This window comes from Brachionichthys hirsutus, chromosome 10 (assembly GCF_040956055.1).
Source record: "Brachionichthys hirsutus isolate HB-005 chromosome 10, CSIRO-AGI_Bhir_v1, whole genome shotgun sequence".
Classification (NCBI taxonomy): Eukaryota; Metazoa; Chordata; class Actinopteri; order Lophiiformes; family Brachionichthyidae; genus Brachionichthys; species Brachionichthys hirsutus.
The window spans coordinates 2418252-2490113 of NC_090906.1; the positions used below are offsets into that span (position 1 = coordinate 2418252).

General features: G+C 48.6%; 2 protein-coding genes across 5 annotated transcripts; both read right to left on the reverse strand.

The window, feature by feature from the left end:
* Positions 1–25261: 25261 nt before the first annotated feature.
* usp25 (ubiquitin specific peptidase 25) lies at positions 25262–44185 on the reverse strand. Of its 4 annotated transcripts, none has more exons than XM_068744710.1 (26): positions 44016–44185; positions 40871–40948; positions 40252–40396; positions 39996–40119; positions 39127–39289; positions 38379–38465; positions 37620–37823; positions 37183–37259; positions 37022–37095; positions 36289–36440; positions 35648–35775; positions 35458–35553; positions 35084–35257; positions 34367–34617; positions 34191–34261; positions 33855–34083; positions 33002–33259; positions 32614–32753; positions 31234–31407; positions 30538–30633; positions 29583–29761; positions 28886–28964; positions 28215–28294; positions 27993–28116; positions 26224–26416; positions 25262–26034 (listed from the first exon to the last, which is right to left on the reverse strand). In XM_068744710.1, exons 1-26 carry the CDS (start codon positions 44055–44057, stop codon positions 25862–25864), a joined length of 3591 nt encoding a protein of 1196 aa, XP_068600811.1. In that variant the 5' UTR covers positions 44058–44185; the 3' UTR covers positions 25262–25861. The 4 variants fall into 4 exon arrangements, with proteins under 4 accessions (XP_068600811.1, XP_068600808.1, XP_068600810.1 ...); XM_068744708.1 differs by having other exon boundaries at positions 25945–26082; XM_068744707.1 differs by lacking the exon at positions 30538–30633.
* Positions 44186–52606: 8421 nt separating this feature from the next.
* nrip1b (nuclear receptor interacting protein 1b) lies at positions 52607–56170 on the reverse strand. The gene has a single exon (XM_068744975.1). It carries the CDS (start codon positions 56168–56170, stop codon positions 52607–52609), a length of 3564 nt encoding a protein of 1187 aa, XP_068601076.1.
* Between the last annotated feature and the right edge of the window lie 15692 nt (positions 56171–71862).

Sequence of the window (71862 nt, forward strand, 5' to 3'; positions counted from 1 at the left end):
TCTGCTGTTAACCCATTAAATCCAGTGGAAGAGCCCATTCACAAATGTGTCACACACCCGGGGGGTGTATTTTGTGTGGAATAATGATCTTAAAGGGGTTACACCACCACATTGCCACTGACCCCCCGACACCACCACCACCCATCCACACACACACACGCACGCACACACACACACACGCACACACACACACACACACGCCACTGACGCATTGTTTCCTGGGATGTTTGCACTTTCGATTATCATCAGCTTTTGTCTGAAGATTTTAGAAACCCTGCAGGATGACTCTCCAACAAAGGATATTAAAAAAGAAGTTCCTTCTTCATGTGTTTTAAAAGCATTTGGATAATTGTGTTAAAAAGGGTTTAATCTGTTTTCCATCACACCTCAGATAATCTCCGCTCTGCAGTGTTTTGACATTAAACCGGTCACTCTCCTCTGCTGCTCTGTTGGGAATACTTTGAGACTGACTTCATCCCAACTGTGTGTGTGTGTGTGTGTGTGTGTTTGCTTTATGTACAGAGACAGAGAGCATGCATGTGGGAAATGTAGTGGGTTCACTTAAGGAAAGTGTAATTATACTGCAGTATTGCGCTGCATGATTAACGACGCAGGCCTCCCAAACCAAACCATCGTGCCAATGGCAAATTACAGCTATAAAAATAAACCCATGATGTGAGCGGGTCAGTGAGGCCAAAGCACGAGGCCTGTCAGAGTGCATGCAAATGGAAGAAATAGGGAATAAACAGAGAATGCATGGGGAATAAGATCCTGTAACCCAGCTAGTGTTCATCTGCTCTGCAGGATTACCTTCAGAAAGGGTGTCATTTATTTGTTTTTGCACCAAGAAGGATGAGAGACATTTAAATGAAGTCATTTTCTCCTCCAATAAGAGAGCAGAGACTCAATTCCTGCTGACTCTGGCCTATCGGGGGTGGGGGGGGGGGGTGTGTGTGTTCCAACCTGATCCTGAAAACACAAAGAAACAACAAGTAGAAGAGCACAAACACCTTCAGCCAAAATGCTCCACGCAACATTCCTGTAGCGTCTCCGGAGCGCTGCAGAGTCAAGTTCACAGTTCTCGTCAACAGCGCTCTGAACATAACCACATTTGATTAGTTCTCCAAGGCCCCCCCCATCCCCCCACTGCCTTTCAACACACACACCCTCCTCAGATGGAGAGCACTTGACTCGTGCCCAAACTGAACTCATGTGCACTCTGCTTGTAGGAAAGAGAATGCCTTCCTGCAGTGGAGTGTTTGAGTGAGCAGCAGCGATCGGGCCGTCGGGGGGGGGGGGGGGGGTTGTGGTTATGAATCGACGCCTGGCGACGCCTGGGCCGGGGTCCGAAACACGACAGGGTCCTTGGCAAATGTATGAAATGTATTTTCCACAGAATCGCTGCCAGAGTTGGCAGAGAATTTCCAGCGACAAACTCAAACAGGCACGTTGTTGTTGTTTTTTTTTAAATTGTTTTCAGGACGTTAAAGTGACGTGATTTGACTTCAAGCCTTTAAAATCTCATTACATGAGCTCTGAGATGATTTATGAGCGGTGCAGGTGATTGTGTCTGAATGAGAACTTCACGCTACACCGACCATCATCATCATCATTATTAGTTATCGCAGTCACTTCTGGTTCTGATTTTCTTTCCATTTGCAACGTTTTCTCTACTTTAAGTGGCGTCTTCATAAAGCCAGCGATCCATATGCTGAAGGAAATAGGCAAAACGCGCCGGTTACAATTACATCTGCACTTTAGCATTCAAGCGGATTATTATTATTTATGCTTTAAATGCACACGTCTGTGGTTTTCCATCTTACGAGGTTACGAAGCTGAAGCGGCTCAGCATCAGTCAGATGAAAGCCAGATGACCAACGGCCCCATTCGGTTTTACTTTAAATAAATCAAAGCGCGGCATGTTGCCGTGTCTCTGAGACGGAGATAATGAAAAGCAGAGCGGCCGAACATCGTGTCCAATGTCCCGACAAACTGAGGATCAACTGTTTTCAATTGGGACGTCTTTAAAAGCACGACCAAAAAAATACAAATATATCTAAATATATATATATACAATGGGCCCATCTTCTCTTTGCAGCCATAAAAAAAAAATGTTTTACAAGACGTGTTAATTGCAGCTCTTTTCAAAAGTGGGAACTAGATGGGTGCATCTTTGAAATCCCCCCCCCCCCGTTAAACAAGATGCGAGAAAATGCTTGCACTTGCACAAAGCTCCCTTTTCTCACTTCTTTCACCGCCGTTTAATCCAGTCACATCGGCTCCCCGAGCAGGTGAAGTCAGCCGAAGACTTTCCCACGGTCTGAGAGCAGAAGCAGCGCCCCGAGCCCTTCCTGAGGGCCGGCCATCTGTCCGCTCTGTTTGGAGTGTGTTCGGGGGGCAAAGCGTCAGCTGCATGACCAAATGCAACGTTCCAACACACCCCTCCTTCGTGGAGAAAGGCCAAAGGCGTCCATTCAGCATCACACGCACACACACACACATGCACGCATGCACGCATGCACGCCTCTTGTGTCCAAACACAAACAAATCAACGCACAAACAGTCAGATGGGACTCCAGATTTTGCAATCCAAAGCGCTCGCACACACACACACACACAATCTGTTCCTGCAGCTGATCTCTGAAAACGGCCCAGAAATGACATTTTCAACACGTTAGCTAAAATAACAAAAGTCGGAACAGACCGCCTCCTTTCCCCACGCACTTCCTGCTTCCATGCCTGAAAGCAGGATGAAAGCGTGTGGTTGGAGAGCGTCCTCGTGAAGACGACCTCTCCGGCGCTCAACAAAGGAGCGCGCATCACATGCACCTTGACCTTTGCTCTCTCCGAGGATAAATCCTCCGTGCCGCCGTCTTCCTCGGGACAAAGCGCTCTCACCATGGAGCCGCACAAAAACGCCGCATTTATGAAGCGCCGTTTACAAAACATGCATCTTACTTTGCTACAATCATGAAATGCTTTTCTCCCCCCCCCCCACCCCCCATCCCATAGCATCGTTTTATTTCCACTCTCGGATCGGTCCTCGGCCCAGCCTGACGCATTTTTTAAATGCGTGACATTGCCTCCGTGGGAGCATGAGAACTGAGCTTCCTCAATAGTGGGGTCCCCCCCATACCCGGCCCGTAACCATGGAAGCAGATGCCTGCCCTCCCGGCCCTCCTTACCTCCTGTCGATCGCAGGCTGTGAGCTGCTCCGCCGGTGAAAAGAGGCTGCTCCTGCCTTTCTCCTCGCTCTCACCGAACTGGCCCCCCTCCTCTAAAGGAGCCATTGAGCAGGTCACCGGTCTAGACTTGTTTGCACGGTCCAGGGAGCAGCCTTGATGTAACCCTTGCTCTCCTCTCTCTCTCTCTTTCTCTCTCTGCCTCCCACACCAGCCGCCCAGCGACTGCAGACTGTGGAGGGTGGTGGCGGTAAGGGGGGGGGGGGGGACGACACTGGAGACGTGGATTTGAAAAGGAGCCCGTCCGATTTTGCCTTTGTGCCTTTTTCATTCATCGATCGAATGAATATCGAACCTTCTATCCCCGCGTGTGTGAAACGGATATCTTAGCAAGCGTTTCTTAACTCTCTCTCCTCAGCAGGTCGGGGCCCAGAGCGGGGACTTATTTTCTAAGAACAGAATCTTGAATTTGCTTTTTGTATTGCTAATTCCTGCTCAGATTTATTCTGATGTGGCCTCATTTAATTCATTCATTTTATTCCTCTTCATTGCTCACTTATTTAACTTGATATATTTTCTGAGTGTTGTATTTATTTGACTTTTTTTAAAGCAAATTTCTGTTGGTGAAAAATAAAAGTGAGAGTTACATTTTTTTTTTGAAAGTAATGCAATAAGTTAAAGACAATAATATTTGGTGCAGCAATTGCATCCAACATTTAAACTGTTTTTTCTTCAAATAAAAAGTGAACAGAAGCATAAAAAAAATTACATTTTATAGGTTTCAAAACAAAAGCAAAAAGCAAAAATAATTGTAAGCTTGATTTCTAAAAGTTGTAAGTTTTTTGTTACATTTTAATTGAGAAATTTTCTAAATGTGTAATTCAAAATACATTTTGGATTTATCAGACCCAGCGTTATTATTTTAAATCCAGACTATGTGACACACAAATGATAGCACTAATCATGTGGCCTTCACGGCCATCAACATTTACTGAAACATCCTCATCAATTCAGCGCTGATAAAACTCTTATTTGTTTGCACTGATTTAAAGTGTGTGTTTGTGTGTTGACCTCCAGCAGTAAATGCTTCTGCATCTGACAGGGCGATAAGAGAGCCTCCATGACAGCTTCAGCAAAAGGTGAGACGATCAATGTCAACATATCAATGTTGTTTAATCAGCGGCGAGGCCACGCAGAAGGTATTGAATTTGTTCAATCTGTTTCATTCTGTGGCTTATTTATTTATTTATTTAAATCACTTTTCACCTTCTACTTTCTCCTCAGCATTAAAATTGTTAAACTGGCAAATTTGTTTCTATCGTAAAAATTCATTCATTGTGGAAAATAAATGTACGTAATCTCCATCACCTTCAGGATCAAATCTTTTGGATAGCTGACTGAATAGCTTCAGCATAAATAGATCTAGTTCAGCTTGTAATAAATTTTAACTGGGCTGCAGAGTAAAACACGACAGCATATTCACATTATAATATTAAATACAAATTGTAAAAATTCCACAGATATTTATAGAATAAAAAAATTGAGAATAACTCCTGCGAAGGAGCGAAGGAGCAGCTCTCGCCTCCTTGCTCTGTGTGGCAAGCTGCTCCTCATGCAGGGGCCAATCAAAGGGGGCAGAAGGAGAACAAAACAGGGCAGAAAATGAGCAAGCTCAAAGGCAGAGGAGGCAGTAAAGTAAGAAGCCAAAGGCATTGTGTTCACAGAGAATATCAGGAGCACAGGCCACATCCAGACCGACGGACAGACGGACGGCTGGACCGACGGACGGCTGCAGCAGGAGCAACGGGCAAAGCAATGTCAAACAGCAAACACTCAACGTCACAATCTATTACTCTTATCGCTGTTATCCGAGGAGCAAAAACATCATTTGTTGCTCTATGATATATTTATATGTATTTACTACATTTGATTTAATTAAAATAAAATCTAAATGTTCACCTAAAACGACCAACATGAATTATAAAATGAGTTATTCTGGTTTCGTATTTGAAATATCTATTGAAAAGTAAGCAGTTAAAAATGAGTACAAACAAATGTCAAATAAAATTAAAATGGGTTAAAATCTAAATTTTCACCTAAAACGACCAACATGAATTAAAAAATGAGTTATTCTGGTTTCGTATTTGAAATATCTATTGAAAAGTAAGCAGTTAAAAATGAGTACAAACAAATGTCAAATAAAATTAAAATGGGTTTAAAAAAAACACGAAGCTGCGCTAAACTGGAAATGCAGATGTAGGATGCTGCTGGTGGAGATGGGTGGATGTTGGGGGGGGGGGGGGGTCTCAAATGAAGCGACACCCACACAGCGACGGGCAGACGCATACCACGGACATGCCTGTCTAACGTCTAACAGAAACATTATAAGGAGCTCAGGGAATAAAAACATTATTATAAGGAAGCTTTTCCTTTTTTTTCCACTTTAAGATAAAATAATTTTTAGACAAAACATTTTTTTTGGCTTCAAATTGTCCTGGAATAAATAGAGAAAAAATAAAATAAAATAACCCCAGTAATATGTGAAGATGGCGAGATTGAATAACTAACACACACACACGCACACACACACACACACACTAACAACAGCTCTGGCAGATGGTCCCTGGGCCATACAAGCGATACCCAGAATCTCATCATCACCATCATCCTGCCTGGAAACAGTGGCAGCCAAGTTCAGTCTGCTCGAACCGCCGCAGAGACACGACCCGGTGTCCGCGACGCGCGTTCACGCACACGCACACGCACACACACACACACACACACACACACACACAGATCACAACGAGGCGGCTCAGCTAACCAACCACAAGCTGAGAGCTCCCTCTCTGATTCCTGATCCTTTGCTGCCTTCGTTTTGAGGCAATCCTGCCCCCCCTGGCCCGGAGGCAGGCAGCAAAAGGTCCGACCGCAGCTTCCACGAGGACATGCGACACTTTGAAGAGTAAAATCACTCTGAAATCAGTGGATTCATTTCTGGAATCAGACACACGCAAACATGCAGAACAGGCAGTCGTCTTTGCCCCGGATGAGTGAGGGATTATTATAATGTCAAAAGCTTCTCAAACAGCATCAGGAGCGTCACCAGACGCCAAGCAACCCCCTCCCCGAAATCCAAACTGAGCAAATGCTTTTTGGGGTTGTCAGGGTGACAGACGACATCAATCAGGCCTGTAAACGCTGGGAGACATGATGTGTTTAAATATATAATCAATTTATGAAATGAATAACTTTGATCATTTGTGCTCTTGGAGGAGCCGCAGCGAAATAAAAGAAAGGCTCAGTTGGCTCGGAGGCCGTCACTCGCGACCTGATGACCTTTCTGTGGGGCCACAAAGCCAGGCGCGTCCCCCTCCCTCGGGTCAAGCCCATAGACAAGCCCCCCTCAGAGTCACGACCCACAATGCAAAGCGCATCCACAACATCTTCACTGGATTATCTGCTTCCAGCCGTTTCCCTCAGGCTGTCGTTGCCATGGAAAAGCCTCTGAATTCAACCGTTATATTAAAACCATCTCCAGGAATAGGACGACACGACGGCAGCAGGCCTCCGAGGCAGCCCCGGCGTTCGCCACGGCGACGGCCCACGTTCAGCCGGGCGCCATCGCCGGAGTCAAACACATCAGAACAAAGGGCCCCTCGCCATATAGCCACTGCTCTGAGCTCGCGTTAATGAGGTGTGGAGCAACAAATCCGCCCCATTCAGCGGCCGGACACTTGTGGTGTTGGAGTGGAGTGTATGGACGGTGAAAGCGTCCTGTCATAACACTAGAGGAGTGCCCCCCCCTCCCGCACCAAGACACACACTGTTCACTAATGAGTGTGTGTTAACAAGCCCATCGTCCGCTTCTCGAATTCATTGTCTCCTGAATGGGAGCTAATGGAGAGACAAAACAGCACACACACACACACACACACACACACACACGCACACACACACGCACGTACACTCACATGCACACACTGGGGGCCCTCCCGCAGTGCACTGCTCTTTTTATAAGATGCCATCACATTCAGCTTGTCCTCTGAACTCTGAACAACCACAAAATGAAAAGCTTCGTCTTTACAATAAAGTTAAATTAAGGCTGGAGAGAAAAATTTCCAGAATATTCAAAAGTAAATTAAAATATAATGTAAATCTAAATTGGTGCAAATAAAATGTCACTTTAATGGTGTGAAACCACGTCTCAGTATTTGTGGAATAAAATGTTTTATTTTGAAATAAAACTTTTGGGGTTAAATGAAAAGAAATTCTAAAAGCAATATTTGTACTTTTTTTTCCACATGTTACATTCATTTATTTTATATATATATTTATATATATTTAATATTGATATTTTACAAAAATGCTATTTGATTTTTATTAGGCTGGAAAGGAAAAATATTTTGCTTATTTGCTACCCATTAATTCAAACTCTGCAGGTTCACTTTGAGAAACTGTCCACTCAGATAAAAGATAAAGTAACACCAGGCTGGGTTTGAATGGGGGAGGGGGGGGAGGGGGTCGAAGCAAAACCAGTATATCCACCGAGACCAATCTTGCTTGATTTTTTATTTTATTTAAATTCTAATAAAAATAAAATGAAATAAAATGTACAAATTATTTTAACACATTCTATTTTTGGCAGTTGCATAACAATAAGATAAATATTTTAGTGAAACGAAATCATCTAACAAAATGAAACCAAGCCAGTGATTGCATTTTAAACCTTAGATGCATCTCTTTTTTTTTGCATAATTTTCTATACTGTACGGGAGATTAGCAAATCATCACAAATTAAAACAGGAAATTGCCTTTCTTGTGAGCAAAGAAGTAAAAACAGGTTCGTTAATTTACGCTGGACTGGGAAATGAGGATGAATAAAATAGAGACGGAAAGGGGGATGTCGGGCAGAACTGGCATCCCGTGGGATTTAACATGGCTGTCTGTGCAAATGTAAGACAGAGACAGTGACGGAGAACGAGACGATGCTCGGCGGTCCTCAAGTGTGGCTAATTGTGTGAGTCCAATTATTTTTTAATCTTTAATGCAAGTAAATGTATGTGCTCACACACACACACACACACACACACACACACACACACACACACACACGTGTGTTGCAGCTGAAAATGGTCTCTGCGCTGATCTGAGAGCAGGTCAGTCCAAACACTGGCAGCTATTCAAGACCAGATCAAGTTGATGTGAGATTCCATCCCGCCTCTGCCCCTTATTTCCATATGAATGTGGAATATGCTAAAAACAACAACAACAACAACAAGCAGGATCCGTGTCCCGGAGAGCCGCTGCAGGGTGAGAAAACGCACGTTTGCAGGGAGAACTCCACGTCCTCCCCCATGCAGGACAAATAACAGAAATACTGCACATTTAAAAACACGCAGACTCTGTCCCTCTATCTTCCCTCTGCACACATCCAAACCCGGCCAAGGTCAGCCGAGCAGCTTATGAATCAAAACAGAACTGCACACGCATATTTAAAAAGGCTTTATCATGAATGGACACGCAGCTCCCTCCAAAGGCTTTGTCCTGAAAGACGGAGTCGTGATGAACAGACAAACACGTGGAGCAGAGGAGGCAGAGTGAAAAGGGACGGATCCACGTCCCCTGGACGTCAACGCCTGTCCCTCCGTCGCCTGGCAGGCCCGCGGCTGCAGCGAAGTCACGCCGTCACGTGCTCAAGTTCAGATGCAGGCCTCCTAGCACGCACGGACAATGTGGCACGCTGCTATTGTTCCCCCTCCATCGTTGGAACAGAGGCAAACCCCAAGCGACAAGGCCATATTACTGGGACGGGTGGAGGGGAGACGAGACGGAGACCCCCCCCCCCACCAAACATGGAGGACGCATATAAAGCCCGATGCTGCACACGGCAACGCGCAGACACCATTAATGGGGTTTTCAAATTTAGTGTTTGTTGTCTCAAAGATGCCTGAAATATCACAGGAAATCCAATCCTCTCTCACAACTGGGAACATCTGTATCGGAGGAAAACAGACGGAGGCACGGATCGTCTGTTATCATTAGAACCACCTTTAAAAGTACAGGAGCGTCAAACTAGGAACTAGAATTATGATCAAATTCGTTATAGTTGGGATTTTTTGTTTTTTAAACATTAACAAATAAGCAGCTTCCATACGTCGCTTTCATTTTAAAAACGACAGCAATTCTCATTTAAATGTCTTTTCTCGTTCCTGTTCAGTGACGATTACTAGACAAGAACATTTCGAACGCTCTACGTGGATTTCTTCCAATCATTCCCATCGATCGCTGTTTAATGACGGCGTCGTGACGGGGTTAATAAAAGCTATAAGAGAACTGCAATCCAGACCATTAACGTACGTAAAATCATTACTTTTGAAAACCAGTCACGTGAACACGTTTTAATAATAATAATAATAATAGCAACGGGCGAGTCGTGAACCTCTGCGACGCTCGTTGCTGATCTCACCAACGTGAAAATGTGATTTCATTTGAAGCATCCCAGAAGCAATTAAGTCCATTAATGCGACTCCAGCCGCAGCGTTTCAGCCCCCCCCCCCCCCAGACCTTGACCTCTTGTGGGGGCCGACGCTTCATTTCACAGCTGCCGGTGATTGCAGCCCAGATGTGCTCTGAAGGAGCCAATCGGAGAGAAGGGACTTCGGCTTCCACTCGTCAGAAACATGCAGGTGATATTTGTTAGAGTTGTTAGGTTGACTCTGGTTAGCTCAGCGTTGCACTGTGGAAAACCAGAGAGTCCCGGCTCCCATCGGCCCCGTCTGTAATCACAAAGCCGGCTTCTCAGGCAGATTGTGCGTCTTTATCTCCAAAGAGCGCTCGCCCCTGTCCCTGTATCGTAAAGTTACAAGCGACGCTAAACAGATTAACAGCACGGAATGTTGGTGAGAGATTTCATATCATCTCGTTCAAACGGCATCAAAGAGAAAAGAGAAACGAACAGAGATGTCTCTGTATACAGCAGAAACCACACACCAAAAGGGAAAGAAAGAAAAAGAGAACGGAGATTGGATCTCCTGCTTTTTGGACGATATCCTCCTGGCTGGCTCGGATCCGGACTGAGTCATGGAGTGCGACCTTCTCCAGCAGCAACACGCTGGTCTCTGCCAGCTACACAAACAGTGAGGGAGAACATGACGTCACCGCTCTATCATGTACCAGATACACAGTTCAGCAGGTTCATGGCTCGAGTCCCGAGTCCTGGAGCAAGGCACCGACCCATGCAGGTCATTCAGGCGGGTGCATGGCGGCGTTGCAGATTAGTCTAAGGCCGGTGTATTTCTGTTCCTGCTAAAATGAGACTACAGTGTGGCCATTCTGTTGATGGGAAAGAAATATAGCCCCCCCCCCCCCCCCCCCCCCAGCCTCAGCAGTAAACAGACACACTCCTCCCTCTGGGTGGCCGGGGCAGGAGGCATCAATCCCACCCCGGTGACATTCAGACAGATTTCATCTAAGGCCCCCCCCCCCCCCCCCCCAACACGCAGAAAATGTCTTTTTGGACTTTGTTCCGGTCCAAATAAACACGACGAAGACTCCACATCTGGGTCGGTCCCAAAGCGAGGCGTCATTAGCAACAGCTGGCCGCCGCTCTTTAGTGATAACGTGAAAAACAGCGGTTTCTGACGAGAGAGATATAACCTTGTCTGAGAAAGGAAAGGAAAGAAAGGCCGAGGAGAAACCAGAGTCGGGGGGGTTGGGGCGGGGGGGGGGGGTTATGATGTGGTCCAGAATCTATTCATTGCTCGCATTTAATTTCTTTTGGGTGCATAATCCTTTCACTTTCAATAGCAAATTTACCAGTCCCCAAGGCCTCCCCCCCCCCCCCCCCAGACTGGTCAATACAAAACCAGACAACTAATTACTGCGCCCTCCTCCTCCCTTCCTCCTCCCTTTCTCCCACTCCTCCTCCAGCAGCTGTGGGGTTCATGTACGCAAGGAGTCGGCCAGTATTGGGTTTCCACTTCCCAGATCTCGCTTAAAAGCATGTCCCATAATGGCCCTTCAGTCACACAAACACGGGTTGGGTTTCATACAAAAAAAACACAGTCGGACAACCACATGCGAATATTCACTTAAGCCAATTCTTAAAATAGAGTTCTGTCTCCATTCCTTTCAATGATTTCCTCCTTTTTTTAATTTCCTTTTCTTTTGAAAAACATTTAAATGCATCGATTATTGTCTCCCGGTGGCCCAAAACCACCCAAAAAGCAAATAGCGTGTTTACTGAGCGACGACGACATAAACGTTCACGATGTCTCGCCGTTAAGCTTTAACAGCGTGTAATTAGCATGTAATTGACACCTTGTTTTCAAGTTATAAATTAGAGCACAACTTGACAAGCTGTTTGGCTAATAAAAAAACACTAAAAGCTCAGCTGACCCACATCTGAGCACTTAGAGCTGAAACGAGCCGCCCATGAATCAGGGAACATTATCCTTCAGTCATTATCAAACATTTTCCAGAGTTGAAATTGTCGCTCGCGGCTTACCAAGTTTTTTTGTTTCTTCTTCTTTTTTTTTTTGAGACATCATTGGGTATGTTTAATCAATTAATTCAGAAACTAATTTCAAGAATTTAACAAAAACAATGATGGGAAAAAAATAAAAAATAAGAAAGTTTCAAACCTAAATCCATTTTAATTATTAGTTTAGAAAAGTATAAATTCATTTTTGAAGGGCCTGAGCTGACCTTCATTTTTTTTGGAGCCAGCGCTTGCATTGTCCTGTTTTGGGGCAGATGAGAAAGGACTTGCGTCCCGACGCCCACCCTGACGATGCTAGCGTGGCCATGATAGCACGCTGGACGTCCTTAACGTGTTGTGTTGTGACTGCTTCTTTACAGCCCTCCTCTATAAACAGACACTCACCGCTCTGATCCCCGTCCCGCCTCAGCTCAGCCCCTAATTTGCCGATGGGCTTTAAAAAGTGCCTCAGTTAAGATGGCTTCCCCGGGACAACAGGACGAGTTGCCCCCTGTGACCCGACTGGAGTGTCCTTTGTCTCGCTGCTAATGTTTGCCTTAGCCCAGCCGTTTCTCGCCAGACCGCCATAAAAGAGGAAACTCTAAATGTAAGGAAGCCATTACCCCCCCCCCCCCCCCCACTCCCCCTGCCCTCGTATCTGTGTGACCACCGCCGAGCTATAAAATTCTCGTGACACAGAATTAAGCTAACCTTCATGCTAATATGGGAAAATTGGATGCAGGAAAGCAGAAATACGACGTTCAAGTAGACGGAGTCAGGAGATCCTGGAGTCCACTTCCTCACGTCCGTTTGTTCTTTCCTTCTCCTTTGTGTCAACGAGGACAGCTGGATAAGAAATGGATCACTGATCAAGGGACGCCTCCCACCTCCACCCTCCCTCCATCGCAGACATGACATCACCCACTCTGTATAATCACCCCGTCGGGGGCCATTTGTGTGAGTGCACGCGTGCACGTGAGCTGTGAGCAACACCTTGATTTGTATTAGCTTGCCTTTTGCATCACCTTCAGCGTTGTGTTTTGCTTTTTCTTATTCTCATGGTATAAATAAGTCGAACCGAAGATGCCGACGGATGGCGGACGACGTGTGCGTTACTTTCTACTGCCGAGGCCCGTGGCTGATCTCGGGTCATTAATAATTCAGTACGAATCTGACTTATGATGCATATCGTCTGTCATCATTATCTGAAAGCGGACATTTTGGCCTCCATCTGTCCTCAAGAAAGTACCGCCTGGGATGTAGGCGTGGACGCCAACGCCAAAATCCAGAGGCTGGAACCTGAACAACTAACTCCTCATGATATTGAGGAGATCCTCTCAGGAGGTCTCCCGATGTTCAGGACGTTTCACTCATTGATCATTGGCAAAGCGGGTCAATAAAGATCCATTTATGCTCCGTGACTGCAGTTTGTACAGCAAGCAACTGAAATTTTATCCTCATAGCAAACATTAGCTATTCATTTAAATAAAGTTTTTTTCAATCCATATTTGGTCGGGACTTTCCGTTTACTCCAGTCAGATCTGTCGAAGCGATCAACGAGACGGCTGTCCTGGGAAAAGCCAATAATCCCACCCGTCCGGGGTTGTGAACTGCTGCATTGTCACATCGAATTCCTTCCGGAGTCACACGGATTCACATCATTACATGGTTCCCACATTAATCAGAGAATTCCCATTCAGACCCGCATCCCTTTTGTCCGAGATCAACAGTGTAGCTTGAATCCGCCGTCGGTCAGAGAGTCGCGTGGATACGGACGGATGCCTCGCATTCCCCCGACATTCACAGCAGGAACGTCGGCTCGGTAGACCTTTCTCGCAAAAGTAGGAACAGCAACTGGTGTTTTCATCCGGAACACTCTGCCATGCGACATTAAGTGACGGGGAGGGGACGAAAGCGAGCGAGGTCAGCGGGGTTGTCGCTCTCTGCTTTTATGTGCACTTTAGTAAATTGATCCGGAGCCGGGTAAGGTAATGCTAAGATTATTACGACCGTCATGCAAACATCTTAACAAAGTTATCCTGCTTGCATTAAGCTCGTAATCGGAGTGGAACTCGATTTACAGGGATAGATTGCTCATCGATCTTACAAATGACTCGACATTCACAGAATCCGTCGCCGCTTAGATATCGTGCACGCAAGCGGCAGCCGTAGAATAGTAAGAAATGCTTTTACCGGCAACGGATGTTCTGTTCAATGAATGCATACGTGCATAAAAAAAAGAGAGCATTAAATGTACTTTGCGTTCCCGTTCTCCTGCAGGCCTTACTAGCGCTAACCCTCCCGTACAGCAGGGAAGGGTGCAGATGTCTTTCATTAGGATCGCGGTTCCTCTGTGGAGCCGTTAGCATTTCGGCTGAACATTTCTACAGTGTTCGACCAGAACATGCAAGTTCTCTTTTGTTTGAGTGGCAGGAGAGGAAACCGCCTCCTACTTCCTGCGGCCGGCGGATCCTGCCGGATCCTGCTGGATCCTGTTCTCATCCTGAACGTGCACCTCCGTCATTCACGTGGCAGCAGGAGGCTAACAGGTAATAAATCACTTCTGCTAAGTGAGCTTTTCCTTTCGCTGCTTGCAAACAAGCGGGCTAATTTATAACCAGAGAAGGCTTTGGTGGAGAGGCTGCAAATGGATGAGGAGGTCAGGAGGGTTATCTGAAGACGTGTCTTCACCTGGCGCGGACATCAAACACCTGAGATCAGCCGTGCACACTGGAAATTCTCTGGCCTCCTGGACGAATGCCCCTTCGCCATCTGATTTTTGATGGAAACTCCACGAATCCGACTTAAAAGAAAGTCAGCAGTGCAGCTCGGTTGGGTTTTGACCCACTGACCAACGATAGAGGAGTTAACCCCCCACTAAACTCTCGATAACGGTAAATACCACCGTCCAGAGGTGCAGGCCGAGACACAATCGAATGAATGGAAGGAGCGGGGGGGGAGGTGCAGAAGGAGGATAGACGGCATCCGATTGAGGGATTGAGGTCAAAACCCCGAAGTGCCGGTGAAGCATCAAGGTGCGACGCATAAATCCCAGCTCTGGAGTTCAACGGCGCTCCAAAGGGAGTTCGTGCACTCCCCCCCCAAAACGCACCTCCTTTCATCGACTCCCTCGCAAGTGAAAATACTTTTTTTTATGTCGTTTTCTATTGCCTAGTTTTTATCTCTGGTATTGATCCATGCAGAAAGCCACGAACAGATTCTAAGTTATTGACGACTCTAAAGTCTAACAGACACATTCAAACAGAAGCCAACGCCAGGGTGCAGCTTTAACGGCTGTGGAGGAGCCCGGGCCTCCGGAGGTATCACTTCCATCCAGCACATAAAGGAGTCATTCATGGAGCCTTGCGTTGGTCTGCGCCGGCAGCAGAGGCTGCCGCGGGCGGTTCCAGAAAGCTATGGAGGCAAACCAAGGAAAATAATCCACAGAAACCGCCTTTTCAGCAAATCCAAAGCAGAAACTCCGCCTCCGAAGCTTGAAAATCTGTTTACCGGAGACAACGTGAACTTGGACTCCTAACTTCCTGAGGACCTCAGTCCTCTTGACGGATGCGATGCTGCTCTGCTGAATGCCCCCCCCCCCCCCCCTTAAGAATGAGACACAAAAAGGCTACAGCAGTTTTGTCCAGATGCTGCGTGCAGAAATATCGATGCTCACGAAACGTGAAACCACCGTGAAACTGATCAATGCCCTCGGCTTAATGAAGGGCCTCAAAAGCCCCCCACCCCCACCCCCCCTCCTTCCAGCCAGCAGAAACATGCAGCAGCTTCCTGTTTAGTTTTTTCTTTGGAGGACATGCGTCTTTTCACTGTGACAAAGTCGGACTATAAGAAAAAAGTTTTTGGAGCCTTTGTGTTTCTTTCTATGCCATTCTCTTTGACCTCTCCAGATCCCCCCCCCCCCCCTCCCCCCCAAGTAAACTTCCACCTCGCCTCCCTTCCCGTTCCACCTTGACCCTTAAAAGTTAGTCCAGATTCAAAAGCTCATAGTCGCTCTTATTACCGATACAAGAGTGCCGGCGTGCCCACGTTTCAGTCCACGTTTCAGTCCAGCAATACAAACTCGAGCAGGGAAGCTGTTGGCGGCTTGTCTTGGGAAAATCTGACACGTGAGACGCATGGGGATCCACATGGAGCGCAGAACTTCTAGGAAATGTTCCGGCTAGATAAGGAGAGAAGGACTTACCACAAAGATTGCATCATCTCGATCCAACAATGACAGATTCCCCTTTTGATTCGCTCCGATCCACTTCCATTTTTATCTTTTCTTTCTGCGCTCTCGTATGGCACCGCCACCCCTCCAAGAGGCAGAAAGCAGAGCGAGTGGAGAGGGGAGAGTCAAACACAGTGGGGGGGGGGGGCGTTAGTCCTGGCGTGAAGATGGAGGGGCTTGCTGCAGCTGTGCGGCGCCGTCAGTAAGTACAATCCTCTCCTCCATGTGTGTCGGCGGCACGGTGGAAAGAGGCGACGGGCACAAAGTGATCCTCTTATACGCAGCCCGGCAAAAGAAAAAGAGAGAGAGAGAGAGAGAGAGAGGGACAAAGAGGGAGAGGGAGGGAGAAAGACAGAGAGACGGCTGTGCAGGGAAACAAGTGAGCTACAGAAGGCCGAGGCTGAACGGCAGGTTCAAGTTTTCAGCCTTTTCCTGCAGTGGGAGGGAACGAGAGGGAGCCTCTAGGAAGCCCAGGAAAAACATAATACCTTCCAGCTTCTTTCTGCCCCCACCTCTCCCTCCCTCCCTCCCTCACTCCTTTCTCTCTCTCTCTTGCAATAAGCCTGGCTGAAACAACCCCCCTCCTCCACTGGAATGTAAAGGCAGGAGCTTCAAGAGGCCCAGTTAGACAACCCTCAAAGTCACTGCACCTTGACCCCGGGTCAGACGCAGTGTGTGTGTGTGTGTGGGGGGGGGGGGGCAGAAAGCTTTAGTTGTGTCTGCGTATGCTTAAATTGGCGGGGCCAGCTTTGACTCACGAGATCACACAACCGAACCCGGATGGCCACTCGACAGACGTAATGCCGTCAGACGTTTGTTTGCACCACGGCAACCGGTCACGGTGAACGGAACACTGACGCCTGCTACGAGCACACACACACACACACACACACACAACAGCTGCTGTCCAGCTGTATTCAATACACTCCCAGAATTTCTGAGGAAGTTAGTAATTAAAGGTAGATTAGCGACCATCGCCTGAGAATTTCGACAGATTTTACATTTGTGGCGGTAAAGGTTTCCCTTAGTAATCTAAAGAGATGCTGGTTCCGTCGGGCAGTTTGGACCCGCTATTGTTGCTGCGCTGCATAAAAGAACAAAAATCCCCATTCTTCAAATTCATTCAAGTGTCGCTGAACGTACGGGTCCCTGCTGCCCTCCCTGACGGTCTGTAACCCCCCCCCACACACACACACACACAAACTCCACAGACCTTTCAGCAAGCACATGTTCACTAATTGTTCCGCCAGTGTAAAACATTATATTTGCATATCGCCGTTATAACGACCTTCCGACCTTGACTGTCCGACCTTCAGCCTTTATAATAATATTCCGTTCAGCGGGTAGAAAACAAAGATGCAGATTTTCAACTGTAGGCTGGAAACATTTATTATCCTAAAAATTGAGCAGCCATGAATTCAGCTGCTTGTACAGTCAGGTTCTAAAAATAAACAAGTAGTTTTTGTGGAAGGGTGACACGGTGGTGTAGTGGTTAGCGCTGTCGCCTCCCAGCACGGCTGTACCGGGTTTGAATCCTATCTGTGAGGCGTTTGCGTGTTCTCCCCATGTCCGCGTGGGTTTTCTCCGACACGTACGAGTGTGTGGCTCCGCGATGCGCTGGCGACTCATCCGGGGTGTGCCCCGCCTCTCGCCCATAGCATGCTGGGATAGGCTCCAGCCACTCCTGTGACCGGCGGCAAAGGAAAACAAATAGCTGCTAAAGGACAAACCGACGGTGTTGAACGTATAACTTCCCATAAAGTTCAGCAGCTCGGTGCTCAGAAGCAAGAGGACCAGATCCGTTGCCGGATGGATGCCGGTGGTTCTACCGCAGCACAATCCCGTCTGGAAGATCCGTTAGGCGAATAATATTCACGGTGCATCTATTTAATTGAAAGACTGTAGCTATGCCTTTATCCTTATAGACGCACATAACAGGATATACCTTTCCCACCTGGACACTCAAATGCTTGCACAACAGCCAGCGCCAATATATTAGCATTTTTAATTAAGCTCGCATAACACAGCGTGTAAAATGTTGTTTGGCGAAGGGGACAGAAAAATAAGAATGACAACAAAGAGTATGTCTCACGTTTTTGTGATTAGACACATTTGTTTATTCAGTTCTCGTAAAAATGTACCCAACAAATGTCTTTTCATGTGTTTTATATCTCCCGGGACATTAATGGCTATTTCAAAGTGTGAATAAATTAAAAGACATCTCTGCGATTGGTGCCAGAGGGCTGCTTTTGTTCCTGCTGACATGAAAGCATGCCATTAATTATGATTTACAATATCTTGTAACAACCTGGGTGACCTTCTGAGTCATAATGAGCATTCTCGCCATTATGAAGTCCAGAATAGGAGCTGTAATCTGTTTATATATAGTTTATAACAGGCATTGAGCTCACGTTTTATTAGGCATGAGGGATGCATGATTTTTAATGAATATAGGTTTGTTTGTCAAAGCCTTATTAGGTTATCTCTTAAATTCATAAATATAAAATCATTGCAAAACAAAAGAAATAAATATTGAATTAAACACAGTTAAAATTAAAGATAAAATTCATATCAAGCATTCACTTTCATGTATTTTACATGTGATCTGAGTTATTGTGGCTGGTTAAAATCATGTGTACAACTCAAACGAACCACATCAGTGGTCTCCTTAGAGAAATCCAGTCCAGGAATGACTTACGGTCAGATTTAAGGATGTTTTACCAAAATAAGTGGAAAATCTAAGGTGTGATTGTCACAAATAGACCCTGCAGCATTCATCCAAACATTAGTGCCGTTTTAACCTCGTAATGCCCAATAAAAAACAACAACACACACAATCCAGGGAATTAAATTTGAAACACCACAAATTCAGTTGAGCAGTTTGAGTATTGTTTTATTTTTTTTACTTTTTTTGTATGATTATTGCAATTTAATAGCTAATAAAATCAAAACGACATAACAAAAATGTAAGAACTGTCCCATTGACACAACAGTCCGTGTTTATTCAGTCTAGACTCTATTATAGTTGAATTTTTCAGTGAGTCAAGATGCAAGGACCAAAAAATAAATAAATACTGAAGCAGCTAAATAACATTCAGATATTTTCCGGTGTTATTTTATTTTTTATGCCTGTGTGTTTACTGCCACTATCGAAACGTCTGCTTCAAATTGTCAAAACACTTTTAAGTTTAAAAAGACCCGCCTGTGAAATGTCAGGATAAAGTGAATTTGACTCATTTCAGAACATTTAAAATGATATATATATGCATAATTAATTATTAAAACCCGATTTTACATTTTGCAACCAGCATTTATCACATGCGCAAATAATAAACACCTGGCCAATCAGAATTTTTATATTGTAGTATAACCACAATATAAAACAAATAAATCAATAAGGTCAATAAGAAGAACTAAACACAGCTATAGGAAATGTGGACATGTGCAGTCGCATACATTTTATTGTGGATCTTTGTGTTTGTTTCTTGCACTGTTTGTCACGTAGCTGGTCTTAAACATGCGGCCGCAGCTCTTAAAATGTCACCGACACTATTTTATTCTGAACAGCCAGACGTTAAATCTCTGCTGCTGAGTTTATATCTGTCCTTAACTTCAAATCATTTCTCAACACTGCAGTGAGGTTTTGCGGATTCTTCTTGTGTTCTTGTTCCTTCCCTTCCCTTTTCTTCTTTTGACGCTCTGAAGCAGCCGCGGCGCATCTCAAGCCCGCCGCTGCCCCCTACAGGCCACAGAGAGGCATCGCTACATCGCAGAGAGCGCTGCGGGGATGGTCAGTTTTATGGTCAGTAAAATCACAAAAATATTACGCTTTTGTGATTTTTTTTATATTGACAGCACAGTTATTGATAATTTTTTTTATTACAAATTAAATTAAAAATACTGCGTTCATGCAAACAAGAATTTACATTTTGTTTATAAAACCTAAATTTGGATTAATTTAAGTTTACGTTTTATGCTCAGAAGTATTATGCTTTTGTGATTTTTATATTGACAGGAGAATTATTTATAAAAAAATACAAATTGAAATACTGCGTTCATGCCAACAAGAATTTAAAGAGGTTTTGTTTATATAGCACCTTTTCACCAAAACAGTTACAAAGAAATACAGGATAGCATGTTCACATCACGGGTACGTAACATGCGCGCGCACACACACACACACGCAGGTAGATATTTGCTCATACCTGTTAAAGTAGAAGAAAATAACAATTTGTGGCATCAATGCACATTTGAACAGAATTAGAACAGACAAACTAACACAGAAAAATGAAATCCCCGTAAATAAAACAGGATCAATAGAGTCAAAGCCACCTCCACCATCTTATTGAAGCGTCCATCAAACGCCACTAATCGAGTTACGCCCATTGGCTGCGAGGCAAGGATCAAGCTAACATGAAAATAGCTCCTGCTGATCAATGTCTCACATTATCCATGAGGCAAACGTCTTGTGATTGTCCCTGGAATCCTTCGAAAGGGAATCATTCAGGAAAAGAACTCCGGACTCAGGTGATGAAATGACTGTCATCAAAATGTTGTTGAAATTTGAAGGTCTCTTAAAAAGCACTGGACTGGCTTTCATCATTAAACTAAATGTTGCCGTTACGCGTCCCACGCACGGCTCTTCCTCGCGACCTTCCACTGAGACGTCACTTTGGAAATGATTAAAAATTATTATTATTCTGGTGCTAGAGTTCCATGTTTTAAAAAAAATGCAGATATGTGCATTGGAGTGGACGCAACCGGCTGTCATGTCTCAGGCGGTCTCCTTAACGTGAGGCCCCCACTATGGCAAAGGAGACCTCCAGGTTTCAGCCTGTGGTGCAATGACAATAAAAGGAATCCAACCACTGTATATTGATTATCGGTAATTAGTACATCCCTGCACTATTTGATCTTACTGCAGGAATGCTTTCCCAGAGGTTCCAGTCCCGCTCCCCTTTGATAACCACATCAAGGTAATGCGTGTAAATGCTGCTGAATACGCGCTCCCGATTTGGCGGTAAACACAATCCACATCGATCATGCGGACAACTTCTTCATCGCTGCCGCCGGCACCGGGTCACGTACATCAATCTCACAGTTGACATGAGGAAGGGTTGTTTGAGGACAAGCTCGTAAATAGCTCTTACAACGCTACTCGTACGCTGCTCCTGCCAGACAGCCGGAGAGTTTGACATAAAACCATATAAGCCGAGAGCGCTGGCAGGAGGAACAATGCTCTTAGTGAGCTCCACTGATGTGGGCCACGACATGGAGGAGGGCGGGCAAATTAAAAAGGGAACTGGCAGCTGAGAGGGCTTAAGGGAATGATTCACGGTCTTGGTTTCCGTGGAATATTTCTTCCCATGTTAGACGCAGTATATCTTTTCTTCACTGACTGGATGCCAGGACTCTATTTTGCTGATTGCGCCTCTAAAGTGCTTTTCCTCTGAGTATTTAGCGATCCTGGTTCATTTCCTTTGCTCTGTATTTATGACTTCGTTTCACATTTGCTGCTTCTGAAAGAGAAAGAGTTCAAATAGCATTTAAGAGTCGCCAGATTCAACAACAGCGATGACGCTTTTTATTGCAGATATAAAAACCACACTGAAATTACAGAATTGGAAAAGCTGCACTTATTTTAAGCTTTATTTTAATAGTTTAGAGGCTATTTTATTTTAATTTTTTGACATAACAGATGGCTGCGACCCTCCACCCGACGCTCCGACGCTTACCCCTGGTGCTAGTGTTTTATCTAGTTGTCTTATTTTCTTGGTGCCTTTCTGTGCACCCGTGGGCAGAATTAAACCGCTTTGTGAGCTGGCACATGATCAGCACATTGCTGCAACTGGACAATTGATCAACAAAAACCTGATCTAGAATCAATGGAGCGGTGTGTTTCCTGCTATTTAATGTGTGCATCAGCTGCAGCTCCAGAGGCTGGATCAAGATGCCTCTACACTTCTGAATTAATTATGCGCTCCTATAGTGACTTCCTTCCACGCTAATGGTACTCACGGCTTGGCTTGACTTCAAACTATTTCACTGTATGAACCTGGACCGTACACGAGACCTTTTGGATGTGATGAAGAACGCCAACCATCTCCTCTGTGTGTCCGGGGATTGAAACAACAAAGTTAAGTTGCTGTCCCTTTTACGGAAATGGCACAGACAGCGGGAAAGCACATCTACCATTACAGGTGGGTTTTTGATCCTGATCTTTCCTTATTGATTATGCATCATTTCACTCAATCATCATAATAAAAATAATAACGCCATTGTTTATGACATCACAAATGTCCAATACCAAGAAAATGAAGCGCCACAATAGCTACAACAGTACAACATGTAATCATCCTATAGAGCAGCATTAATAAGGCAAACACACAGTGGGGTCTTTCCACATGTATTGATTGGTTACATAATGTGAAACAGTACGACACTATTCACAGAGACAGCCGAAGAGTCCTGGTGTCTTTGTGGAGATGAATGGTTGAGTATGAAGGTGACCTCACTGGCAGCTTTCTCCCCTGGTCTTCAAACAAATAACTCTGATTGTCTGAGTTAACTGAACCGCGAAGAAAACCGAAACGAGTGTCAGATGACATCCAGGCTGGATTTAACTTGAAAATAAAATAAATCAACACAAATATTAAGGAAAACGATGCGCAGACTGCAGCCTCCTGTCTTCAGGGAGATATTTATTTCCTAGGCAACAGAAGCAAAAGCAGCAACACAGCCAATCCCTGGAGAGAGGATTTATACCCAACATTGCTCATTACCACAAAATGCTGATTAGCGTTGCCTTCGCTGATTACCCAAAGAAGCAGATCTCAGCAGTTTAATGGCGGCGGCTAGCTTTCCACTAATGAGGCAGTCAGGCAGTCGCCTCACCTTTTGTCGGTCCAGCGATGGAAGTGTTGTTTGGCCCGACTGCATCTCCATGGAAGTGGCTCCCCTTCCTCGCCTCAGACGCTTTCCCCTTCCAAGTTTCTCATCACATCCGAGGGAGAGGCGGCGACTGCTGTGAAGCACCAGCCCCTGGCACACAGCCCAGATGCCATTTTTCCGCCCTGCAGGACTCGTATCTGGACCATAAAACACCGACAAATGGGCAGGGCTCTCAAAAAGCACCGTTAAGTGCAAAGTGAACAGGCGGCTTTTCTTCCACTGGAGGGGAAGAGGATTAAAGACCCATATCAACAAAGATATCAGATATGCGTGCAGAACCTCTATGCAAAGAATGCCCTCTGCTGCTCTCTATTCATGCCATGCATTGCAAATTGCCATCAGCATGGATTTTGAAAGGCCTTTAGCAGGGAATCGGCCATTGCAGCTGCAGGAGGCGAAGCTCCCACCGCGCGCCTCCTTCCTGAGGAGACAAACATGCTGGCTCACCTGAAAAGTCAGTTGTTTAACTTTGGTGAGGGAGGGAGGGGGTTCATAATGTGTGTGTGTGTGTCGGTTATGTATGAAGGAAAGCTGTTCCTGATATAACAAAGGACAATGTAAGAACAGACGGGAAAAGCGTGTAAAAAAACAACAACATATCACTAAAAACTGATAATTACTTAATGGTGCATCTAATATAATATAATATTAATTATTATTATCTTACAATGGTCAAGAAAGTACAAAACAAAATCTTAAATCCTAGTTCTACCACAAAAACAGAGTTTATCGTTGTCATTGATCCAAAACCAAGATCAAGTTTCCCCTCAACTTGTTCAATTAGACATTTTGAATCAGTAACGGAGCTGATCAATCAACCAATCACTGATTGTTTTTCAGTCCAAGTTGAAACCACTAACTGAGCCCCCTCCGTCAGCATTACAGACCGCCGCGGCTGCTACTCTATAATCATCACAGGACTTGGGCTCATGTCCCGATCAATGGGGAAAATGAGCACCATTATGGGATGGTGCTGCCAATAGTGGTAATTAATGCTCCATACACATTTTCATGTGGCCACACACACACACACACACACAATAATTCTGCCCTGGTATTTTAAACACTTTTGTTCTCTACACTTGGCCAGAAAAAAAAAGAACATAAAGCAATTTGATGGATTTTAAACCCCAGACCTGCTCGAGTTGAAGAAACATCTTATCCACATGTTTAAACGTCTTCATTTCCCTCCATATACTGTGTTTTTTATTATTTCTGTTAGTGTGAAGCTTTTATTTTAGTCGCTAAAACGTTCAACTTTCCCCTAAAATGTGAAATGGCTTTCATTTGTCCATCAGTTCCACCAATGCAAACAGAAGCTAAGTCTTTGTAGGAAGGCGGGACGTGTGGCCTTCTTGGATGGAGACCTCTGGAAAGGACAGCTCACCTTTGAAAAACCCATCAAGTCTAAATCCAGGTTCATTCGAGGCTGACGATGCGTACCAATGTTAAAGATCCCATAATCTACTCTTTCTCCACAAGTTAACGCAGTTCCCAAAAACTTGTATGAAATATCTGTGCCAGTCTTTGGTCAAAATAGCAAGCAGGGATGCTGCAGGACAGCGTCCATCATTTCTGTCTCAAACTGCTCTGCCAGAAACGCTCTAAACCCGGAAGCAAATGTACGTTCATAGCGAGCACGCGCATGCACGCTACCATGGTAACCCGTGAGGTAACGTAACGTTTTTAGCACACAATAAAACATTGTCAATTCTCACCGGAACATTACCACAAAAAGTAGACTTTATCCACTCTGCTCTTCTTCCTCGACTCATGCAGGAGACAGAGGGAGAGCTGGACGTGTGGAGCGCGTGTGTTCCTACACGCACGCGTGCGCGCACACACACATACGGTGCAACGATGCGATTTATCTTTGGACGTAATAAACACGTTTTGAATCATAAAGGCTTTATTTTTCACTTCTCCCTCAACATTCTTGTAACACAGAGACGAATATCTTCCAGCTCTGAGCTAATAGAGCCTCCGTGGATTCTGATGCTACAACTGTTCCCCCCCGGGTTGGTTCGTTTCTGTAGGTCAGGGGTGTCAAACAATTTTCTTCTGAGGGCCACATCAGCATTATGGTGGCCCTCAAAGGGCCAGTTGTAACCGTAACGTTGTGTAAATGTAACTAAACTACTACTGTAAAGTAACTAAACATGCTGCTAGTATTTATTACTTATTACTACTAGATACTTAAGTTACAAACATTACATCTGGATACCTTACGGCTGTAATCACCTCCGCCGAGGCGAGGCGGAGGTTATGTGATCGCCAGCGTCTGTTAGCACGATAACTTAAAATGTTCTGGACGGACCGCTTTGGCTTTCAACTGTGTAATCAGTTCTTATCTCGTTTTAGATCATCCAGATTAAAATATAATATGCGAGAGTAAGAATTAACACCAGGCAAACAACATGTTTATTTGGCTTAAAAGAGCCATAAATAAAATTTTATTCTCTCAATTTATTAACAAGCCACAGGAAGTCCGTGGCCGTCTGACACAGCACTTAAAACATCTCATTCTGGCGTGGCTCACACAGACACGAGGCCCTTTACAGATCCTCTGAGCCGCTGATCATCTGAAGACCGTCTTCCTCCCTTCCTTAGAAAACTAACAAAATGTGGTAATACTGTACCAAACCAGAGGCAGAGCAGGGGGGGGGGGGGGGGTACTCAGAGGGGCTTCAGAAAGGGTGACGACGACGACTAATAATAATCTATGGAAAGAAAAAAAAATCCCAAACTGTTTTTGTTTCGTTTTTTTGCAAAGCTGAAGCAGAATGTGCTTCTTGGCGTTCAGCCACTCGACAATCCGTCCTCTCCTCTGTGGCGGCTTTTCTTTAAAAGTGAAATAATATGTAGAATGAAAAACCCCTTTAGCAGCAGAAGAGTGAGAAGCAAACAACCCCTGGATTTATAAAGGAAGGCATGAATTAAGAGAGGTCCATGGATTTGGGCCCTGGGGGGGGGGGGCCCTGTGATAGGGGAGAGGTTTCTGGACGTCCCCTCCGGCGCTCATCTCCCCTCGGCTGGCGCCCTGCAGACGGCGGCCATGACGCAGCTGAATCGTTCGCACAGCTCCAGAGTGGAGTAGGCGGGGAGCTTGGGGGGGTCGTGGAAGCTTTTGATCTCCGTCGAGCAGTCCAGCAACTTGGGGAGGAAGTCGGTCAGCTTTTCCTGGAGGTTGGCTGCCGACGGGAGGACGACAGGAAGATGGATAACGAGAGGTTAAACATCTGATTCCCAAACACAGAAATCACAGGGTCAATGTTTTCACTGCGATACCGCCAGCAGATCGAAAGCATGTGGTAAAACTCCGGGGAGACGGGGGGGTGGGGTGGGGGTGAAACCATTCCTTCCCTCCGGGGGGGACTCACATTCCATCTCTTGGCCCAGGTAGGAGCACCAGCGGTTCCTCATGTCCTCCACGGCCAGCAGGTCGCGCTCCGTCTCGTGGACCAGCAGCAGAGGGATGCAGGGCACCACCAGCTCGTTCATGATGCCCAGGCCCGTGGTCACCTCCGGCTCGTCCCCCGACTCAAACATGGCCGCCGCCTGCTCGTTCAGTTTCTACAGAGGGACGGAGGCGGTTGAGCGTCTTTGAAACCATGAGATGTTACGTTAAAAACCAATTGGCGTCAAATATAGGAGTAAAAACTAAGCTAATAACTGAGGTTATTATGCTAATGAACAGAAGCCACACCTCCATATCCATTTAGAACCATTTTCCTGCAGGGTAAAGAAATAACCACTATGTGCAGTCTTTAGTCCATAAAGGACACGCGTCCTTGAGGTCTGCTCCAATCAGGACTCTCTCTCTGCTAGGATGCTCTGAACCACTTCATCAAAGTCACTCCACAACTTCTCCTTCTCCTCTAACTCACCTCCTACCTGTGGAGCGTAAGAACTTCTCCTTCTCCTCTAACTCACCTCCTACCTGTGGAGCGTAAGAACTTCTCCTTCTCCTCTAACTCGCCTCCTACCTGTGGAGCGTAAGAACTTCTCCTTCTCCTCTAACTCACCTCCTACCTGTGGAGCGTAAGAACTTCTCCTTCTCCTCCAACTCACCTCCTACCTGAGCTTCTAGCCTCGCTTCCTTCGCACCTGGACACACACACCACATGAACCTTCCTCCTCCTCATCATGTCCACCGGCTCTCTTTCAAGACTAAGGTGATGATTACTCTCAGCGATACGATTGTTCTCGTCATTTCTGGCTTCTATTTGTTCATGGAGAGGCACCCTACGGCTGTTCAGAGCCGACATTAATCCCACATCATAACTGTCGCTTCATATCCTGCGGCCACTCGAACTGAAGTGGCTCCCGTCTTTCCTAAAAAAAAAAACATGGCGGCGCCAGCTTTTGTTCCTGTTCTTGGCAAAAAAAAAAAAAAAAACACCTTTTACTGCGACCCGATAAACTCGCCGACCTCCTCTCTGAGGAAACGCCTCGTTTCTTTCCGGACCGGTTTGAAATCGGGGGCAGGGAGGGGGGGGGGGGCTGCGATCCAAGAGCAGGAGCCGTGTAAACGCGAACAGTGTTTTCAATTAAAACAAGAACTGGAGGTAAACCACCGAGCCGGGAGGTTCTGCCCTGCGGAGCCGAGGTCGGGGGTCAGCCGAGGACGCGCCTGTGTCCCGCGGTAACGTGTTTATACTTCCTGGCTCGGCTGCTTCCTATTCCCACTCCGGTGATTACATTACGAGCACAATGCTGGTGTCAGGTTACCGAGGGCAGCGGCACGAGGGGCTTGCTGAAGACCAGATTGAGAATGATCAAACCAAAATCCCTTAGCCCCAACCATCATTCTTAGTGGGGGATTTTCATCTGTCAGTATCAGATGTGGGGGGGGGGACGGGGACCTCTACAGTGGAATCTATTGTGGGCTGCGAACAAGCCAAAGCAATATCTCAGCAAAAGCAATCTGATTTTAGCACCTCAGTTCGGTATTTGGGGGGGGGGGGCGCTTGGCTCGGTTAGTTCTGCTGAGTCACTTTGCAGAGGAAAGGGAGCGACGAAAGAAGAGACGGGCAAACAACCAAAGAACATAAAAAGTGATCTGAAGTGTGCCGTAACTCTACGTTTGTGATCTATTTAATGGAGGACATGAAGGAAACAACACGCCCCCCCCCCCACCCCCACTCACCAGTAAACACTGGCGACGGTAATGGCCGAGGAGCTCCTCGCTGTGCCCTCTGTACAGCCCTTTGGACAGAAGCTCCTTGTTGTACAGGTACGAGTAGATCAGATACATCAGAGCCTCCGCGTAGCTGAAAGAAAGGGAAAGACCAACGTCACCGGGAAGAGGTGAACTCGCCGCACGGCGACGAGGCCTATCGGGAGGAGGGCTGGAAGAGTGCCACCGTACTTTGTCTTCTGGAAGAACTCCAAGCCGGTCACCATGAAGACGGTCGTATCGCGGAAATTCCGGTAGGCCTGGTGCCACATCTGGATCGAGACAAACACAAATAGCCGCAGGCGAGGCCACAGAGAGTCACATCGTCTGGCATTTGTAAAATCAAACAAACTTACTAATGCCGCGTTAAAAGCATTGAGAAAAAGACTCCGATCTATTTCCACTGATTTATTACGAGAGCTGGACGCGGCTCCGCCCCTCATTCCTTCCGGTTTTCCCTCTCAGACCTCCGGCGAGCGACGTGGTCAATAACGGCTCTTTATGCAACTTAAGCTGGAATCCTTGGAAACGTAAAACAGCACGAAGGCTTTATTGACGCTTTGTGAGTTTGGGTCGGCTGGAATGACGGGGTTAACACAGCTCCAGCGGTCTAGAGGCGGCTTTTTAATGCATCGACCAATCAAGCGGCTCCACATTGGTGTCCGGCTCTTAGAATGCACGCAGGGTTTTCACAACGACATTATGGCCTCACAAGATATCACAATTTCACAAATGTTTTGACGTAAGCGTCCATTTATGAGTGTGATGAAATAATTCGTCCTCACGCCGCCGCCACCGCCGCCGCCGTCCCGACCACGCCCCCGCTTCAGACAACCCCGGACCCAGGAGACATTGCTGCTGACCTCATATTCATCCATGTTGACCTCCTCAGGCTTAATCAGGTCCAGTTTGGCACGCGCCACAGTCATAATGCTTTTACATCTGTAGGTGAAAGGTGAGGAAACAGGAAGCGCCGTTAGCGGGGAACAGGCGAGACGAGACAATGAGAGGTCGCGCAGGAAGTTAAGGAGTCCATCCCCCCCCCCCCCCCTCTGGGCCTCAACGCGCCGTAATGAATCTGAATCGCCCTTCAGTGCTGAGAGAAGTGAAACGCTCCTCCGGAGGCTCCTATTGAGGTCACGTGCGCGCGCACACACACACACACACACATCTAATTATCTCGCTCAAAATAGAGGAGGGGGAGAAATCAATTCTTCACTTATGAATGTGGATTGAGGCCAACAAGCGTAGTTGAAAAGTTTTAAGAGTCAGTAAGGGGGCGCGACGTTGGGGGCGGGGTCTTGACATTTGCCAGCAGTGTTATGAAAAAAGAAGTCCTTATTGGATTTGCATCTCATTAGATGTCTGTCTGACAGCGACAAAGGGAAGACTTCAAAGCTTTCATTTAAATTACAAAAGCCTAGTCCAAGCGATTCAGTAGAAACTGTGTCCTGAAAGTCAGAGTAAAGAACTCTGCTGCCCTCTGCCGGCCATTTCTGAGAAGTGGATGTTAATTCTATTTTAAAAACACCAAGCCGACGGAAGCCGACGGACGCCGACCTTTCGTCGAAGGCCAGGTTTCTGTCGGCGAACTGAGTGAGCAGCGTTCTCTCCAGGATCTTCTTGGGCGCCTGGTTCTGGATGAAGTAGACGATGACGTGCTGCAGCCGGTAGTCGTTCTCAGGAGGCGTGTCCTCTTGGGCGAACCTCAGAAGACGAGCGTACTCCAGCTTTATGGCCTGACCAGAGACGGAGACGGAGACAGAGACAAGAAACAGGATCAGGGGCTTGCAGCTGCCTCGTGTGGAAGTGGCCGCTGCATTGACTTGTGAAGAGGATCAACGCAATCGGAACATTTTGGAAAGAGGCGAAGCAAATCGGGACCCAAACCACCTGCGGAGTAAAGCCACGGACTTTTCCTCCTTACGAGTTGCTGTCAGAGCAGTCAGAAACATGTTGAACTCTAACGTGTTAAAGGCAGAGTGAAGCCGGCCTTTGATTAGTCGGGTATATAATGGCAGAACTCAGTCGGTTCCTTTTAAACAGTTGGATGAGATGCGGGACAGGAAAGAAGCCAAATTAGGGCGCAGATTTGCATGGATGGGTGGAGTCGATAACATAGTACTACTGAACCAGTTTCCATGAAACATTGTGTGTGTGTATGGGGGGGACGAGCCAGAACATAAATAGATATGTGTGGAATCATGGAAGCTGTGCACGGCGCTCGCTTTTTTACTTAACGGGAAGAAGGGGACGCCTCGAAAACAAAACGGTCTTCAGTTCAGTTCAAGAGAACATGCAGCCCAGGAGGAGACGCTTAGAGTTGAACACCAGCGAGCAGCAAATATATTTCCCAGAAGACATCATGTTTGCTGAGTTCTTACTTACTGTAAAAGGTGTTTTCATCTTCAGACCGTTTGAGAAAGACCAACACCAGGAAGAAGAGAAGGTGTGTGTGTGTGTGTGTTGGGGGGGGGGGGGGTGCAGAATGAGGAAAGGATAGGATAGTGTGTACCTTAAAAAAGGCAGCCTCAGGCCCATTCTTTTCATACACACTGCTGGATTTGCCAATGGCCATAATTACGCCCTGCATGTTGGGGGTCATCATCGCCTGCCCGGGAAGCAGGAGCCAAGTTAAACACAACAGGTCCAACAGGTGAGGAACTCGTGTCAACGTCTAGGTCACCTGCTCGGAGGCGCCAACAGTAAAAGCACACCACAGAGGGCGCTGCATGCATTGGTTAGAGTGACAGCCGGTCAGTTTAATCCTAGCAAGGCTACCGCGTGGGGAAACCAAGGCAACCGCGTGGCATCCGGCGAAAACACACCGACCTGCAGCTGCCATCGAGCAAACTCACGACACGGGTAAACAAGGAACGCGTGAAAGTACAGGATGTGCAAAAACGCCATTCAGCATCCCAGGGAAAAGGCGGCTCGTTTTATATGCAGGTGAACGTTAGCTGTCAAACGGGCAACAGGCGCATCCGGAATTGTCTGCTAAAAGGTCAATCTGCCTTTGTGCCAAGAGTAAGACAGAAAAGGCCGAGGCGGAGGTCCGTTTCATTTCACATTGAGTAAAGCCAATCCTGGAATCGGTTGGCACAAAGAGTCAGACTTCCTCGGGTGCTTGCTGAGCCACGCCAAAGGGCAGCGGCGCGCCCAATGCAGGTATCAAACAGGCACAGACGCCGGAGCGTTCGTCTGAGGCTACCTGATCGTCATAGCCCCCCTCTTCTGACTCAATGACAAAGGTCCCCACATGGGGGATGGCAACCTCTATTGTGCGCTGGCCAGGGGACTCATCCTCCATGACCGGGTCAGGAGGATGTGTGGAGGGAGAGTTCGCCTCAGGCACAGGGGGTGTGGGAGGAGGAGGAGGAGGAGACTGCAGAGAGACAGATGAGACAGGATGGATAGAGTGTTGATGGAACGTCAAGGAACAGTCAAAGTAAAAGAACACGTGCAGAGAACCAGCAGATCCGGGTTCTACTACGGTACCGTTGATCTCAGGGACAGTGGAGCTAAAAGAAAAGTTGATATGTTGAAGCTGTTAGCACGCGTGGCTAATGTAATTATGATACTTCTGACTTCGGGAATGTGAATCCGATATGCTCTTGTTTTTTTTAGAAGCTCTCGTCTGACCTCTGCCGACCTTTTAGAGACCCAATCTGACGGCCGACACGATGCTGAAAAACACAGTAGGTGCGTTTGCATGGACACATTTAATCAGATTAAAAGCCTGATCGGAATAAAAATGCTTCATGTACGCACCCAAATCGGATTAGTCTGGCCCAATCAAGCTCAATCCGATCAAGGTTGAGAGGCGTGGTTTATACCGATTGATGATCCGATCAGGGCGCATGAAAACACTTATCCCGATGTTTCGGTGCAAGTCGTCTTTACTGCGCATGTCTGTGACGTCGGCTATACGCGCTACTGCTATCCCCGGAAGCTAGCTGAAGCAGAGCGGGCGAAAGACAGGACCGGTCAATATCTGAGACAAACAGATCCAAGCAGAAAAGGGCGGAGCCATGTTTTGTTTACAACGGAAGTCGCTACGGCTTCTTCTTCTACTATTTCTGGTATATTTGGTATAAGTTGCGCATGTCAAAATATTTTTTTCCAATCGAAAGTGTGATGCATGAACACGCATGTCCTCATCGGATCAATATTTTTAGGGTCCATGAACACAGTGCATCGGATCACAAGTTTTCTCCGAACTCTGATCGGACTAAACAAATGTTGTCCATGTAAACGCAGCCAGTGACCTGTTTAGAGTACTGAGAGAGAGCCCAAAAAAGCCCCATGACTGGATCAAGCCAATCGCCAACATAAGCGTGTACTGCTTTCTAATACTTTAGGCACCAGAAACGACACATGTAATGTTTGTGTAGCTTAATGACAATAATAATACTCAAGGCCCACCTGCTTCTCCTCCCGCCTCTGAGGACGCGTTTCAATGCAACAGATAAAACCGCATCCTGCGCGCCGCTTAACTCGAGCAGAGTTTGTTTGTTGACTGGTGAACGACCCGTTTTAAAAACGACGGCAGGATGCGTGACGGCGTGTCGTCTCTGCGCGTCTGACTCACGGCGTTCAGCAGGGCTTCGGGGCTTCGCTCCTCCTGCTCGGCGGCGGCCCTGGAGATGGCCCGCTCCGTGTCCTCCTGCAAGTGTTTGGAGTCGTTGGTGGGGGCCGGCTGCTCCATGTACTCGGGGTCCTGCTGGGGTACTGCAGCGGGGAGACGCACAGTTAAACTGCTTCTCGGTGGCTTTCAGCCACAGCGCCGTGGCGGACTGGCCGTGAGGAACTGCACATATTCTACCGGTATTATAAATATTATTAGTGTTCCAAGATGACACGCTGATAAACCCTTAAGAACTTTCTAGGGAACCAGACTTCTGATGCATTTACGTTCCAACAAAGTGTTGATTCTCGATAAGAGCCCTCATTTGTATTCTGAGGACCGCGACTCTGACCTGTATTGTCTGGAGGGCTGGACTCGATGCTCATAGGCTGAGGGGAAGAGGAAGACGTGGAAGCGGCGGCGGCGGCGGCTGCAGCGGCGGCCGCGACCAGGGCCAGCTTCTCCTGCTGGGCCTTGCGGGCCTGCAAAGTGTCCCACTCCAGGATCTCTTTGTCGAACAGTTCGTTGTCCTCCTTCACGTACTGCTTCAGGTCTGGGGGCAGTTTGTCCAAGCCGCTGAGTATCTGCCCCATTTCTTTACCGAACTCCTCTGAACAAACAGAAAGGAACAAAGACTATTAGCCGATCTGTTTCAAAATGTGATTATAAAAAAGGTTCATATCACAAAGTACTTGGAGCTTAGTTACACTTAAAAAGAAAAATACAAGCTTTTCTATCCCAGCCTCTGGACTTCGTGTGGACCGGACGGTTGTACCAGATTCTACCACTAGATGTCAGAATTGCTCGGCGGCTGCTCCACTGGACAAAAAAAGATTCATCCTGCTGCACAACCGCTTGTGATGGAAGTAGCCTAATCTAACCTGAACATGTTCCAGTGTTCTCTCTTGCGCTCTTATTCTAGGATGCCAAGTCAGCAGGAAAGTCGTTCTGCTGCCAGCACCTCCGTATATTCCGTTACACCCTCACTCAACGTCACGTTCTGAAGACTCCGTCGCTAAACGAGTACGCCGTGAAGCGAGGACCAGCTGTATTCAATTAAAACTACACTGAATTCACTAAATAATGAGTCTTGGTTCATTTTGACAACGGTAACATAATCAACCCGAGCGTATTTATCGGCTCGTATATAACCGTTTTCATGCCTTTACGCTGTCCTCCTGCAGGGATCGACCCTCTGTTCCTACCTTCGATTAGGAAGGGCTTCTTGTCGTTGATGTACATCAGACAGTAGGCGCTGGCGTTCCGGTAGCCTCCGAACGAGTCCCTGACCAGCTCTTCCCAAGAGGACTTGGTGACAGAGATGTCGTTGTACTTCATCCAGCAGCGCTGGTGGGGGTCGTAGATGTAAGCCCAGTAGTGGCCAGCGTTAGCCTGGCCTTCGTGGACCAGCACAGCGTGAAGCCGGTATGGGACCTAGAAGAAAAACGAAAGACTCAGAATTCATGATGAACAAAGGGAGCAATGGTTTGTTGTTGTTGTTGTTGTAAATATGAATGTGATACGCTAAAAGCACTGCTCACCTGCATCATAGATTTGTCAGAGTACATTAGCTCAATGGTTCTGTGGATTCTGGTTATGCTGCCCTGCAGATCTGATGGGTGGAACGTAAAACAGAATTTTGTACTTTTGCAGTATTCCTCTCTCTCATTGAGGACCTCCACGATTGGGCTGCAGACAGCCGGCAGGCCGCCCCTACCTCGGGTGTCGTTTTCCACTTCACTCCTCCAGCGATGCAAGCAGCCCTCCAGCACACTCAACTCTTCTTCGGTGATGTTGCGTGGGGCAGGGTGCATGGGAAGGTCAGGAGGCAGCCTGGACTGGGTGAAGGGCTTGTGAATGGAGACTCGCTGCTGCTGCTGCTGCTGCTGGGCTGCAGGGGGCGCTGTGGCGGGGCCGGAGGCAAGGCTGGCGCTCTCCAGGGGCAGCAAGCCGTCCTGTTCGGCTGTGCTGCAGGCGACAGACGCAGTGTATAAAATAATTAAAAGAAAAAGGCACAGATAAAGGATGTTACATTTTAAACATAATGAAGAACGCATTTAACTCTTTGAGTGCTGTTCACGTCTAAAGACGTTTTTTGAAACCCAAACATTCGCTGCCAACCCTGAGATTGAAATCTGCCTCTCTTCATGAAAAATGGTAGGAAGACACTTTTTAATGATGAAAGAAGAGACTTTAATCATTCATTTGGTAGGTTCGCTGTTTGCGTCGTCACAGTAAAGAATATTCTGTGGAGCTTGGAAAATCTGGAAAAATGCACTAAACCTGGTGTATAGCGGAGTTGAAAACGGCTGGCACTGAAGGAGTTAAGGGGGGCACATGTTTAAGAGCACCAACAAAACATCTGTGAGACTTCACCGAGCCCTGTCCCGCGGTCCTTGAGGACATGTTGACAGACTACATTTCAGAAACTTGCCTCGGCGGCGGCGGCGGCGGCGGCTGTCCTCCTGTCGTGCCACCGGGGGGCGCCGACGAGTCGATGTCCTCGACCGGGGAGGTGCACACTGGCTTGCTGGAGGCAAACTCCATGGCGTACTGGAGGACATCTGCTAGAGGAAACCTTTTAGGGCCTGAGCCGTAACTCAGATACCTGGGGGAGAACAGAACGGGGGGGTGGGGGGGGGTGTAAAGGGATGGAGGGAGGTCGAGGAAACAAGAACAAAACAGAGGGTGGAATGACAAACTAAGAAGGGACAGTTGCTGTGAGGAATTACTCCCCACGGTGGTTCGGAGAGTATTGCAGACCGTGGCCGAGTAAATAAATGTAGGTGGGGGGGGGGGGGGCAGTACCTCTCGAGTCGCTGCTGAAGCAGGGTGAGGTGCTCTTTGAGCCTCCGGATCTCCTCCCTCTTGATCCGGGTTATTTCCCGGTTCCTGTCCATGTACCTAACACCGACGGGACGGCAGGAGAGGATTCAGGTGTGGCTTCAGAGACCATCTCTGAGGGTTTTACAGAAGGAGCCGGCGCTGATAGTTCTACCTGTCCATGTAGAGCTTAGACGGGAACTCCAGCTTGTTGTGGATCTTCTCGGGTCGTCCCAGCGCTTGGTTGAATTCAAATCTCGACAGTTCAAAGGTCAGCACGGGAGGGAGTTCTGTGAACCAGTGCTGAAAAAGAAAGTTTAATTTCCTTATCCAAGACGGAAGTCACACTTGGGCGCGCTTGTTGAACATTCACCTGTCTCAGTATTTACAGTATCGGTTCGGACAAACAGGAAGTGCGTGCTGAGAAAGAGGAAGTTGACAAATAATTTCATCCTCGAATAACACTTTAAAAACGTCTTTAGGTTTCAACTCATTAACTGCAATTCAGGTCGTAACTGAAACTTTGGTGGTTTATTGCCCCCCCCCCCCTCTGCGCTAACCGCTGCGGGCTTGTTACTGGTAGTCAGCTGCTCTCAAGGCGCTGTGGGACTTGATACAGCTAACCAGAATAGCACGCACGTCACACAAGGGCAAGGAGGTCAACCCACACAAGCCAAATGACGCCGCCCGCCTGCCTTCTGCGGTGAAACTACAGATGGCATGAGTTGACTACAAATATGTCTGTGAATTAGCAGCATTAAACATCCGAGGGTGAGATCAGGACTCATCCGGTCTTCGTGCCGCTTCGTCACCAACCTCTTGTCCGGACCGGGCAGAGTTCTCGGCCGAATGCAGGGACTCGATCTCGCCCTCGATCATCGCTGCCTCCAGACACTCGTGAAGATCCTTGAAGCCGTTCACCTGGAGGGGGTACTGCCCAAACATCTCGGTGTTTTCAAATTTTTTACCTGTGGAATCACACACACACAATCAATCAAGGGCAGCTGCTAATCTGAGGGAAAGAGGGCCAGGATTATGGCGAATGTCCTTCAGCATCATGTGGCATGCATCGGCCAAAGGAGCGCCGGATGTAAAGCAGAGACGATAAAAAGGAAACGCAGCAAAGGTCCTTTTCACACTCATGGGTTCTCCTCATTCAGCAATCACTCACTCACTTAACCCCCCCCCCGCGTCAACTACTGATGAGCCGCCCAGAACAAGAATAGAGGAGTTGCCGGTGGACACGCAGATGAGACATTAAGGTCGTCTTTACGAGGACAGGAGCCCACTGGCCAGGATTCGGGGGCTCCGAGCCAGCATTGTCATGCATAATAAGCACAATGTCAATCAGCCATCAAGGACTTCCACAATCAATGCAACAGCTACCCCCCCCCCCCACCCCCACATCTCATTATGACAAGGTCACCTTTCATTACTACGGGCTAGGGCTGGTTAGCGCTCCGGCGGCGGCATGCAGGCCATTCTAATGCTTTATCTCTCAGAGGCTCTTCAGCTATCAATCAATATTGAATCCAACAGGTCAGCTCACCTTCCAGGACACCTACAGCTAGAAAGCGGCCGTAGAAAAGCTCCACCATGGGGTTCTTCGGCTTCTCACCCTCCCTAAGAAAAGGAAAATGAGAAAAAGATGGCGCGTAAATGCAGTGAAAGGTCCACAGAAATAGTCCACCGGACTAAACTGCGGGTTACCTGTCCTCCTCGGCCTTCATCTGGAAGGCGTCCTCCAGCCAGTCGAGCAGCTTGTGGGTGAACTCGCTCACGTCCTGCTATGAAACGCACAGGGATGCACACAACGGTGAAGGAGCCTCAGAGAAACGGAGGTCACGCAGTCGGGGAGTCACTCGTTCATCACGCTCAAGGTGTAGCTTCTACTGATTCACGCCGGCTGCAGATCACAGGTGACTCTAAGCTAACGGCTGCACAGACCAGTGACATGGGTGGTGAACAGAGGCCCGTGGGCTGACCGTGGACCGTTGTGCACTTTGAGTTTGTACCGCGCGAATTGAAATCAGACAGTTTTTCCAATTACACAAGTTGCATTCTGGGGGATAATTTCCATGTGAATAATCCCCCCCCTCCCGGTGAACGCCATTACGTCAAGCAGGCTGCGGTGCAAAGAGCCTTACCTGCTGCGACTCACTGGACTTGAAGGCGTCCTTGAGAATGTCCACGGCCCGCGACGGGTCCACATATTTCCTTTTGGATCCCACCATGAGGGAGAAGAGGTTCCTCAGCTCCTGCATGAAGGGCAGGTTCCGGTGCTCCTGGTCAGAGGAGAGCACCGAGCTCCGGTCAACGCAGGGCTCATCGATGCTTTCGTTCACGGAGAGCTACAACACCCAACAGCAAATCACACCAATGCCGTGGTCAACATTCACTTCATTTCATTGCGCTGCTATTTAGTGCGTTTAGAGGAGCACGAGGCGACCGTTTGTGTGATCCGAACGAGCCGAGTCATCACGGGGAGATAACAGAGACTTTGCAGTGGTGATGGAGTCCGACTACAGTCAGCGATTTAGAATAAAACGATGAGACGCAAACATCCACAGCAGATTAAACTCTCCCTGCGCGATCGTTCTAATACGGATGTTTGATCGCGCCATGCTAGTTGGGATCGGGAACTTGCTAGCGCTGAGTTATGAGAATGAGAATGAGAAGGGAAGAAGCTAAGCTGCCGTGTCCCGGAGTCAAGCTGGCGCAGCTGCTGAATGGAGGCCCAAACCGTCAGAGCTCAGCACCGCTGGGTGCCGTGATCGTCTACGGAGGGTCCGGCGTGAGGTCGCGCACGCACACACACACACACACACACACACGCCGTATCAAGCGACACTCGGCTTTGCGTAGACGCTCCGTAGTTTCCTCTCAACATGGGAAGAACGACTTGCCTTCTGGTTGCGAGGCAGGTCATGGACTCGTGCCGGCGGCGAGTAGTTCAGCACCAGCCTCTGGAACTCCAGCAGGTTGAACAGAGACTAGAGGTTAAAGAGGGACGGAGACACTTTAGCATCACCGAATAATACTCCGCTTTGGCCTACTGGCATCAGAGAAAAACCACGGTCAGAAAATATATATATATATATATTCTTGTGATTTCTATGTTTAAAGTACTACCTATGATGCGATGGAAGATTTTTGGCCAAATCCTACTCAGATTTATTTGCAGTTAAATCATGTCATGTTGTTGTTTTTTTTGTGTTTTGGATCGATCTGAGAAAATGAACACAAAGGTTGTCTCGTTCGTTGTTTATTCCTGCTCCGACGCCGGGTGCGGGTTCCAGCGCTGCCTGGGGGGGGGTAACGTTACACGCAGGAGCCAGCACCATGTGACGCCGTATCCGGTGTTCATGCAGCATATTTCTGCTCAGATCTATTTCTATCAGCGACTCCAGCAGCAGATGAGAAGCTAAATCTTTGTGACAGCTTTAGTGAGGATGAAGATTTCCAGCATGCAAACGCAGCTAATGCTTCTAAGGAGACGGCGGGAGGATTGAAGCGTTTGGCAAAGAATCAAACTGAAGAGCAACAGACAAAAGCGCTTTAGCGCAGAAACATTCTGAATCAAAGGCTCGGTCGTGTTTCGCGTCTGTGTGTGTGTGTGTGTGTGTGTGTGTGTGTGTGTGTGTGTTTACACACCTGTATGACAGCGCTGAACCAGCAGGTATTGCCAACATTTTTCAGCCCCACGGGGCAGCTCTCGATCCTCTTCCTGTCGTGTGGGTTGGGCGAATCGCTCCATACTTCTGTGTGGGTTCGCTTCAGGCTTGCCTTGTTCTCCGCTATGCTGGCCTCCAAAACTCTTTACGAATAAAAAGAGAGAGAGGCAGGCAGAACACAGAAAAGTACTTTACATAATGACCAGCAGGTTGTTTTTTAGCGATCATTCAATCTACGCGATGGAAACTCTGCTTCATCTCGAGCAGACAAAGGAAAGCGCCCGACAGGAGCCGCGGGCCGGGGCGGAGAGTTCAAAAGCTTTGTGCGATTCTCAAAAGTGACAAGCTGCAACATCTGTAATGGATTAGACGAGTCAGACGGAGACTTAATTAAACTGCCAGAGAGAGGCTCGTGGGCTTTGTGATTCAGTCAGGTCATATTGTGCTCGCTAATAGGGGCTTTGATTTAATGTCCGGTGTTCTCTCAGTTCATTACGTAACGAATGAATGGAAAGCATCGCGGAGACTACGGCGCCGCGGCTAAGAGCGCCCTCTACGTGGCGTCTCTTTATTACACTGATAAATCCGCTCTAGGATGTAGTTCATAGCGTTCAGATGTTTCGCGCGGCCGCGTGCGTGCGTGCATATAGGGGGTCGTTTAAGGGTAGCCCCTTACGCTTCTCTGCTGCAGGGGGCGTAAATGAAAGCAGCATTGACAGAGGAGGCTGGAGGTCACCATTCAGCATTCTATAAGTACACGTGGCACGTTTCTCATCACGCCCTGCGCTAAACGTAGGCGGCGAAGCGTTCCGACGTTTGCTGGGCGTGCGTAATGGCTGCCGAGCCCACCTGCTGATGGCCTGCTCCTCATCGGTGATGCCCGTCTCCCTGAAGGCCCGGCTGGACTCCTCCAGGCTGAGAGCGATGGCCCTCTGCAGGTCGTCTTTGTCGTCCCCGGTCAGGTCAATCACGTCTGCATCGAAATAAACCGGACGCACGTCAAGGCACGAAGACATACCGCTCGATTCCAGCTTCATTATGGACAGGCTTCCGCTCTGAAGCAGAGTTCTGTCTCCCTCGCCACATGCTGAGGTGAGCCGCTCACTGGTGTCTGCCTGGCTGCCCACGCTGATGTATCTGTCACCGTCTCCCTGGGTCGTCTGGTAGTACGCCGTCTCATCTTGCTGTGGAACCTTGGCGTTCTTTTCTGTCAGAAACGCTACGGCCTCGGCCATGTCTCCATTGCTCACCTGCAGCGCGCACGCACGCACACACACACACACACGCAGCGGATGTTAAAGCTTTCGTCGGCTGGGTGATGATGATGATGATGAATATATGTATGAGATAGAATGTTAGAGTACAAATACAGTCAAGCATCCTGTCTAAGAGGAGCATTTCTAAAAAGCCCTTGCGGTCTTGTTTCCGTTGAAAGTCCTTCGTACACAAATCATCGACATTTAACAATACCAATAAAATAAAAATAAATTACTCCACAGATGCAAAATAACAATAAATTAAAAAGATGCATAATATGTACAACGTAGGTGGACAAAAAGGGGGGGGGGATTGATCCGGAGGGAGTCGTGATGACTATCTCCGTTTCCGTCCCCCTGAAAGGTGAATTCTTAGGGCCGTTTTGAAGGAGGCCGAGGTTCTTGGTGCACAGAAATAATCAGAAAAGAAACAGAAAGCAACATCGCAGGGTGCGCTTGATGACGTACCTGCAGGGCCTGCTGAAGCAGCTGAACGTCAGTGGTGCCCGTCACTTCGCTCAACTGGTTTAGGAGCGTCTGCTGGTGCTACAGAAAATGAAAAGGGACTTTCATAGGGAAGGCAGTAATAGAAACGTAGAAGTAATAGAATAACATTCTATTGCATTACTTTTCTAATCGAAGTAAAGAACCAATAAAAGCATTGTTGGCTTGCTCTTCTGTACTTTGGTCTTCGCAATCCACGGAGACACACAAAGAGCTGAAAGGACCAACACGAGGAGCAAAACGCCAGTCGAGACGGACGACTGAAGCATTTCTCTCTCTCCTTTTGCATCCTGACAGAATGTGAATGTGTGGGGCCGACAGGAGGATGGCGTAACCGTGGGTGACTAGGAATCAGCTACTATTCCTTGATGATGATGAATATATTTATTAGATAGAATGTTAGCGTACAAGTACAGTCACAGAGTAGAATGTATTACAGTACAAATACAGTCAAACATCATGTCTAAGAGGAGCATTTCAATAAAGCCCTTGCGGTCTTGTTTCCGTTGAAAGTCCTTCGTACATAAATCATCCACAATTAACAATACAAATTTAACAATACAAATAAAAATAAAACCAATATTAAATTACTCAATTTATGCAAAATAACATTAGAAAAAATAAATAATAATAATAATAATAATTTTACACCACAGATGTAAAATGATAGCTTCCTTTTTTTTTTTTTTAAACCTAGCAGCCATTCAATTTGTGAATCTTTACTAATGTTAACTAGAGAGGTGATACCGGATGGATGTGCCCCCCCCCCCCCCCTGTTTGTTGACTTCACGGTGGTCTGCGTGCTTACTGATGTCGAGGCCAGCTGGACTGCATGGCCTCAGCCGACACACTCACACTAAACACACACGCATAGAAGGGAAGTGCTCTTAAAGTCTCAACTGTTACAGAGGAACACACTTCTACAGGTGCAGCAGACTCTCCATAAGGCCTTTGTTGGCGTCGGACTCAAGTTGTTGTCTCACACACACAAACACACACACACACACACACTGCTGCATGACAACGCCGTAGATGCTCCGTGTCACAGACTCACTTTTAACCGCATGCCTTGCGATAAGGCGGCGGCACCGCTACACAAAGAATGCAGGCTTTCATTTAGTGCGTTTCTTTGTGCAGCGCTTGTGTGAAGTGTGTGAATCTGTACCACGAATCCACAACAGACGAAGGCGAGCAAATCGGGTCTGCATCTCCATCGGACGTCGCGGTTAAACACGAACCGAAACACAAACCTAAAGTATTCATATCTGTGTATTCAGGCTTTTGTTTCTGTGACAGGTGTTCAGCAGAACAGCAATGTGGTTTGTAATAAAGTAAAACAATGCTTTTGTTTTTCGAGCGTGGGATAAACCGGATTCAAAACAGATTTTTATCTCTCCTTGGGAATCAACCATCAGTTGAACTCAGAGGTTAATTACTGGAGTATTCACAGAAATCCAGCGTGTTTACTCGCAACGTCGTTACATTTGACGGATTTGAATGGTTGAACAAAAGGTAAACGAGAGGACTGCTGGGTGTTTTTGTTCCCTGTCTGTGTCCAAAACACCGTCCCAATAGCGTGTGAGGGGAAATGTATAACTGTGGCAGATTTGGGACAAGTTAACCACAACGGATGTTGCCCACACACACTGTTGCCCACACACACACACACACACACACACACACACACACACACACACACGTGCTTCCATGTGACATGTCTGGCATGAGTGCTTGTTACACTGGCCCGCTGCCATTGGGAGTCAGCTTGTAAATAACACCACATAATGCTCCAAATGGGACAGGGAACACGTTGGAGACATCACAGCGGGCTACGTGCAGGGCATCCCCAGCCAATCCGACAACGGTCCTGAATGTGGATATGAAGAAATCCCCAACAGGAAAAGTGTCGAGAGAAAAACTCGCCTCTTTACAGGTCACTGCATGAAAACCTCGCAGCACCCTGCTTCCATGAAGTAGGTCTGAACAGCTGTGGCAACAATCCTCAGAAATAAAAAGTACAAAAAGGGTTTATATCCTTTATTTGAATACGCTACACCAAGCAAACACAAGTTGGGCAAGCTGCTCCAAACGTATTGGGTCTGATTTGGTTTCATTGTTTTTAATCCTGGGTTAAATTTAGCCCCTGAAAGGTCACGCCGCGCTAGACGGTGCGTGTTACCCTCCTGCTTTTACACTCGAGTCATGGAGGGAAGGCTACGCGTGTTGTTTTGTGTCAACGCTCCAGGCTGCTGTCAGCCCATCGGGGCTCCGTTGTCATGTGGACTAGCTAGCTAGCTAGCTAGCTCGGAGATTACATAACTTTAGCAAGCGCGAAGCAATGCTGGGCGGGCATGGCGATCAAGATAGGACATCCCATAACTGGGAGCACCCGCAGCGGAGCCGATGGAACGTTGTAGTCTCATAAATGTTCGATCGGGTGGAACCGAACAATCTCACGTATCGGCAACGAGCGCGAATCACGTGGTTTGTCTTCACTCAAAAGTGCGCCAGCGTCAGGGCTCCACCCTCCGCGCTGGTAAACAGCTAACCGTGTAAACAAAGCTACGAGAGGTGAACAGCGAATTAATGAAGGAACTACGGCCACAAACAGACGCGTAGCATTCAGCCGAAACGTGTCCTGGTCAGCGAGCCTGCGGCATCAGTAAACAGTCCCGTGTACAGCTAAGCCCGTAGCTGTCACTTGGCCTTGCATGTTATTATTTATATATTTAGCCCAAGATGCTAACGCTACTACCGTAGCACATGTCCGGTTAAATATACACCGCAACTGATGGCAATCGTTAACCGTAAATAGTTTCCAAAGAGGATTTGACTTAACTTTAATTACGTCGCATGGTTAGCTAGCAACATATTGAGAAGTGTTTTTGTGCTAGCATTACGGTAGGCCTAGCATAAACAAACAGACCTGTGATTTTCAGCGGTTCCCTTCAAAGAGCAGACCGAAATAAATACATGAAATATCAATAATAATAAAAATATGTGCGTCTTTTAAAGTCAAGAGCAGACCAGCCGTCTCCGTGAATACTTGGAGCCCCCGAAACCTACGCAAATATACGGTTTGGCTAAAGTTAGCTTGTAAAAAGCTTACCTTCTGAGAGTGTTGCTGGAGGACATTCTGCTCCACAGTCATGGCGGGTTTAGAGACGGATGTGATTTAAATTAAACCAGGAGTAGCAAAGCACAAGTAAACACTGCTCACTGAAACGAGTTCAAACGCGACGCTACGACGTCCACTCCCTCACCAGCGACATTGCGGGCGCCATGGCAGACTGAGTAGCGTAGGTCGTCAGCAGGCATGAAAACATTGCTCCGCTTTGCCTGCGATCAGGGTTCGATTACTCGCGTCTGCCTGTAGTGTATGACGTCATGGCTTCAAAGTTATACCGAATACGAACTGTAAATATAAAATACACTACCAGTCAAAAGTTAGTACACACCTTCTCATTCAATGGCTATATATATATTAATAAATATATATATTTTCTTTTTCTTTTTTGTCTAGATTGTAGATTCTCAATGAAGACCTTATAACTACAACAAAACATATGATAGAACACTTAATGTGTTTTATATTTTAGGTTCCTCAGCGAAGCCTCCTTTTGCTTTGACAACTGTTGGAATCCAGATTGTGGCGAGAGCCAATCAGTTAAATACAGAAAAGAGAAGCAACAGTCCATCATTATTTTAAGAACCCGAAGGGGGGAGTCAGTCTGGAAGATTGCAAAATCTTCGAATGTATCCCCAAGTGCAGTCGCAAAAACCTTCACTTTTACAAATAAACTAGGTCACATGAGGACCTAGTTTATTGGTCTATTTTACCAAGAAGGAGCGTGATGGAGTGCTGCACGTGTCACATGACCCGACCTTCACCCAATCGAGATGATTTGGGCTGAGCTGGACTGCAGAGTGAAGTGTGTTCAGCATCTCTGGGAAATCCTTCAGGACAAATACCTCATGAAGCTCATCCAGAGACTCCCAAGCAGTAATTATTTGTATTTTACTGTATACTTTCATCCAGAGCCAAATTTGAGGGATGGCTTTTTAGAATTTTGTTCATTGAATAAAACTCCTGACAAAGCTGGCTTCAGAGCATTTGAACCGCAGACTCGTCCCGGCCGCGCGTAGGTTCCTGATGTTTGAATTCACAAACACATAGGTTTCATTCCTGGGTTGGATAAACACATTTGGGTTGTCAGACAGATGCAATGAAGCAAACATATCCAGGCAGCTCTGATTCATTCTGGGTTGGGAAAAGAGCCGCCCTCTCAAAGAGCTGGATCATCCTTTAGATGTTCAGGGTTAGCATCGCTGAGGCAGTCAGCATGCTTTGATAACATGAACTGTGCCATCTATCTAGTGCACATTAATATTAATTAATAGTCGTTAGAACTTTGCACAGCAATTGGGAGAATGATTAAGAACAACCGCCGCAACGGTTCGGATGTCATCAGGGTTTACTTAAATGTATTTCTACAGATATAATCAAGTACGAATTTACGCCAAACACAAATTCATGTTTCCAATTTTGTATACACAGAAAGTGGACACGTCATCATCACATCTTTAAGTTTTTGTTGTTGTTGTTGTTGTTTTACCAGAATGAGCCGTTCACCTTCGTGCTGTAGTTCAGCTTTCGTCCAGCAGATGGCGTCATACTCCTTTGGAGCACCAGCTTCAACAATCCACTCAAAACAAAGCAGCAGCCAGGGTGGCGCGAAGAAGAATTGGTGAGCATCATTCCATCTGGCAAAGCAACACGCATCACACGTCACAGCGCTCAGCTTTCAAAGCTGCACCTTCAATCGATATTTTATTCTTCTGTGTGCAGCACTGCTCAAACATTGAGCGACCACCAGAGTGCATGAAGGTTAACCTCGAGCATCGCTTGAAACAGACTCGGTTTCCCAGCAGACACATCATACAGCGTCGGACGATGCCGGGCTTCCAGTCAGAGAATCCGGGATGCTGTCATGTAACCAATCAGGAAACAAGCTGATGAATCAGTCGGTGGGAGGCGGCGAGGAGCTGACGCGGCCCGAATGGATTTATGGGCTGACAGGGGGCTGGCATAAAGGCCTCAGACTGTTCGCCCAGATCAAAACGTGCGATGAAAGTGAGCCAGAGAGGCTGAATCACAACAGCTGCACTCACACCGTCACGTCTATCCGCCCCCGCTCGCTGCTCCGCTGCAAACGCAAAGTTCAAACCCTTTTCCTGAAAGAGCTGCGCAAAACTCAAACAAACGCAAATGCAGGAAGGAATTGCTTAAAAATCCTGGCGTTCTGTTTCTATATGTCGTATAAAACATCAAATCAATGAGAGGAGTCGAATAACTTCAGTCTTCAGGTCTCAGCAAGCGTCCACTTTGGGGGGTCACAGCCAAAAGAGTAGCTGCTGGGTGGTGCAGTGGGGGTCGTGTTGTCACCTTTGGGGTGATGGATTGATGTTAGAATGTCTCTGTTATTCTTTTTTTCTTTACAATGACATCCTTTCCAAAACAGACCGTGGTGAGTTGCCTCCATGCATGGAGTGCCACTCTTAGGTTTTCGAGACCGGCTCCAGAGCTGCAGAAGGATATTATAGAGAATAATGTGAATAAAGGTATCTTCATGTGAACAAAGGACGGGGTGAAGCGGTGAAGGATGGGTTGCCGTGGCGACCCCAGACGGGACGAGCAGAAAGAGAAGGAATGGCTTGCAGCGGCTACACGTCTGGGGATATGGCTGACAACGCCTCGGCCGCTATCATCCACTCGCTCTGGAGCAGACAACTGGCTCTGTCGCCGCAAGAAATTGAGTCGTGATCATTTTTTATGGGTGCAGGCCATCCCATAATGGCTCTAAGCCCAAATGAGTTGGCCCAGTCGCTTTTAAATTGGGTCTAATTGTTAGGTTCTTGAGCGCAGCCCCTCCAAGCATACCGGGACTCATTATCTGTCACCGTTTAGAGGCTCTGAGAGTGCGACGGCTCAATGGGCAAATCTCAAAATGTCATTACGGCTTCCATAACGTGGGACATAGCGTGGAGTCGGCTAATACATCGCAATGAGTCCAGCGTTGGGCCTGTGGGACGCGAACCCACCCATCAACGCGCTGGAGCCGCTTCCTGCAGCGACAGACACCCCCCAGATGTTACTGTCATCACATCTGACAAAGCAATTCTTCTCCAGCCGATCTCCGGCCCCTTTATGTGAGGTCTTGCTCTTTATATGAGAAAGACAAGCCTTGCTGCGTCGTGTGGTCGTGGGAAATCACAGCGCCATGAGGAGGTTTCAGTGGCTGATCCTTATATTTAATATCAGGCGCGGGCATGGACGACCATCATAGACGCCAGCGCCTGATGCAGAAGCCATGAACGCGGCGCAGAACACAGATCCATGCACTTTCCTGGAAACATCGGACATAGGATGGATGCTTAATTAATCCAGAAGGAAATTCCGTATAACTCCAAATCTGGATGAAGGTCTCTAAAAACTTGCGCATCAAATCATTTTCCACGCCAGATGCATTGAAATGTAATACTGGGTGGTTTGAGCTGCAGGCTAACAAAGGCCGGGCAGCGTGCAGCCCGGCCGGACAATAATGGCTGCTAAATGAAATCCATCCTGAATGGTGGAGGAACTGGGTGACTTCCTCCTGCCTGGAACATCAGAGCAGACACACACACACACACACACACACACCGCTCTGAGCTGCACCGGTTGGCACCAACTTCCCTTTCTCATCCTACCATGGGGGGGGGGGGGGGGTTCAGAAATGTTTTCCCGTAAAAGTTCACGACCCCGCGGGTCAGCCGCCAAAGTCATCACTTGAGGTGAAAGGCAAAGCGAGTTAGCCGGATATGCTAATCCGAAGAGGAGTTTTCACATCGAGGGGCTCCAGTTTGGCTCAGGGTTCAATGAGTTTCCTTCATGTTCCGATTAGCCGGGTGCGGAAACAGGAAGTGCCCCACGTCTCAGAGGATGCGTGGCGGTAAAGGACGCCGGCAGACACGGCGCTGCCGTTTGGCGGCTCTCCCCAGCCGGCTTGTAAAACATTTACCCTTGTGCTCATCCAACATGGCAAACATCATCCATGTTCTGTCGCTGTCAGCCGAGAAGCCTCGAGCTGACAGGCTGAACTGTGGCCCCCAGGGACTCGCCCGCCATGAATATTACATGGGCTCCGTTTACATAGCAACCAATAAGGAAGCCTTCTGCCATTGATCTTTGCTGCTATAAAAAAATAACCGTTTGTACTTTGCCCCCCCCCCCGCTCAGTGAAAAGGTAGTCTGTTCACTCTGACCCGCTGCTTCCGCCCCATCTGCAGACTCGGCGCTTATTAGTCACTCATGACAGCTTTCCACTTCATGGAAGTAGAGCAGGAGGCCATGGGAAGCAGCGAGGGTCAAAAAGGCATCGGGCATTAAAGGGAAGAAAGGACCGAAGCTCGTCATATTTACACAAAATAGTAGAAGATGTGTGTGTGTGTGTGGGAGGGAGGGCGGTGGGGGTGCCACAGCTGCAGCTCAGCAGTTGATCCTGTCCCGGGAAACAGTTTCAGCCAGGTCAGGGCAAAAGGTCGTGACCCTGGGGGGGGGGGTTAAGAAACAGACTTCACAAAGAGGCACATCTTCAAAAGCAAAGGCCCCAATGGGGGGGGACCAGTAGAAGGTTGGGAACATAAACCCGTCTGACCCCTCCTCTCGGAGCAGGAGCTTCCCCAGGTGCTTCGACCTCGGCGTCGCCATGACTTCAAGGTAAAGTGATACTTAAGTATTTCGTTAATATATTCTGTCATTATGAAATTCCAAATGGGGGGGGGGGGGGTCACACAACCGATAAAAAAGCCAATTACACTATGTGTGTGTGTTTACATAGCATGCAAGGTCAAACCATGTGCTCAAACACTTGTATGGGGGGAGAGTGCTGGAACATCTGTGAGCGTATTTATCCAACCCATCACCATGACGAGTAGTTACAAGTGTTAGCTCCGCACGACCCCCACCTGAGTAAACACGCCGGCGAGTAAGAGCGTCTCGTTAGCGCTCAGCGGCTCACGTGTTCCCGCGCCAAGCCGCCGGCGAGCACGTCAAACGCACTCATCAAGCTGTTGCTCGCAAAATAAACACGTGCAACTCCCGGGATTTCGTTTTTGAACTGTGAAACTCGTCTGTCGTGGGACTCTCGAGTCTTCCGGCCTCTGGCTTGAGCCGCTCACGTCCTCGCGCTGAGGTCAGGGAATCAAGGGAAGCGGCGCCACAGACAAAAGGCCGATTGTCAAGTCTCACACCTTGACCTCGGTTGGAACTTGTGACTCCCCTCCTTTATGTTCGCCTGCTGCTTTCGTCAATTGGGGGGGAAATCAAGAGGGTTACTGGCGGCTCGGACTTGATAAGAATCTTGAAACGGGGAAGTTCACGGAGGGGGAAGGTTGCGTAGAGTTTAAACAGAGCGGCGCCAGTCATGAGGAGCATTAAGGGAAGTTGGGCCTGAGGAACTGGGCTGCGATTTCAAAAGCGCAGACAAGAAGTCGTCTGTTCGCCCGCCGGACTTCATAGTCTCAACCACAGCGAGGGATGTTCAGCTTGACCTCGCTTTCACCTTCAGGAAGTCTTAACGCTACAGGATGCTTTTTTGTTCCACTGGAGGATGGGCTTGCTTTTCTGGAGCGAGCACAAGAATTCAAGTTTTGAATCGACTGTAAAATTAGATCTATTTTGGGTTGTAAATAAACCGTACATGCCCCGTTTTGTGAGGCACATCCTCAGGTATGTTGCTTGCATCTGGTGACCTCTAGGCACCCCCCCCCCCCCCCCCTTTCAGTGTCTTTCCTGCCTTTGTTAAGTGTAAGCGCTTTAATGAACAGCGGTAATCGCAGAAGCTGAAGTTTTGGGGCGAATACAGGACATCCTCTCGCTCTGTTTGCCAAGACTTTGATGTAAAAAGGAAAAAAAGGGCAGCTTGGCTTTGATGTCTTTTTAAAATATAAATCAGGTATTGGCATGTCATTTCCCTGCCGGGTGCTTTAAACCGCGTTATACTTTCGTGAAGCAACGACTCACACGACACAAAGAATCACGTGGATCCAGATGTTGAACAGAAGCACAACTGTCTGGCGGAGCCGCCTCCAGAGAACGGAGATTTCGTCAAAGAGAAAGACAATTGTAACGACAAACTGGAAAAAGAGGAACTCATTGATACTGTGTCATGCATTTTAGTACTTTATTTCTGAGATATCAGTGCAAATGAACACCAAAAAATGAAACCAAATGAAATAAATGTTTCAGGTCTTCACATAAAAAAAAAAAAAAGAAATACTTTTTTTCTTCCCCGTTTCTTTTTATATTTGCTGCTACAAATGTATTTCTTCGATGCACAATTGAAGATGTGTGATTGTATGTCAACCCCCCCCCCCCCCAACTATAGCCCCGAACTCTTTCACGGAGCTTTTGTTACCCGGTAACAAAAAAAGAAAATCACAAAAATATTCAATGCACATTTATTTTTCACACATTTTAATCAACTTGCTGAGCTGTCTGTGGTTATTTAGGGACTGCTCATATTCTAAAAGGACCTCTCTCTGTGTTAAAAAAAAAAGAAAAAAAAAAGACCTATTTTAAGACTTGACACCCCCCCCCCCCCCCCCCCATCACCAGTAGGGATACACAGGTAGTTCCCATGCGTCTGCATGCAACAGGCAGCAGTGAGGAGAGTCAGACATTATTACACAACACAGCGCAGGATAGATTATCATTTACCACATAGAGACACATGCAAAGAACAAACCAACCAAAAGATGGGCATCGCATCCTCTGCCTTCGTATGTACAAGTGTAAGCATATAATTCATATTTACATATCAGGGCATTAAAAACTAGGGTAGTATCTTTTCTTAAACATTACAAAATAGTCATCTTTCATACTGAAAGTACTATTTACACAAATATATTGAACCATTGTGAAAATGTATGAATCAAAGAGACGTACTTCGTAGGTGGCGTGTATTTCAAAAAGACCACAAGACTAAATGGGTAAAGCGGTGTGTGTGTGAAATGAACCGAAAGAGTACAGTACAGTCAAAATAAGGAGCGAGAGATCCCTCAACGCACCAAAGCGGCTTGGCGATTGAATATGGGGAGGGGGGGGACCTGTGGTCTTCTCTTCATTATCATGCAATTCTTTTGACATTTTGTGTTAAAGAGACAAAAAAAAAAAAAAGCCGTTCATAAATGCTGGAAAAAACCCGAAACCCCACAAACGGTCAAATTCTCAACAGATAACAATACTGACATTTTCATTACATGCCATTAAACGATTGTGAGAAGGACACCGAGGACTCGGCTTCGAGGGTGCAACGAAAAACAAGCCATGTGCTTCGCATGAAGAAAAGTGGTGTCGGTTTATCCAGAGTCATTTTTGCACTTCTCCCAACCCCTGCTCCTAATCCCCCCACCCCGATTGATCCTCGAGAACAGGCATGGGCAAACCCAGGCCCGGGGGCCATATGCGGCCCGTTGGTCTTTTCAATCCGGCCCGCCAAACTTGTCCAAATTATATCATTAACTAAAATTGTATTATAATTAAACTTCATTCATTTGACCTAATCCCTGTAATGCTACCTGTAAAAGGCCAAATCCTTTCATGCAATAGCTTTCATGTGTCATTTATATCAGCTCACACAAATACTTTGTCCATCTGTTCTTGGTCCGGCCCCTCTGTCAAATTTTAGAACCTATTGTGGCCCGCGAGTCAAAAGGTTTGCCCACCCCTGCTCTAGAAACCTCTTTACATACAGTTGCTTAAATGCGCCCGCCCCCACCCCCCAAACATACACACACAGACACACGCACACACACACACTCTGTTGACCCATCTGCTAAAAACGGCACAATCTGCAAACGCGTCATCGTGAGCTTTACGCCGACCCGATCCGCCCCTTAAACATTAAATAAAAGTAGAATTAGTAAAAAAAAGCTTTGACCGTTCGAAGCTCAGGAGATATTTCCGTCATACCACTTCTCGTATTTTCAGGAAAGCAGGACAAAGCATCCGTCGTAGCGGGATCCTCACTCAGGCTATTGCAGTGTCTGTTTCATGTGCATTGTCGTAACAGAGCAGAGAGTCGGCCCCCGGATGACTTCAGTTAAACCCGGATTTGAAATTGACTGGGGAGGATGTTCTGATAGGGAACATAAATGAACGCCCCCCCCCTCCCTTGACATTTTGGAATCAATAATATGATGTCGCCTGAGTTGATGTAAAATATTTGATGGCAGGCAACAACAAAAAAAAGGACGTCGAAGAGTGATATGTGTGCAATTTAGACAGAAATAAAAGATGTAAACTAAGACCAGATTATAAAGCGAGGCTTTCATAACAGACACGATGACAGAGAGGTCGGATCTGAGACAGCTGCGTCCTTCTGCTCGGATCATTAAGACGATTTGCCGATATATAGGACTGTTTCGTACCGTTGCAATAACTCACTATTTAAACGCGAACCAAAGCAGATATACGTTTCAAGTAGGAATTTGAATTTTAACTTGCTCTACTCCACAAAAGCAGAAATCTTTTTTTTTTTCTTCCTTCATCTCATCAAAAACAATTTGGTAAGTCATATAAAAAGCAAAAAACACGCAGTCGATGAATTTGACCCCCCCGCCCTTTTTTTTTTTTTTTTTCTGCAGTTGATACAACCTCTATTGGCTCAGCCCCTGGCTCTCGTGGCTGTGCTTTTCATTGGGGGTCGGCGATTGTGGAGCAGAACCCAGACTGTGTTCGTAGGCGTGCATGTCACTGATTGGCTCCTCTTTAATCCTGATCACAGACTGGCTCCCCTCTGCCTGATCCCGCATCTCCTTCCTCAACTGGATGCTGCCCTTCTGTAACATGTAATACAGAATGGGGTTGGAGCGCGAGAGCCGGGGGGAGTCCAGGTTCGAGTCGCAGCACTCCTCCTCGTCGTTCTCCTGATTGCTCCATTGCACGGGGCTCTTCGGCTCCTGTTTCACCAGAGTAGGAGGGTCCCATTTTTGAGTGGCTGGCCACTGAGCCGGGTGGCGGCTCCAGGGGGCGCAGACAGGGCTGTCACTTACTGGAGGGGTGGGCAGAGGTCTGACATTACTGAGGGAGCCATGAGGGTGCCAGCTGGGCAGGTGGAGGAAGCTGTGATTATGGGAAGGCTGACTGGGAACGCCGCCGTTGGCCTGCAGGATGGAGGGGCTGGGCGTCCCCCCCCGGGGCTGCTGAGCCAGCTCCTTCAGGCAGTTGTCGGAGAGCAGCAGTTGCTTGAGCACATTGAAGCCCCGGCTCTCTCTGCCGAGGGCCTCGCTTGGCGGGCTCCTGGGTGGCCCCCCGTCCTCCGTCAGACTCTTCTGCCGTTCAGGAACGGCCTGAACGACAGAAGACGCATGAATGCGCGTCTCTCCGCCATCCACTGCCCTCGGAGAGCCGATGCTGTTAGCGTCAGTCCGATCGGAGCAGAGGCGTCTCTTCTTGGGACCGGGGCTCGGGTACGCCCGCTGCTCCTCTTTAACTGCTCTGGGCTGTGGCTCAGTCTGCGGAGCAGCGCTGGTGTAGTAGGTGGCCGTCTGCTGTTTGAGCAACTGGCTGAGGAGGCCGTACTTAGCGATGACCTCTGCAGGCCGAGGCTCCTTTTTAAAGTCTCGATGAGGATCTGACAGGGGGCTGTTCTTTTCATAGCCACTAGGTCTCTTCCTGCGATTGAAGTCCTCCCCCGTGGCCGTGGATGGTCCCACCTCCTCCGTGACCTCCGTTTTCACCTTTATATCAAAAGGGGCGGCGCCACTGGAGTTGTCGCAGGCGCCAGGGCTCCTCTCATAGCACCTCCCCGCCATCTCTGCGCTCCTCCTGCCACTTGGCCTCTCTTTGCGGTTGGCCGTAGCGGAAGCCGACCCCGTTCCCAGGAGGAGCTGCAGCACAGTGCGCCTCTCGAGGAGATTCTCAATCTGCGACGGAGGAGCAGCAGGAGGAGGAGGAGGCGTTTCCTTTTGATTAAAAGGGGTGCCGCTGCCTGAAGGTCTGTCGGAGAGAGGAGTAGTTGTGGTCCGATGGATCGGAGCATGGAGCCTTTCCAATAAGGCAAGGGGCCGACTGGCATCCAGCTCCTGAGCCGCCCCTTTGCCGGAGGGGGTGGGAGGGGAGGACGAAGCGGTGCCACACTGAGCCAGATTCTGTAACAGTTTGCTGGCACTAAAGGCCGGCTCTGAAGCCTTCTCAGCAGGGAAGGCTTTCGACTTACACAAATCCAGCGGACCAGACTGGGCATTGGGGGAGGGGTAGGAGTATGGAGATAGCGCCCTGCTGGGGTCGTGACTGAATGCGTGCAGAGGCTGGGCCGGGGTCGCAGGTCTGTCCAAGGGACTTTTCGTCCCAGGCTCCTCCCATGGAAGCAGTCTTTTCGTTTGGCCTTGAGACATTGTGGCCATAGTTATATCAAGAGGCGAGTCCTGGCTGCTCACGCTCTTATTAGCCATCTCGTTCTTTCTGCGCTCCAGGAGAAGCTGCATGAGCGTAACCTTCGGGTGGGCCTTGAGCTCGGGACTCATTTCAGGCTGCTTGCTCTTGGCCACCTTTGATCCTGACGGCTCTGGCTTCCACTTTTTAATTAAAGACTCTGTTAGTTTGTCCAGTGAAGACGCAGAGATGGAGGAGAAGGAGGAGGAAGGGGAGGAATTAGCATTGGAAACGACAGCAGAGGGCGGCGAAAGGTTTGCGGCGGGCAGTTGGACAGCAGCTTGAGGAGAGAACGCCGCCGGGGTGAAGGAAAACACTGTGGCGGACGAGGAAAGGGTCGACGTGGACGGGGAGAAGGTGGAGATGGGGGTGGACGTTTTGGGCGCTGCGTCTCGCGTGTTAACTCGGCTTCTGATGGAAAGGTCGATGGGCGAGCAGCTGGAGTAGGAACCCTCGGCGTCGCTGGCGTCCTTGATCAGACTCCGCTCCTGCGTGGAGCACTCGCTGTCGGACGTCACGGAGGAGGAGCCGCTGGGTGGCAGAAGACCGCAGGTGTCCTCCAGGTGGCCGTTCTTCGTCAGCTGCTTCTGGCTGTTGTGGTTGTTGAGCAGCAGCAGCAGCAAACTGCTGCATGTCTGCGGGGGTCGGGTGGGACGCGAGTCAAAGCCACGCTTCTCCCTCGGCTGGTCGGGAGCACGCGGCGGCGCGGCCGGGGAGCTTTGGCTATGGCCACGCAGCAAAGGGGGGCTCTGTGGGGCGGGCGCGGCCGGGCGAGGGAGCGCTGTTGTCCCATTGTGGGTCGCTAAGGAGCTCAGTGCGTCCGGGGCTGCGGGCGGAGCCGCTCCCGCGCTAGGTGGCCTTTTGTCCGGGCCGTGCTGCTGGCTGGCCATGGCAGCGAGTCGCTCACTGGCCGACCGTCCGGAGAGCTGGGCCTTGAGTGCGTGCTCTCTGGAATACTGCTGGAGGTGGGCCTCGCTCGACAGCAGAAGGGCCAGTTGACTGCACGCCACGCTGGGCTTGGGCGAAGGCGCCGGGCTGGAGCGGATCTTCACCATGTTGGCCACGGCCTTCAGACGGTCGGCGCAGGAGACAGACTCGGCGGAAGCGGGGGCAGAGGGGGGCGTGGCGCTGCGCGCTGAGCGCGGCAATTCTGAACGTCTGTCTTGATTGTGGCCCCTGCGACTGTAAGGCGTACTGCTGTGGTTTTGGAGCTTGTTCTTCCTCATGAGGCCCTTCAAGCGGCTTGAGGCCGACCCGTACGCAGAAAGTGTCTCTTTGTCTGCCGGTGGCGCCTTAGCGGGAGGCGAGCCCTCGCCGGGGGGGTTAATAGACTGCTGCGACATCGCCACGCTCTGAAGCCGCGAGCTAAACGACTGAAGCAGGGACGCCAACAGGGTGCTCTCCCCGGCGTGAGGAGATTCCTCCCGAGCGCCGTTTTGCAGGTCTCCTCCTTGGCCATTGAGCTCCACCGGGGGCGAACTCATCCGCTGGTTCCCTTGATCGTTCCAGGGTCCCGAACGCAGCAGGCGAGCCTTCTTGAGGTGCTGCGAGGAGCCCAACGTGGGGCCGTTGGTCCCAGCTTTCGGCGTGGTCGGACCATACTTGGGCAGTTGGAAGGGCCCGCCCACCTTGTCACCCTGCTCCTGGTTGCTGTGGGCAGCCTCGGACCTTCCGCTTGCCGTGGCCGCGGGCCCGGCTACCACTGGATGCATCAGTAAACCTTCCAGATAAGTTAGAACAGCTGAATCCTTGTGTGTCTCAGGGCCAGGCTCCTCCCCATGAGTCATGTTCAACACTAGGATCCCCTCGTATAATTCAGCACTGCTACTGGAAAACACACGTGTACTAGGTCATCTGGCTGACAGTGGTCGTCCAAAACGGCAAAAAGGTGGCCACCACAGATTGTATCTGCAATGGGATGGGCGCTCCGGCCAGGTGTGATCCCTAAAACGATCAGTAATGTGGCAAGACAGCAGCCATGGCTGGAGGCAATCTGGGGCAGGTCGGCCTCTCAGGCATTGTTGTACGCCTTTAAATGCCCTTTAACCCAAGAACGCCGGAGCCGGGCTTGCGAGAGCAGCAGGCGGCAAGTCAGGAGGATTTAACCACAAAGATGTTGACACATTCCGGGGTTGTGGATGTTTGGGATGTCAATCCTAAATCCTGGCTGGGGTTTGGTAAGTGGTGGCTTTCAGCTTTGCAGATCTCACATGGAGACCTAGGGGAGAGAGAGAGAGAGAGAGAGAGAAAAAAGAGAAAACCATGTGAGAAGCAGGGATTTACACAGCACTATATCACATTCATTTCACCACCTCGCCCGCCATCTCTGTTACTTAGCAACATTTCAGATTGACTGCACACGGTTCCTACTCGCTGCGCTCTCCTCTTGCAGCCGCCGAACAGGCGACAAAATGCAAATTAGGCCCGATTGGATCCAAATTGGGAAACTGAAGCCCACTACCTTGAAAGCACTCAGGTCTTGAGCTGCAAAGCCTTTCACAGCGGTGTCTCTCAAAAGTGGAGGGCCTCGTGAGAGCGGCGAATCATTTCTAATGCAGCTTGTCGTTTCAGTGGATTATCCTCCCCTACCTACCACCTCCTGCTCCTTACGCACTCGAGCAGCATCTCACGCCACGCAAAACCCCGGTCTACATAAGATGGGAACCCAACCGACGTGCACGCAAGTTCACATCTAATACTCGTGTCCAGATGTGGCTAGAAATTGGGCACGGAGTCGGAAATACCAATATATGAACACTGTTCATGAACACCCGCACCTCAAGAAGCCAAGTTGACCATTACGTTTCCATACAAGCAGGAACATGAACTGACTGGATGTGAGCTGTGTTTGTGGGCTCAGTGCAGAATCACAGCAGCCATAGAGCTTTCATAGAGCTCTCATGGAGCTCTCATAGAGCATTCATAGAGCTCTCATGGAGCTCTCATGGAGCTCTCATAGAGCATTCATAGAGCTCTCATGGAGCTCTCATGGAGCGTTCATCGAGCTCTCATGGAGCTGCACTTGACTGTCGAGTGTGTTTGTGTGTGTGTGTGTGTGTGTGGGGGGGGGGGGGTTAAGGATCAGGTGCACCTGTCACACCGCGCCACTGTCAGGAGGGCGCAACTTGTGGACACTGGGGGTGAGAATTGTGCCAGTTGCCATGACAGTGTCAGCAGCGCTGCCCTGGAAGACCTCTGAACCCTGTCAACGTGGTTCCCGTGGATACAGGACACCGCCGACAGTCCCGGCTCCATCCCATAAAGGTTAATTAATACAGCGTCTCCACCTCGCCTCAGCTGCTGCCCGTGTCCTTTTCCCGGTGTCAGCCTCACCTTTAGTGCACCGAGCGAACCCACATGGCGGGTCACACGACGGGACGTCAGCCCTCGATCGTAGCGAAAGGGCGGCGGCAGCCACTGGTCTGAATACTTCACGGAGAGCAGAATCAGTAGGCCAAAAAACAACAGCGACAGGCCCCGTGGCCAAGGTTCACCGGTTGCCATGACAGCGAGGCCAACAAGGTGGCCCTTTTAAATGCCACCTTGAAAATGAGCCGGGATTAGAGGGTGGATTTAAGTTAATCAGTGCTCAATTAAGTCCCGACAAGCAGCAAGACAGGAATCAGGTTGGCAGTTTTAACAAGCAAAAATAAACAAACAAATAAATAAATAAATAAATAAAGCCGCAGTTTGATGCGATTGTCCAGAACAGAATAAATTCTTCTGCGACTGGCCCATCGGCATCGGTCACAGTTCAAGGCCATTATTAAGCCACTGACCTAAATCTGGCAACAATAAAAGCCAACCCGGCCGCCCTGGGCCATCTGACGTCTGCGGACATGCTAATCTTAGATGCTCGGGATTAGGGCTACCTTCCCGCCAGTGCGCTTAACGCAATATTGGAATAGAATACGCCTCATTGGATGAACCGTGTAAACAGGTATTTGTTTACCTTCAATGTACCACGGGAAAGTACTTCCTACGGCGTTACAGAGAGGAGAACTGGAAACGAAAAATAACACCCAGAGGGCCACGACATGGGCAACTGTTAATCTCTGCTGCTGGCACTGACTGGACCTTTGGAATTATGTTTGCGCTATGACTATGATTTTGTCCAAATAAATGTCAATATGGAGCACAGGACAGGGGGCGCCATGACACCGCAAGCATGCGAGTTGAGAGACAACAGAGCTCCTGCACTTTAAACAAAGCGGGAACCTTCTGGCTCTTTTGAGATATGTAATGATTAGAGCTGTTGAAAAGCCCCGCGACAGCAAGGGCAAGCAAAAAAACACGTCCTCCTCAGTGACAGAGATCTCTTCACAAATAAATGACCTTAATATTGGAAAAGCTGTCCTCCATAGCGAGCCCCTAAAGCATGCGCCCCCCCCCCTCCTTCGCTCTCTCGGGCTGTGTGATGCGCATTACTATTACATTATCTCCCCCCCCGGTGTATACAATGAAAACGACCTTAAACATCTGTTAACATGTCATCTCATTGGCAGTGGCGTCCCCAAAAAGCCCGACCTGCACCCTTTTCCCTCCACGGCGGCTCCACAGCTTCTGCGGTGATTATCCATTACCCTTGACAATATCAGCCAATGACAGAGCACCATCCTAAAGTGATTTTTGCCCCTACAGTCCCGCCACGTACATGCAAGCGGGTGGGCAAGTGATGGGGTGGGGTGAAAGCGTCATCGCCCCCGCCCCCCCCACCCCCCTGGGCTGGTGGACTCTCTTTCCATTTCTCCTCCAACAGTCACGCTCATCTTTTACTTCAAAGAGAGCGCCCCACCTGCAACTATTTCCTCGGATACACGCGCTCCGGCGCTCCGGCGCTCCGGCGCTCCGGCGTCCCGCCTTTGACCTGCAGATTGCTCCCATGAACACTTACTGGCAGTACAGTCTTAAAGGGAGCTCCAAAAAGACCTTCATCGTCAGGAATGGTAATCCATTTAACACATTTAAAATGCATGAGAGCAAACAAAAAGAATTCAAAAGGAGAGGCAGCTCAAGGCAAGGTCATTCATGGCGCCAAGGCTTTCCTCACTTGATGCAACAGCTGGTGTCCATGCAAAGCTCTGGGCGTTAATAAAAAGTGACAATGCTGCCCGAGCCGTGTGTATTACTAATGTCTGACACCGGCCCAGCAGATGTGCTCGCCCTGCATTTAAGAGGAGTCAAGGTTAAAGGAATATAAAAAGGAGAGGCAATGCCTCAACACTATTACATCGTGTAATCTCCAGCCCGGTCCCGCCGCACGGACTCAACAGGGTAGCTCGCTCGCACATGCAGCGTGGCCGCTACTTGTAAATTCAACATGGCCCCGACAGGATTAAAGAGGACAAAACACAATGTTGCCTGACCAAGAGGCAGTTGTTCCAAGCTTTTCCACGAGTGAACGGGTGCACCAGGTGGAAAGGTGACTTCAAAGCTCTCGTACGACATGCTAAGAAAGCAGCAACAGGAAGCCGATGCTTTCTGCAGATGAGCCAATCAGGACAAGCCAACGACGCAGGCGATTATACAGACGCGTGCACGCCTGCAAGAGCGACAGGTTCTTAGGATGCACTGACCATCGAGTCGTGCATCGCGTGCCAAACATGAAGCTATATCGCTAATACAAATGTCTGACCTGCAAAAAAAAAAAAAAAAAAGAAAGGTCACCCTACAAGGATCAAGCCGATGAACGGCGCATGATGAGCGAATGCTAACATTTCAGACTTGGGAGCAGAGCGCTAAAGTTCTCGGCTTGCATCTGGTCTCTGGATAAGGAGCGCGGGGGGGGGGGGGCGGATTTTAACTTCATCTGCACTCACCGGTGCGACGAGTTCTCGGGGTCGAGCGAGCGTGTAGAACAATTCCTGCACACTGACTGATGAGTCATCTAAGTGGTTGGGAGCCCAGCTGACTGGCAGGGAGCCCTGCCGAAGCAGCAAAGTGAAATGATAGCATCGCCGCACTGTATCACAGTCCCTCAATTACTGTGCCCCGGCCTGGATGGGACGTGCACCCAAAAATGTTTGCGTCAACAGCAAATATTTGTGCGCCGTTTGGAAGACCCGCCCAAGAGCCATTTCCTGAGTAGCAGCAAACGACTAGCGTCAATTAAAAACACAGACATTCCTTCTTAATGAGCCGCGCCCGCCATCAATCTCTACCTGATTCATTTCTCCAGGGCTCCGAGGTAATCTTCTGCTTACATCGCCTGTTTAGAATGGAGGGTCCATCCCCCCCCCCCCTGAAATAACAGACATTTTCCATTTATAAACAACTCTGCTCGAAATAGGAACAGCTGAACGTCCCATGGCCAGATTGCCACAAAGGCAGACGGTTAGGCTCTGGAAACGGGCAACAACGGCGATATCTAAGGGAAACAAAGGCGGGTTCGCAATCGCTATTGAATGTCCCGTTGTCAGTTTGTCCTGAAGACCGGATAAAACCAGCTGAAAAGCCTTGGCCTTTAATGAATTCTGTAATATCCTTTGGCATGATCCCGAGCAATTACATCGGCGTGAGTCAGCAGGATGTTTGCATTCATCGAGTTAAAGGAGTAAAGACGTTTTTTTTTTCTTTTTACTTTGAGTAATTTGGGATTGTTTGCAGAATTCTGCAATGACAGTGGTCCAAGTGCTAGAATAAAGAAGCAGGCAAATCTCTGCTATCATTTCGCCTTGCATAACGTTCCCCTTGACCTACTTTCTCGTTTTTAAATCATACTAATGCTCGCAGTGAGGGTGGATGAGAATGATATTACAGGGTACAGTGGGCTGTGAGTGGGCCTTTCATTAGGATGATCAAATACGCATTTTGGTTTTTGTTTTTGTTTTTTAAACATATATTTCAAGAGCACGGTCCTCTTCAGAGTTACACAATAACACAAATCTCTTTTAAGCAGTCGGTACATTTAACCCAATGAACTATCAAACGAGGATGCAGAACCTGTTTGGAGGATATTTCACAAGCAGCGTAACTGCCAGTTGGCAGGGCAGAGCATAATGAGCAGAGCACTTCAATGGGATTAGTCCTGCAGCCTGGCACTGGTGCAACCAACAAAACCAGATTCGCTGGAATGATCTCCGTCAGCCTCGGAATCTAAATTAGCAACGAGGTTAATAGTCACGTCGACCTTCAAAAACAGGGTTGTATGAGGCGAGCGTGACACAAACGTGTCCGCCAACTTGTTTTCTTCGCCTAACTTGTTAATAAACGACGCGGAGGTGCAGCAACAAGGAAAACAATGACAGGTGGACGTGGACTTTTTTTTTTTTTGACACTGTCTAAAATGTTTTAAAAAGACTTTAGATTAGATTGAACTGTATTTTTTTTAAACTCATATTCATGCAACATAACACCTAGCATAAGCGCTAACAGCTGCTAACGGTGTTATCTAGTGCTAATCATGAAGACATGGTCACAGCGGTAAAATAAGAAACCGTACACCCGCCGTCCGGCCACCTCAAAGGACCTCGCGCCGCCCCTGCGTTTAGTTACACAACACGGAGATGACCCAAGTGCAGGTTTCATACAATCAGGTGACAAAGTTAATGTTTGAAAGCCTCATGTGACGGCTCCTCAGACACAACAAATAACTTATCAGGCTCAGATACGAAACGGAGCGTCTGCCATGCGCCGTCAGAAACACACGTTTCAAAAACGTTTCGGTGTCCTCAACGGGTTTGGATGTTATATAAGGACGCCGTCTGAAAAACGCATTTATAATTAAAAAAAAAGAAAAGAAAAAGAACAATGAACAAGAACAACAATGAGGATTATGAGAATAAATCGGAGGCCTGTGTTAAAAGAAAAGCTGCGACCAGAAGCGCAAAACATGAACTGAGGAAGTTGTTCTTGGGGAAAGAGCGGGAACTCGTCCAGGGAGCCTATCCCAGTTTGCTGTGATGTGTTACACCTCGGAAACAGCCTGACTATGACAAATGTAACTGCTACTACTAACTATTGAAGCTTAAAGGTTTTGGCTAGAAAGATCAACTTCTCCACATCTTCTGCAGAAAGCACAGATCTGGTTGCCGTAACAACATCACCAGCAGAGGAGAAACCCTGCTCACTAGCAAGAGCTAGCTGGAATACAGAGCTAATGCTTTGCTACTTTTGCTATGTGTGCACGCCTGCGAGCTTCTAGCGCGCCTCCTCCTCAGTCAATAGTGTCCGACACTCAGAGGCGTCCGTGCGGAAACCCGCCCAGGACTTTAGTTCCGCAAGGAGAGCTTAGATCGCGCTAGTAATAAATTTAATGAGAAAAAAATGCATAAAACCGAAAAGGTACGCAAGTGGACCGAACCGAACATGCAGAACCGAAACGGCTCAATACATTACGTGAACCGTCACCACCCTCTGGCGAATTTGTCTAGCACTGAAGATAAATGAAACGGTTTGCACAGAATGAGTTGAAAAAACGGCAACTTTAGTTTGAGTTAAAACCTATGCTAGCTAATGAGCTAACCAGCTGGCATCATGACAGACAGACGAACAGATATGGCAGCTTTTTGAATGAACGAGAATGAAGCACGCCGGTGAACTGGCTCACCTTCTGCGGTTAACCTGCATCAGGATCCAATGGCATCCGCTGCCCGTCTGTCCGGTTCGTTGACATGATCAGAACAGAGTTGTAGTACAGCCATGTTTTTTGTGACTATTGCCACATACGCCTATAAATAAATATCAACCTGCAACTTTGACAGGCAAATACGAGAAGGAGAATTACTTACTAAACTGATCCAGGCTCGTATTTCACTATGAAGCATGATCTATCAGGGCCAGGATCCCCGTTGATCCTACTACTACTACTACTACTACTACTACTACTGTACTCTCGGCTTGTCCCCTGAGAGGTCGCCACAGCAAATCAACCTTCTCCACTTCACCCTGTCCTTTGCATCATCCTCCCCAACACCAGCTACTCTCATGTCCTCCCTCACTACGTCCATGTATCTTCTCCTGGGTCGTCCTCTAGCCCTGTTCCCTGGCAGTTCTACCCTCAGCATCCTTCTACAGATATAGTCCCTGTCTCTCCTCTGGACATGTCCAAACCATCATGAAGAAGACATTGTCATTACAGACATTCTGAGCAGCCGGATCAGCCGATCCTCTGGACTACCGGCTGCTCCCAAATCCTGCTGAGGTTGTTGCTCTCGGACAGAGGGCTACACCCCAACCGAGATTCTACATCCAAGAGACTGCTGTGCACGTCCCGAGTTCTAACTCTCTCGGCGGTAAGTAGACTCTTGGTGTGGTGCCAAGCAGAGGAGCGCGGCGATGTGAGCGGATGCAGGACGGAGGCGACAAATCAGAACCCAGGCCGGACGAACAGTGGCCCCTTCACGATCCTGCTGTCCACGGCATCCTTCTCCCCCAACGGCCACTGTCTCACCAACAGACCGGACGATATGAGACGGCGGATCACAGCTATCGAGCCGCACCCACTTCTGTGCAGATCTGTGATTGGACAAGAGGAAAGGGAGGGTCCTGCACGTGCCACATTACGTCATCGGCAGCCGGCAAGGGAAACGCTAAGTTTGACACGTTTTCCTTTGATGCCGTCGTGTTGCAATGGACCGAAAGGTATTCAAAGATGAAGAGTTTATCCCAATTCTGTTAGAGCTAATCAATACTAATCAGAAGAGCTAAATTTGTCTGAGGGAATACTTATGCCCCCAAAAAAGGTGTCTTCGCAAAACGGTTGACATTCTTTTCAAGCAATTTTTTAAATGGAAGGCTCTAAAGAAAGGGCAGCCGCCTAAAGTCGAGAGCAGATGAAACGGAACTACTGCATCCGAGGTGGCGGTTCTTGGTTCTGCTCAAACCTGCTGGCTTTCTGCCTCAGCTCATTTCAATCACGTCCCTAAACTTGGGCGCCCACTTTGTTCCTGGCTGAGATTTTTTTATGTGTCCAAAATGCAGATGAAAAAGGTTTGGCGGAAAGGAGTCCAACTCATCGAAGACTGAAACTGACCAAGACTGACACACCGCGATGGCCGACCGGCCGATTAATCCGCCGTAATGGAAGAAAGAGGCCGCGAGGACAGGGCATCCGGAAAAGCCGCAACAGCGGCGACATCCTGGCCATGCTACGGAAAGCTAAATGCTAACACACCTGTTCTGCTGTGGCTGGGAGGTGAAGGCAGACACAAATCACATTCCTGTACCTTGTCATCCGTAGCTGCGGAGGCTGATACAGGTAAAGTGCAGTAATCAATTTGCTCCGCTGGCAGGAGAGCTGCTTGAGAATACTAATCAGGCTCCAGCCCTCCCCTCTTCCCTCATCTCGCCAACCCCCCCCCCCCCCCCCTCTCTCTGCCTCTCTCCTTCCTCATTCACCTTTCTCATGACTTGACACCCCCCAGTGCCCCAGACCTGACCAAATGCTAAAGGAGGGCGGGCTGTCTTCTGCACAGATAACTGCTGCCACTAATCAAGCCGACGTGCACCGGGGCGTGGGATTAAAAGAGCTTGCACAGCTTGACTCGGGCACTGAATGGTGTTGGCGTGCACACACACACACACACACACACAGACACAAGAAAACACACATGAGGTCAAAGTCAAAAACTTCTCCCGAAGCCGGCAGCATCTCGTCCTCGGAACGAACACGTGAACACGGCAGCTTCAGAGGTGAACAAACAACACAACAAGGTCACGCTGAGCGCTGATGCTCGGTGAACGTTGTCACACCAGAAAGAACAATAAGGAACACACACACGGAGATTAAATCTAAATTCACTCCGCCGCCCCATCTCTGTCTCTCAGAGCATACGTCACGCAGCGAGGTGCGGCGTTGGGCGCATCTAAAGCGAAAAAGCAACAAACTCCACTGAATTGACAGAACCCTAATTCCTGTTGCGTGGGAGTGTGTGTGTGTGTGTGGGTGGGGGGGGGGGGGTCTCTACACCAGATCAAACACGTAGCAGAGTTGCCCGGAGAGTCATCAATGAGACACACACAAATACACAACTATAAGGCAGGAGTGTGTACGTCTGTGGGAAAGAGACAAGCCCCCACCCTACGCATCAGCCCCCACCCCATGCATCAGCAGGGATGTTTCATTATGTACATAACGAGTGCCATTAATCGCTCTTAACAAGAGGACACAACCTCACCTTGGCAGTCTCGCACTCACGGCGGTGGGGGGGGGGGGGGGGGGCTGAGCCGTGGAATTATCTACAGTGCGCAGAGAAATTAATAATTCGCCACACTGGAGGATCCGCCTCCGCCTCCTTTTGACCGACCACTCCGTGGCCCGGGGGGGGGGCGAGCCGGCAGCCGTATAGAAGCTGCTCATCTTATCGGCATAGAAATGGACAGAATAGTAAAAGAGGGCGAGAAGAGAAGACGATGGGGGGGAAGAGAGTAAACAAATATATAAATAAAAAGTAGGGGGCGGGGGGGACAGTTGCTTGCAGGGGGGCTCATGCCCTTGACATACTGACATGGGTAGAGGAAGGAGGGGGCGGGGGGTGTTGTCATGTGACACTCTTGTATTTCGCCTGCCCACCTGACGCACACCTCACCCTCCGCTGACCTGACGCCGCTTGCCCCCCTCCACCTATATCTCACCCAGCACACACACACACACACACACACAATTCCACCGCTCTGCAGTCCCAGCGCCCCGTACGCCCCACCCCTTGCGCTCTGCACTCCCCCCCCCCCCACCCCTCCTCCACCCTCTCCCTCCCCCGCGGCTGTGCAGCAAGGTCAGGCGGGTCACCGTGTCCTCATCTGTAATCCGCTGCCATTCGTCAGCAGCCCCGGCCCAGGCTGGAGGAGAGAGAGGAGAGGCAGGCGCTCCGACGAGGGGAGAATGCCCAATTAGGCAGCTGTCACACACACACACACACACACATAGAGAGAGAGAACTCAGCACAGCAGAGGAGAGCGAAAGAAAGGGAGGGATGGAGGCTGCAGAATCAGCCTACTGTCCACAGACAGACGGACAGGGAGGGTGGGTGTGTGCGTGAATCCTTTCAGCTGTGTTGTGTGTTTGTGTGTTTGTGTGTGTCAACTACAGTTTAGATATGTATGAATGCAACCTGAGGTATGTCAACAGGAGGGGCAGCAATCTTCTGAGGATACAGCAGCTAAACGAACGACAGGGCGAGCTGGTCGAGCGCCCTCCCCTCGTCTACAGCCGAGACTCCGATCAGCTGATCGGGGAGACTGGGAACGGGAAACAACAAGATGATCCGAAGGCCGGGGTCAAGGCGAACCCAGCAGGAACCTTTTAGCACCTGATGAGCAGCAGGATTCAAATGGGCGAGAAATATCCCGTAATTGGAACATCCATCACCGGAAAACCGCATCCCTTTAGAGGAATAGGAAAACTAATCAGCAGAAATGACACAGCGACGAGTCCACGCCAAGCGCCTGGACGATCCAGGACCCAAGCCCCCCCCCCACCGATCGATTACTCCGTCCCAGTGCTTTCTCATTTGGAGTCAGAGCCGTCTCGAGCAGGTGTGATCGAACGCTCTGCAGTCAGACGCCTCAGCCGTTGAGAGGAAACCAGAATCTTCGCCCACGCCGCTGGGAATGTCAAAGTTCAGCAGGGTTCAGCGGCGCTTCAAATCCGGCTCTGAGTGGTTAGCGTTGGAACGGATTGCATCACAGGCGCGAGGGACACTTGTCCCACAAATGCTGTCTGTGTAGAAAGCACAGCTCATGGAGACTAAGGCTGGTTGCTTTTACCCCGGGGGGGGGGGTCACACCGCTACAGGTGTCTGGGGTACCCTCCCCACACACACATACACACACTAACAAAACAACGCCAATGGAGGAAAAATACCCCGTTACATGAATATAATCAGAGCATGTGGCGGGGGGGGGGGGGGGTAAACAGTGAAGTCCCCCGAGCAGCCCTCCGCTGAGACGACTTCCTCTGCTGCAAATTTCAATGTCAATTTATTATTCATTACTGGAAGTGACTTTCACCAAACGGTAGCCGTGCTCGGGGTTTTCATCTGAATTCTGTAACTGTAAATCCCTTTACTCTTTACGGCACCTGGTCTCGGTAATGTGATTACTTTTTTTTTGTCCGGCGGGGAGAGTACAGTGAAAGGGATGGGAATGAAATTCATCCGCTGCGCTCGCTAATCAATGGAACCCAACGTAAATCCGGACAGCTTCTTCGCTACGCTAATGGGAGTTTAAGTGTGGCTTAAATTAAAACTCGTTTTGGGCGTGGCTAAGACGTGAAACATCTATTTAATCGCATGTGTAATCGGAAACCTGACGCACAAATCGAGAGATAACAGTCTAAAATGATATATATAAACTGTGTATCTGCTCGATGGGATTATGCAACAGAGATTATAAAGTAAAAAGTGCCTTTATTTACTAGCAGCAGCGATTTTAGCATCTGGTTTTTATTTTCAAGCATCAAAGTGACACGGCGACAACAATCGTTTACACTGTCGTCTATTTTGACAACGCAAGGAGGATCCCTCCACGACGACGACGCCTTCTGTATTCTGTGAAGTAAACAACATAATCTGCAAGGCTGGAAACGACCTGTGGATTCCACCCTCCTGTCGGGAGGGAGAGGACATCACGCCGCCGCCCTAAGTTGAGGACATTTGCTTTTATTTGCAGTTGCTTTTATTCTCCAAGTTAGCCGCTACATGCTACATGCTACGTGCTACCTGCTACCTTTTACGTCTTGTAGTTGCGGGCCCCACGTATTTCGTTGTAACAGATGTGTGATTCAGCGCCGTTACTACCAAACAAACACGCCTTTGTGTCTTTATTGTGTTTATTCAGGCTATTATGAAAGGAACTGTCGTCTTTGGGTTTTTAAATCTCCTGAAATGCTGAACGACGTGTGACACGAGAGACTATAAAGTTCACCTCGGAGCGCCTTCCTTAGTTCCACAGGCACAACACATAGTTGTGAGAATACTTGGGAAATACTTTTATCACCGCGTCTCCGCCCGCTCCTGTGATTGTTATTGTAATGACTCAGAGTTCTGTCAGCCAGTCCTCGCTCTGTTCTCCCAGCACTGAAAGTACCTCGAGTGCTCCCAACTTCTAAGATTGTAATCTGTGATGTCATATTGATGCATGGCCCAGAGCGGCTTCATTAGAGGTCTGACTGACTTTGGGGATTCGTAGAATGTCTGCCTGTACTTGCTCATCTATCAGGAAATGTAGATGACGTTGATAGCTCCGTTCCAGAGAACATAACCTCGGCTTCATCCAAAAAAAATCTGCCAAAGTACTTTCACCCCCCCCCCCACCCCACCCCCAATTCATATCATATGGGTATAAAAAATATTGGCAAAATAAGAGAATAACACATTCTCAGGGCTTAATCAAAGTGCTTAAAGCGAGAATGGATTCTGTGTAGGGTAAACCCGCTTTAACTCTTCTATAGGGAGGGGGGGGTCAAAGGTCAGAGCCTCTGTACCGGAGCTGGTAGTGATCCAGGTTCTCGGTCTAATAGATGGTTTCTGGAATCACGACGGCACTGAAGAGCTGAGCCGCGCTCAGATCGATGTTCGGCGATGGCCTGATTCCACACCCTTCTTTATGCTAAAGTGGGAGCAATGCCATTGGTCAGAGGCACGACGCTTTCACGCTGTCCGTTAACCCGAAGGAACCCGGCAGTCGCGTCAAAGCCGTGTCAAATAACACACGTAACACCTCCCATCATTTTGTACTAGAATAAGACAAATCACCTCTTGTATGTTTTTACTCACAGCCAATCCTATCAAATATAATGTAATGTGTGTTCCCCGACCACAGCTGCCCCCCCCCAGTCTGCGATGTGGTGAAGTCGAACAGCGTATTTGACAGAGTCGGCAGCTCTTAGCGCTGAGATGCGGATCAAATATGAGAAACCCGGGATATGCGACACGCCTGCGTGCAACGTGATGCCTCGTGATGCCTCCCCTCAGATGACGGGTGTCAGATGAAGCGCTGGTTTCTGTATCGTCACTTTCTTCAATGACACCCAGCCCTGGACTGACCTGTAACCGGTGTGTGTGTGCCCCCCCAGCATGAGCCCATTTCTGACTGATGAGCAATCGAGTTAATATCCATTCAGTCGATATTCATTGATACGACAGAAACGCTCGTTCCGTTTCATCGAGCTGCTATTCAGAGGGACTTCAGCAGGATGCATATTTCCCATGTCGGAACCAATAATGCTCGTTTGTGCGTTGTTATGGCGACGACAGACAAGACAGCTCTTTCTTCTCCCTCTTAAAACGATCTTCGCCGCGAGAAAAAACATATTTTCCAGTGCGGGCCGCGCAGCCGACCCGACTCCAGAAGGGATGGACGGCGCTATTGTGCGTTTGTACCGTGTGATAGCAAACAGTCGCTCGAACCGGCAGCTAAAGCTACTTGCTATTCTACGCCGCCCCAACATGACGCAACAGTTTATGGGCGTGCGCCTCCGGAGCGAAGGCTTGATGGCCAAAATTTTTTTTGGTGACATTTCATTTCAGTGAAAACACATTTGAGTGTCAGCCCTTTTGGTCGCTGTCCCTTTAAATAACTTTAAGACCGTTTTTCTCTACCTCCCTCCCCTGAGGTTTATCACTGTGACTTCCCTCGTCCATCTTTCCCTCTCTCTCTCTCTTCATCACACACGCACACACACACACACACACACACACACACACACACTGCCTGTATGTGTAGCTGGCAACTACAAAGCAGTTAGCCAAGCATCTCTTGGCTCCGTGCAGGGAGAATAAGACACTCTCATTACTGCCCTTAAAAAGCTCTCGCCCTAACAAAATCCACTGTAGACTCAGACGCCGCTGCAGAAAGTTCCTTTTCCCCGCACAGCTCACTTGTGTGTGACAGTGTGTGTGTGTGCATGTCTGCTGTTGACGTTTTTTGCACCCCACCCCCCCTCCCTTGCCGGTCCCCTTTCCTGTTCCTCTTTAATGTCACAGGGCTGGCTCATATGACCTTGAGCAGCAGTGTTGGCACGGCAAGAGCGAGAGCTGCCTCGCCTGCGGGCGCCCTTGAACTGGATCTGCAAGACAAAAAAAAAAGCCTTCACGAGGCCTGATAGACATCTCACCCCCCCCCCCCCATTCCTCTTCAGCTCTTTTATTCAATCTACGCCACTCCTTATCCCCCCCCCCCCTCCAGTGGGAAGAGATTTATCAGGATGCTGTATCTTTAACCTCTCTATCAGACAGATAGAAACAGAATTTTAAAATGTCCGACCGGCCAGCACTGATTTATTTTTAAACCTTCTCCTCCTTCAACGAGCCCTGCACCTTTTCCCAGACGGCGGCGGTAGCGGTGGGGGCGTTATGGAACACACCTGTGTAAAGGAGGTGTCCACCCCACCCCAGAGGTGTTGTTTATGGACAAGGAAATTCCAGGCTGCTCTTCTCCCACATCCCGCCCTAAGCCACTGGCACAGAGTGACCTGCAGCTCAAAACAAATATTCCAGCCTCTTGTTCTAAGGATGAGCGGCTTAGCGCCCAGCCAAGGCTTTCCAACTAAGAGAAGGGGCGGCGCCTCGGAGGCTGGCTTTTGACAGGTTGATGGTGACATGCTGGGTCCCAAAAGAACACCTCGGATTTTCCAAGGAAGGCAGCGCACGGCCCAAAGTCCGGCTCTGCACCGTGGAACTCTTGCACCGGAGCTGAGCCTACTGTAGAAGCACAAAGAAGGGTTTTTATCAGCATGCAAACACTGCTGTGCCCTCCCTGCAAAGCAGCTCGGGGCACCGGGTTCAAGTAATACAGTAAATATTTGCTCTGCCTTGTTAGCATTGCGTTCAATACTGGGAGTATGGAAATTCATAACAGGCACACACACACACACACACACACAGCGCAGGACAGCCCTCCTACGAGTTCCCTTCATGGCTGACCTTTCAGATCTGCAATGTTATCACATGTCACACGCAGGCCTGCTGGAAGCCATCTGCTAAAGGCACTGTTGTGGCTTCTAATCACAAAACAACAACAACAACGCCGGTCAGAGCGGCTGGTTCGGACCGGTTCCCCTGCTCAGCACGTCTCACCTTCACACGTATGCGCAGAAGAAAGGCGGACGCTGACGCTGAGCAGGATCCCCAATTAGTGTTAAGGGACTTTTGCACAGAGACATGAAGTTCTGGGGCTAAGAATAACGTCAGACGGGTCTGCCGGTTGGCGGCAGTCGGGAGCAGTGGCGCTGAAGAGAGCCGGGCGTGTGCGCTAGCCTTGCTTCTAATCTGACCCCCCCCCCCCCCACCATGCTTAGTCCTACCTCGGGATATTATGTTATGTTTGTTAGTATGACACTTTAGCTAATAGAGCAGCTCCTACACAGAGCGAAACCAACGTGATTAACATCAGTCAAGACTAAAATAGGGAATAAAAAAATCTAAATAAAACATCTGATGAACCTTGCGTTAATTTGCGATTAAATCCCGCCCCCAAACAGAGACGCCCAGTTTTAAATCAGGAGGATGAGTCTGTTGAAATATTAAAAGGCCCACTATAG

Bases quoted from the DNA above. Each gene is read 5' to 3' on its own strand.
- usp25 (XM_068744710.1), bottom strand. From the start codon at position 44,057: ATGACTGTGGAGCAGAATGTCCTCCAGCAACACTCTCAGAAG. The intron at 40,397-40,870 runs GTACGTCATCAA...TGCGCGCTGCAG, and splicing joins TGCTTCAGCAGGCCCTGCAG to GTGAGCAATGGAGACATGGC. The intron at 40,120-40,251 runs GTGAGCGGCTCA...ATTTCGATGCAG, and splicing joins GGGCAGCCAGGCAGACACCA to ACGTGATTGACCTGACCGGG.
- nrip1b (XM_068744975.1), bottom strand. From the start codon at position 56,170: ATGACTCATGGGGAGGAGCCTGGCCCTGAGACACACAAGGATTCAGCT.